General features: G+C 42.1%; 2 protein-coding genes across 3 annotated transcripts; one reads left to right on the top strand and one right to left on the bottom strand.

The window, feature by feature from the left end:
* The first annotated feature begins 2,398 nt into the window (after positions 1 to 2,398).
* HIGD1C (HIG1 hypoxia inducible domain family member 1C) lies at positions 2,399 to 8,289 on the top strand. Its single transcript, XM_024736422.1, has 2 exons — positions 2,399 to 2,492; positions 8,114 to 8,289. The coding sequence occupies exons 1-2, from the start codon at positions 2,399 to 2,401 to the stop codon at positions 8,287 to 8,289; spliced, it is 270 nt and encodes an 89-aa protein (XP_024592190.1).
* A 12,148-nt stretch (positions 8,290 to 20,437) lies between these two features.
* Positions 20,438 to 55,269, bottom strand: SLC11A2 (solute carrier family 11 member 2). 2 transcript variants are annotated; one of them, XR_003002100.1, is made up of 18 exons: positions 55,179 to 55,269; positions 43,675 to 43,746; positions 42,051 to 42,202; positions 41,155 to 41,280; positions 40,601 to 40,720; positions 39,007 to 39,113; positions 38,411 to 38,481; positions 38,236 to 38,303; positions 36,698 to 36,853; positions 35,656 to 35,814; positions 34,744 to 34,830; positions 33,736 to 33,855; positions 33,432 to 33,581; positions 32,791 to 32,864; positions 31,789 to 31,942; positions 29,789 to 29,842; positions 23,521 to 23,690; positions 20,438 to 20,466 (listed from the first exon to the last, which is right to left on the bottom strand). XR_003002100.1 is itself a non-coding variant. In XM_024736851.1 (17 exons), exons 2-17 carry the CDS (start codon positions 43,706 to 43,708, stop codon positions 23,610 to 23,612), a joined length of 1,713 nt encoding a protein of 570 aa, XP_024592619.1. In that variant the 5' UTR covers positions 43,709 to 43,746; positions 55,179 to 55,269; the 3' UTR covers positions 23,009 to 23,609. The 2 variants fall into 2 exon arrangements, 1 of the variants encoding a protein (XP_024592619.1); XM_024736851.1 differs by lacking the exon at positions 20,438 to 20,466 and having other exon boundaries at positions 23,009 to 23,690.
* Positions 55,270 to 72,089: the final 16,820 nt, after the last annotated feature.

The raw sequence follows: 72,089 nt of genomic DNA, 5'->3' as shown, positions 1-72,089 counted from the left end.
TCACCCTCACTGATGCGGGTTAGCACCATCCAACCCATGGAGGGCCTGAGTAAAACAAAAAGGCAGAATAAGGGTGAATTTGCTCTCTGCCTGAGATTTACCTTTTCCAGCCCTCAGACATCAGTGCTCCTACTTCTCGGGCCTTCGGACTTGGACAGGGACTTAGACCATTGCCAGCTTGCAGGTGGCAGATCCTGGGACTTCTCTGTCCCCATTACCACGTGAACCAATTCCTGCAATAAATCTCCTCATACATATGTATATAGGCATATCTTCGATCAGGTATACATATATACATATATGTATGTATATATATATATATATATATCCTATCAATTCTGTTTCTCTGGAGAACCTTGAGTAATACACCGACTAAGGAAACGTTCCAGATTAAAGAACACTAAAGAGACTTGACAACCAAATGCAATATGTAATCTTGATTGGATCCTAGACCAGAAAAAAAATTCTTTTTTGCTATTAAGGATTATTGGGACCACTGGTGAACTATGAATAAAATCTTTAGATTATAGTATTATAGCAATGTTAATCTCCTGATTTTGCTCATTGTACTATGGTTATGTAAGAGAATTCCCCAAATGCACACAACGTATATAGGGGTATAGGCCTATCGGTGCAGCCTTCTCTCAGGTGGTTCATATAAAGGAAGGAAGGAAGGAAGAAATCGTATCTAGAGAGAAATGATAAAGCAAATGTGGCGCAATGTTAACAAAGGGGTATCTAAGTGCCGGATACACATTTTTGGGGTACTATTCTGGGAACTTTTCTGTAAATCTAAAATTATTTAATAATTAAATGTTACAAGGAAAAAGCATGAACGCTACCTGGTCCTCTGCCGTCATCCTGAGGTCTCTGTGGCTGCAGTCAGACGGAGGCGGTGAGTCCGAACTTCTCCGAGGCCTCAAGGGGTTCAAGGGTGCACCTCCACAACAGCAGCGAAGGGGTCGTCCACCACCACCCGCCGGGAAAGCCAAATCAGCCTCAATCTCCGCGCGCAGGCGCAGGGCAGCAGCTCGCTCGGCGTCTTCCCGTGCCGGCCCGCCCTGCCCTCGGATTGGCCGGGGACGCAGTGACATCACGGCCTTCCCGGTAGGGCGCGCGTGCAGCTCTAGGCTCCCGTGGAGCCGCCAGGTGCGACGGTCTGGCGGTCAGGCGAGCTGGTGCAGGCTCGCGGCGTCTCAGTCCCGGATCCCGGCCACAGTGGGCGCCCCTCTGGCAAGCGCACTAAAACACCACAAGAATCTTGGCCTCATAAGGCTAACCCCCACTCCCACCTACAAACCCAGTGTTGTAACCCTGCACCAACTTTCCCTTCAGTTTCAGGCCCAGGAGTTGGGTAGCGGGATTCAAAGCCACAGAGGGAAGTTGGGAGCGTCCTTGTGAAGGGAGAAGGAAAGGCATCTTCTTCAAAAGCCTAACGTTTCCTTGAATATTAATCTCGGAAAGCCTCTTGTTTGTGGTCCAGGTGCCGCTACCAGTGAGTTTCAAGCCTGGGCTATGGCCAATACCAGCCGGCCACGCCCCCTTGGTGAGGGGAGGGTTCTGGGCTTTCCCATTATCAATTAGCTGGAAATTGCACGTAAACGTGTCCTGGCCTAACAAAGCCTGTTCTGATCTATGGCTTCCAGCTGAACGAACACCAGGAAACAGGCTGCAGGTGGTGGAGTACGCCAAAGGTATTGTGCTTCTTCCACTTACCGGCCTACATTTTCTGATGAAAGCTGATTTGTAGAATGAAGCCTCCATATTTGAATTTTGAGGGTTGAAAAGAGAGGGTTGCACGGATAACAAACTGAGGTACTGCCAGACCATGTTGATTGTGATTATAGTTGCTCTTGCTAGTTTCCTTATTCATTCTGTGCAGACAAGGAAGACTATTTCCATTGTCTAACATAGCATCTGGTACATGGTAGGTGCTTTATAATGCCCTACACATTCTGCAGAACTGGAGTGATCATTCTCCCATCACCTGTAAATCTGGAGGTATTTTTGCCTATGTTGGCACTGCCGTCATTCTTTAAAACTATATTTTATGAAAGAAACTCTGTGTTCTTACTGTTTGCGGAAGTTCTGAGGTTCCCAATGATTTCAAATGCCAAGCAGTGAAAGGGGACTGAATAACACACTTATGATCTGTGTTTTTACTCTGTATTCGTGGAATCTGATCATCATTTACCTCTCTTTGTATATTTTTCTTTCCTCCACCCCTAAACAAAATGAAAGGACTCCACAATGCAAAGGGTGAAGGAAAGATAACTGTTTATTTCAGTTGAGCAGACAAGCATGTCAAGCAAATGAAGACAGAAGAACACATAAGAGTATATTGGGAGACGGAAACAGATTCTTTTTGATTATCCCCTACTGTTACTAGAGAGAAAAAATGTCTTCAGATAACCAGTGGTCAGCAGATGAGGACGAAGGCCTGTTATCCCGACTGATCAGGAAATCTAGAGATTCCCCCTTTGTCCCTGTAGGTAAGTACAAGCCTTGACTGGATACTGTGAAGCTGTTTCTAATAAAACAATAATGCCTTACCCAGTATCTTTGAGTATTGAAATCGTTTATATAATTAAATGTTTCCAGATAATTGGAGCTAACCCTTTCTATGCATGAATGAGTTACACTTTCAACACAGTTTCTAGTGTATGGCAAATCCTCAGTAAATATTAACTCTTATTATTATGAAGCATCAATTTTTTATTCTGTTTAATCCATTTTCATTAGCAGTCTATCGAAAATTACTAGTTCCCAGCCAATCTAAATAGGATTGATTGAATGGACTGTAACTTTTCTGTAATGACTCAGAATCAGCAGGTGCAGTATCAGTTTTTTATTATACAGAGCCTATTAGAGACTCTTGAGATGTATCTAGACGGTCCTCAACTTACGACTTTTTGACTTTAAGATGATGAGAAAGCAATTCGCATTCAACAGAAACCATACTTTGAACTTTGATCTTTTCCTGGCCTAGCAATATGTAGTATGATACTTACTCTCTTATGATGCTGGGCAGTGGCAGCTCCCAGTCAGCCTCGCCATCATGAAGGTAAACAACCACTCTGTACCCGACCATCCTGTTTTTCACTTTCAGTACAATATTCAATAAATTACATGAGATATTCAACACTGTATTATAAAATAGGCTTTGTGTTAGATGATTTTGCCTAACTACAGGCTAATGTAAGTATTCCAAGCACATTTAAAGTAGGCTAGGCTAAGCTATAATGTTCAATAGGTGAGGTGTATTAAATGAATTTTTGACTTACAGTATTTTCAACGTATGATGGGTTTTTCAAGGTGTAACCCTGTCATGAGTTGAGGAAGATTTACATGTCTCTTTGTTCTCTAATCAACTCCAAACTTTACTTTTTGTGTGTGTGTGTGTGTGGTACGCAGGCCTCTCACTGTTGTGGCCTCTCCCGTTGCGGAGCACAGGCTCCGGACGCGCAGGCTCAGCGGCCACAGCTCACGGGCTCAGCCGCTCCGCGGCATGTGGGATCTTCCCGGACCGGGGCACGAACCCGTGTCCCCTGCATCGGCAGGCGGACTCTCAACCACTGCGCCACCAGGGAAGCCCTCAACTCCAAACTTTAAGTTCTTGTGTCGATGCTTATAGACTTTTCTGTTTCTTCCATTACTGTTGGGTACCATCAGAAACTTCTGCTTCTAATGTTCTGTGGTGTCAGAAGCTAGATACCCACGCTTAAAAGAACCATGAGTCGGGCTTCCCTGGTGGCGCAGTGGTTGAGAGTCCGCCTGCCGATGCAGGGGACACGGGTTCGTGCCCCGGTCTGGGAAGATCCCACATGCCGCGGAGCGGCTGGGCCCGTGAGCCATGGCCGCTGAGCCTGCGCGTCCGGAGCCTGTGCTCCGCAACGGGAGAGGCCACAACAGTGAGAGGCCCGCGTACAGAAAAAAAAAAAAAAAAAAAAAAAAACCATGAGTCAATTCAGAGGAAAGAAGCTCTGAATCAAAGCCTGGGCCTACCTGTACACTTGACAGCATGAACTTTGTGGTGTTCATGCTCTGTAGCTTGTTGCTGGCTTCCTGATGTGTTCCAGATGCTGAGGTTGATGGTTAAGTAAACTCCAGGTTAAAGAAGTATTATTCTAATTATACCTGGAGTCTTAGCCTCTTTATCCTTTCCCAACACATATTTGATATGTTTACATTTTAAACAAATACTATATGTATGTGGACTTAAAAAAAAAAACCCACAAAATCTAAGCACCAATATTATGTTTTAAAATCTAAGCTTTCTCTTCTTTCTCTTTCGGATGCTTTAGCTGCCCTAGGCATTATTATTTAATACTTCAGCCATGCCTCTTTCCTTGTGCTTTCTTTGTCTGGAAACTATTAAAATAACTTATTTAAATCAGATGTACATACAGGGAACTATACTCAATATCCTGTTGTAAACCATAATGGAAAACAGTATGAAAAAGAATATATATATATTATAACTGAATCACTTTGCTGTACAGCAGAAATTAACACAACACTGTAAAACAAATATACTTCAATAAAAGTGTTTTAAAAATATATATACAAATCAGATGTACATAACTTTGTGATTAATTCCACAAAAGCCTCTAAAGAAGTATAAGTCATATGTTTCCATTAAATACCACTACAAATCTAGCAACTTTATGTGTCATTATTCACATATCAAAAAGAATCAAAATTTTATAGTAATATTCTGTGTTTGAAAGTTCCACTTAATTTGATTAAGGCTTGTAATGGCACAAGAAATGGAGGCAAATCATTTTGTAGTGATTTATTCCTCTTCTTTAGCATTTTTAACTAACAAAACAATTCAAGGACTCAGTGCCACTTGAGCAGATCACTGTAATGAACAGAGATTAATCACTGTGCCTGTTGGAAATTAAATTGTTTTTCCAGAGACATTTAGCGTGATTAAAGTAGAAAGATAAAAAAGTATTTCCAGCTAAATTCAGTTATATTCAAACTACAGAGACATCGTATGGAAAACAGTAAAGGTGCTGACTTTAATCTCTAAAAGAAACAAAACAAATTTCAGTTAGAACAGAGTATTGATTTGATAAGGGAAGAGAGCCAAGTTTCTGCTAGAAAAATATCTGATCAAATTTGTATATATATTATTGAATAGTTTAACTATTGTTTTATTAAGAATATCTCCTAAGTATTTTCTGCTGCAGGACAGAGTATCCTGTCAATAATTTACAGAACATTTTAATTTGTTGTCTTAACTTCTGTCATTATAATTTATTCATATTGTTTAAAATCTTATGAATACTGCTAAGGTCTGTGTGTACATTATATGTATTTAAACTCTGTGTTGATAGATTATTTGTTTTTGCTTCTTTCATGTAACATTTCATAGTACATTTCTGTATATTAGTACTTCCTATACTTGTAATTTTTTTATAGCTATGGTAGTTTTCCCTCTGTTTGGGCCATTTGGTTTTAGTTTTTCCTCATACATAACGTAGCCACAAACATCTTTGTGTCAACTTCTTGACTTTTCTTTTGCTTACTTCCTTGGAGTATGTCCCCAAAGTAGAATTTCCAGGGCAGGAAGCATGTTCAGTTTAATGTCACTTATGTCTCCAGAGTTCTTTCCAGAAAGATTTAGCTAAACTTACAGAGCTTTCAGCATTGTACCTGTTTCTCAATGTACCTGCCATTGTCGTTTTAACTGTTGTTTTTTGCTGTTTTTATGTTTGTCATATTTCAATTTCACTTATTACTAATCAGCCTACAAAATATACATATAAATGTGATTATTTACTCTGATTCTTATTTCCACTTATTAAGTATACTCTGAGAGAATAAATATATCCTCACCCACCCACAGAGTCAAACATGTGCCCATAGTTAATCAAAACTTGCTATCGTCCATAAACATCAATTGCATTTCTGTATACTAACAACAAACATATGGAAACTGAAATTAAAGACATAAGACCATTTACAGTCGCTCTGAAGAAATGAAATGATTAGGTATAAGCTTAACAAAACATGTACAGAATCTGTACGCTGAAAAAATACAAAATGCTAATGAAAGAAATCAAAGAAGAACTAAATAAATGTAGAGACTATTGTGTTCGTGGATTGTAAGACTCAATAAAGGTGTCAACTCTCCCCAGACTCATCTGTGGGTTTACTGTAATTCCTATCAAAATCCCGGCAATGTTTTTTTGTAGACAGAAACCAACTTATTCTAAAATTTATATAAAGGCAAAAGTTCTAGAATGGCTAAGACTACCTCTTTTAAGAAAAAGTATTAAGTAGGGCTTCCCTGGTGGTGCAGTGGTTAAGAATCCGCCTGCCAATGCAGGGGACACAGGTTCGAGCCCTGGTCCCGGAAGATCCCACATGCCGTGGAGCAACTAAGTTTGTGCAGCACAACTACTGAGACTGCGTTCTGGAGCCTGCGAGCCACAGCTACTGAGATGGCGTGCTACGACTACTGAAGCCCAGGCGCCTAGAGCCCACGCTCCACAACAAGAGAAGCCACTGCAATGAGAAGCCTGCACACCACAACGAAGAGTAGCCCCCACTCACCACAACTAGAGAAAGCCCGCACACAGCAACGAAGACCCAATGCAGCCAAAAATAAATAAATTTAATAAATTTTTTTTAAAAAAGGCAGTTGATCTCAAGGATGGATACTACGAAGAGTAGCCCCCACTCACCACAACTAGAGAAAGCCCGCACACAGCAACGAAGACCCAATGCAGCCAAAAATAAATAAATTTAATAAAATTTTTTTAAAAAAGGCAGTTGATCTCAAGGATGGATACTTTAATAATAATTTTTTAAAAAGTATTAAGTGGGGGCTTCCCTGGTGGCGCAGTGGTTGAGAGTCCGCCTGCCAATGCAGGGGACGCGGGTTTGTGCCCCGGTCCGGGAAGATCCCACATGCCGCGGAGCGGCTGGGCCCGTGGGCCATGGCCGCTGAGCCTGCGCGTCCGGAGCCTGTGCTCCGCAAGGGGAGAGGCCACAACAGTGAGAGGCCCTCGTACCACAAAAAAAAAAAAAAGTATTAAGTGGAAGGAATCACTCCTACCAGATACTAAGGCTTAATATATAGAGTAATCAACAGTGTGGTATTGATGAAGGGATAGATGCATAAATCAATAGGATAGAAGAGAGATCCCCCAAAATAGAGCCACACTTTTATTATGCAAAAGTTTCCTTTACTCTTATGTCAAAATATAGCATTTTTGTCCTTTTCACTTTTTTTAAGTCTACCTTACCCCCTTTTAGATGTTATAAATATGCTGTTTTATTTTCTTCTAGATTTTGTTGATATTTTTATTTTCATATTTAATTCTAACCCATCCAGACTTTTTTTGTAGGGTCTGGTGTAAGATACAAATCCATGTTAGTTCAAATAGTTTTTCCCTTATCTGTTACTTGGTTATCTTGATTTGTCATGGGTTAAGTTCTCACAGTATTTCAAATCGCTTTCTAGAATTTTCCCTATTCAGTTGATTCCTATTCAGTTTTCTGTTTTAGAGTGAATTACACAGAATCTTGGTTGTCCCAGCAGTATATTCACCCCTTGACATATGTAGTGAATACAGAAATATTTGTATGGGCTTCTGGAATTTTCTAGAATCACAGTTCTTCCCAGAGTCACATACTTCTCATGCAAATATTCAGACCTTTTACCTCTCATTAAAATTTAATATCTCATTTTCACAGAAGAGTAAAGTTTCTTTCACTTTACTAGATTTACTCCTTATTTAGTAACAGGTAGAGAGGAATAAAGCCAAACACCCAAAAGCTATGAATGCTGAGATTTTGGTTGGTTCACTCACTGGTTAAGTGACTTGCCCCAAATAAAAGGCTTGCAGCCTATAAATCTGAAGCCATGCCTCAGGAAAATTAGAAGTTACTAGACAAGTTACTATAGTATACAATTCACGTTTTTCTGGGAAGAGTCAAAACTGCAAATATTGAATCCATGAGTGAAGTATCCTTTGGTATCTTGCCTGCTTAATCTTCCAGGTACTGATCCCTTGCACAGTCTTTTATTCAATTCTCTAAGCTCTTGGGAATTTTAGCCTGCTATTTCTATAATCCCTACTTTTTTAATTCACAGGGATAGCAGGCTTTACGACTGTGGGGTCCTATGGTCTTTACAAGTTAAAATACAGAAGAGATCAGAGAATGTCCATTCATCTTATTCACACGAGAGTTGCTGCCCAAGGATTTGTTGTAAGAGCTGTGACTCTAGGTAACCTGCTTAATTTGTATCTTGTGTTCAGTTGTCTTTGAGAGTATTTTTATTTATTCATCCATTCATATTAGTATTTTTATATATTCATTCACGAATATTGGGTCAAGATGATGTAATGGAGGAGGAAGGATAAGAAAGACAGTGATCTTCACTTGGTTGAGGTTGCTGCCCAGTTATAGGCTTAATCTCTTGGTATTTTAAGCACTGAAAAAAAAAAAACTCAGTAGGCAAAAGGTACAGACTTCTAGTTATAAAATAAATGAGTCATGGGGATGTAATGTACAGCGTGGTGACTATAGTCAATAATACCGTATTGCATATTTGAAAGTTGCTACGAGGGTAGATCTTAAAAGTTCTCATCACAAGAAAAAAATCCTGTATATATGGTAATAGATGTTAACTAGGCTTATTGTGATCATTTCATAATACATACAAATATAGAACCATTATGTTGTACAACATAAATTCAAATTGTATGTGAATTATACTTCAATCTAAAAAAAGAAAAACCCAGTGGAGAACTAGGTTATAGTTTCTGTTATCCTCTACAGTGAAAGGCGCAGTGAATAGTTTATACCCTGTATAACTCAGCTATTCCAAGCCTGGGCAATAGGTAATTTTTTATTAGTCTATAAATTAAGCAATATTTACACAGTCAAATCCAAAGAGTGGGTGTCAAATTATCTGGTTGATTCAGGTTATATCAACAGCTAAATCATTTAGTTCTAACAAGGAGTCTACTTTGGGACCTAAATTACCTAAAATTTTTGTCTACATTAATGAGAACAAGTCACAATGTTCTTAGCTCCCCTTCATGCTGTGCAAAGTAGAATCAGCCTGAGTAGGTCTAGGATTATGGGATGATGGGTGTGGGGCTTGCCTATAGGGAGTTATATGGTAATTATCTTTTTACTATGAGCTGTGATACGTGAGTCGTGAACAAAATACAAGAAACTTTACTACGAAGTAACAGGCCTCATTTTCATCATTCAGAAAACACTTATGAGCATGAGCTATGTGCAAGGCACTGTGCTGGTCTAGAGATACAGCGGTGAAACTAACTCTCTACCCTCAACTAGTTTAATCTCCTTAGGGAGAGAGATCAAGAGCAGGAGAAGACAATATAAAGTCAGAGGTACTACAATAAGATTAACACAGGTTGCTATGGAAGCACAAGCACAAAGGAGAGGCATTTAACTAGGGCTGAGAGTCCAGGGAGGCTTCTCTAAGGATGCAAACCATGGGATGAGCCAAGAATGTAGAGGAATTAACTAAGCAGAGAAGGAGCTCAGGATTCTAGGCAGAGGGAAAAAAACAAAGGCACAGAAGCATGGCATGTTAGTGGAACTCGGCACAGTTTGGTATGGTAGGTGAATCAATCAGTGTTTGATGAGACTGCAGAACTAGGAGTAGTGACATATAGTAAGAGATTTATTTTAGGTATTTGGACTTATGTAATTGTGAGGCTCTTTCTTATGTATCAGGATCTGGGACCTGAAGTGGGCAGAGCAAGCAGTTAGAAAAGGTAGATGAAAAGTGAGAGAAGCAAGAAAAGTCTGGAACCTGCAAGGTCTGGAATCCTTATGGATTTCTCACCATCTCTAAACCTCCAAATTTGATGATGGAGTGACATAGAAAAAGCCAATGCCCCTCATCCTGGAGCTAAACATGGACCTGGCCAAGGAGTCAGAGAAAGTGAAAGAGGAAATTCAGCAGGAGCCATGGTAGCTGCACTCCTGATTGCTGCCCCATGCCAACCAGGTGGGCCAGCAGATAAGCAAAACTATGCTGCAACAGTGCCTTCCCAGGTCAAAAGAATTTGGTTGCTGCTTTACTTCTACCTTCTAAGTCTCACGCAAAATGTCTCTTGTGCAATTTTTCAGGGAATGAAAGGAAAGGAATTCTGGAAAATCTAGTTATAGTTTCGCTAAGTTGATACATTACAAATCCGTCACTGTCTATCCCTTGTCAACCTGGCATCCATATACACCTCTTTTAATACACTTACCTTCAAATAAAGACAATGGCAAAATCAACCATCCCTTGTATAACCAAAAACATGCTAACTCTCTCCCAAAAGAGGATACAAAATCCCTTTGTCCATCTTTGGGTGATGTTGATTCATCTTTGAGCTGAGTCATATTCCCTTTTGATATCCTGTGACTTAAATCCTGAGATATAAAGTTAACTACTATTAACACTTCCTATATTAGATGGTGGGTAAATGGAAATGGCAAATAGAAAAAAAAATGGTGACTGTATACACAAGTGTATTCATATTAAAATAAGGGGGCTTCCCTGGTGGCGCAGTGGTTGAGAGTCCGCCTGCCGATGCAGGGGACACGGGTTTGTGCCCCGGTCCCGGAAGATCCCACATGCCGCGGAGCGGCTGCGCCCGTGAGCCATGGCCGCTGAGCCTGCGCGTCCGGAGCCTGTGCTCCACAACGGGAGAGGCCACAACAGTGAGAGGCCCGCGTACCGCAAAAAAAAATAATAATAATAAGGAAGAAATATTCATAACTATCACAGTCTTTGTTTCTGCAACTGGTCGGATGATCATGGCTCATATTATAACTATGTTTTTCCACGGGCCATTTCATCCACCCTTTGCCTTCCGAAAGCACCTTGGCTATTCATGGTTATTTGACTGGAGTGTTGACCCAAACATTCTTAAATGATCTGGGTCATTAATGATCCTTCCTGTACTGGGTATAATTTTCCACCTTCTTTAATCACATGACATGGGACTACTAAGAAAGGCCCCAGAAGGTATACATTCCAGACACACTCCTCCTTACCCTACCAGTATAGTAACAATTTACCCTTGATAGATCAAATCAATGTAATGGACTAATGTGATGTCTCGTGGAATAGAGAGATGATCCAGGTCCTGCAGACTAGATTGTGGCATAGGGCTGGAGAGTTCACACAGCCGTGAGACTGAACACTGAAAGTATACTGCTGGCCCCTGCCAGATGAAAGCAATCTGCTTCTGATGGTCTCTACTAAAAGGTATATAGAAAAAAGCAATCAATCAGATTAATAGCTGCAAAACAAACAGCAAAAATTGTGTTGATTTGCTATAGCAATGAAACCACACCTGTACAGAAGCTGCAGTTAGACTGATCACCTAAGTTTATAGAAATCCATTATCATTCTCCAAGATCCATCTGTCTTCTGACCAAAGAGGCAAAATGAATGGAGATGTGGTAGGAATCACCACCCTGGCATCTTTAACGTCCTTGATGATGACACTAGTCTCTACAATCCCTCTGGGAATGCAGTATTGCTCTGGTAATAGAAGCATTTAGAATGGCTTACACTGCACTTCCCTGATGGCACAGTGTTAAGAATCGCCTGCCAATGCAGGGGACACGGGTTTGAGCCCTGGTCCGGGAAGATCCCACATGCTGCAGAGCAACTGAGCCCATGTGCCACAACTACTGAGGCCGTGTGCCGTACCTACTGAGCCCACATACCACAACTACTGGGCCCACGTGCCACAACTACTGAAGTCCACATGCCTAGAGCCTGTGCTCGGCAACAAGAGAAGCCACCACAATGAGAAGCCCACTCGCTGCAACAAGAGAAAAGCCCGCACACAGCAATGAAAACCCAACGCAGCCAAAAATAAGTTAATTAATTAATTTTTAAAAAACCAACAATGGCTTACACTTGGCTTTCCCTACCATAATAGCCCTTACTCCCCAGGTCAGGGAACCAATGTGAGGATTCTGATAGTTGCTGAGTATGTCTATTCCAATTACACATTCCATAACTGGGGAAATAACATAAGGTAAGTTCAGGGACCCACCAGACCAACTGTAAAATAGACCCACAGCAAAACTCCACTGACCTGACCATAAACTCCTAGTTCGACTGGTAGAACACACTAATTCTCCAGGCATTAGTATCAATTCAAAATCAATATTTAACAATGTCCCACAAATGTGATTATCTCCCCTTCCTCTTGCACAGGCACCCTGCTGAGTAGTCACAGGTGCCTTTGGGGAAGACTAGAAGGAGGATTTATAGTATTTGCATTTTTGGCTGTGAAACAGGGTCTTTCCTTAAGGAGATCTGACCTCTCGTTAATTCCAGGGACTTTGGGTCTATGAATTGACTCAAATTTGGGAACTGGTTGAGGGGCCATGGCTCTCTATTGTGATGATTCAAGTCAAACTTCCGTTCGCCAGACCTAGAGCTTTTCTGCTTACATGCTGCACACCGCTTTCAACTCTAGGTACAACATGATCAATTAGCCAAAATGCCAAAGATCTTTGTGGCTTAGACTATATTGATTACTGCTTAGGCTTTGCTGCCCATTACAGTAATCATGCTTTCCTTGTCTTTGTCAATTAAAAGCTGCCGCTTGACCCCTGCCACCCCACAATCCCATCATCCCTACTGAACTCAGGGAGCCCAGAAATTCCTACTGTCATTTCTGGCTTACAGGAAATCATTACCATAGACCTCTTCAAGGAGGGCAGGGCTGCCTTCAAAAATGTACTTCTCACAGCTCTGCAGAAGGAAGGAGATATATTTAGGGGGTGAGTGAGCAGGATAAATCCAGTCTAACATTCCAATCTCCCTAAGCCTTTGGATACCTTCCTTTATGGCAAAGTTTCTCAATCTCAGCACTATTGACATTTTGGACTGGATTATTCTTTGTTGCGGAGGACTGTCCTGTGCATTACAGAATGTTCAGCAGCATCCCTGGCTTCTACCCACTAGAGGCCAATGGTACCCACCCGCGCTGTGAAAGCCAAACACATCTCCAGTCATTGCCAGATTTCCCTGGGGAACAAAATTGCCCCAGTAAAGAAGAATCACTGCTGTACCATGGAAGTATACTAAGGAAGTTCTGGTATTTCAACTTCATTTAGTGGAGACTACTTTTTGGTCCAAGTTTCAGTCATTCTCAGACAGAGGGAAGGACTGTTTCTACTGGCAAAGGAGTCTCAGTAAGATATAGGGGCTCAAGGACCCAGTTTCACTGAAATCTGCTTTTATGTCCCCATCCCAATTTTCAGAGTCCCACGCCTTCCAAAGCAGTGCTCTAAACTTTTTTTCTTTTTAAGTATTTATTTATTTGGCTGCGCCAGGTCTTAGTTGTAGCACGAGGGATCTTTGTTGCGACATGCAGGGTCTTTTTTAGTTGCGGCATGCAGGCTCTAGTTCCCTGACAAGGGATCAAACCCCTGCCCCCTGCTGTAGGAGTGTGGAGTCTTAACCACTGGACCACCAGGGAAGTCCCCAATGCCCTAAACTTTAACGTAAGAGGTGTTGTGAGTTTGGGAATTTAATTTGTGTTGTGATGAGTCACTCACAGGATTAGCCCCTGTGTACATTTTTCGAAAATACCAGTCTCAAGGCTACAGGAGTTAAGAGTTTCTTTTTAGAAAGTCATAAAGCTTTCAGGTCCCTCACAAGACCTTGAGCTAGGAATTTAAAGCCATGAGCCCATCATATAGTTTTCCCAAGTTCTCCAGCACACTTAAAAGTTACTAACCTTATTATACTCCTTATTTCCACTAAATGTTCTATGACAATGAATACTTGATCACCCAAAGCCTTGCTTTCTATAGGCACCTGATTAAGGGTATCTGCAAGGTGATAATTTTTTTAATGTTTTGCTACCACATGCCATGGACTGCTAGCATACTCTCTGCCACTGGAGGGGAAAAAAAAAAAAGCCCATTAATACCTTTAAATATAATCAGATCAGAGAACCAACTCCAGATAACCCAGAACCAATGCTCAGAGTATGTTCCTCTGGAAGCTTCCAATACCAAATTCTGGATCCGTCAGGTTCAATCAGAGAAGGAAAACTACTAGCAGTGATATATAAAAAGGGATTTATTATAGAGATATGACCTTAAGCAATTTGGGGAGCTGGCTAAACAGTTCATGTTAGGTTGTTGGTTATATTTCTAATGCTGGCACCTGAAGGTAACAAGGCAGCAATTGGGAAAGAAAACTAAACTAGAATCTGCAAGGGTGAGCTGGAACCCACAAAGACAAATGGAAACTTGAGTCCGAGTCTTGCTGACTCCAACCTTGATCATGGCATGACCTTTAGGAAAAGCTGGCACCCTCTATCATGGAGCTAATCCACACCTGGCCCAGGAGCCAGAAAAGCTAATGGAGGAGATGCAGAAGGAGCTGAAGGATTTGTGGGCCTGACTGCTGCCCATCAACAGCAAGGTGAGCCAGCAGATAAACAACAACATACACACGTTGTAATAGCACCTGGTGCTCTGCACCAAGCCTTCCAAGTGCAAAAAGAATTTGGCAGCTCCTGCTTCAACTTTCACCTTCAAATCTCAAGTAAAATGTCTCTCATGGCCAAGCTAACCTGGAACTATGCAGGGAAGGGAATTCTGGAAAACACAGTAACAGCTTAGTTAAACTGATATAAAACAAATCCCCCAATAGATTTATATGGTTGCTAGTTGGGAGTAAAAAGATGAAGTGAGCCAGTGAAGGGTTTAAACAGGGGAGTAACAGTCAGAACAGCATCTAAAAGATGCCTGCTGGGAGACTTCCCTGGCGGTCCAGTGGTTAAGACTCCACGCCTCCAATCCAGGGGGTGTGGGTTCGATCCCTGGTTGTGGAACTAAGGTCCCACATGCCACTCGGCCAAAAAAAAAAGATGCCTGCTGTACAGAAAGATCAGAAACAGGCAATATGAAACTGTTTGTTTAGGGATACTAAACAGACTGTCACACTATAAAGGCAAGGAAAACTCTTACCATAAAATTCAGAACAGTGGTTACCTATGAAAAAGGGAGGGGAATATGATCAGAAAGGGAAACCTGGAGGCTTCCAGGATGCCTGTAATATTCTACTTCTTGACCCATAATTACAGGTGTTCATTCTACAACTATCTGTTAATCTGGTCATTTAAGCTTTATGAACTATTTTCCATGCATATTTATATCACCATGAAGAAAGTGTTAAGAGGAAAAGGAAAATGATTAGAGATGATTTGCAAAGGAAGGGAGAAAAAAGGCAGAAGCCAATTAGATGATGAATTGGATATGAATTAAGGCAGTGGCAATGGCAACAGAGAGGAGATGGATTCTAGAAATACTGAGGACTCAGCAACTAAGTGATTGGGAAAAGGAAGGAAGGAAGAATCAAGGATGACTCCTAGGTTTCTGGTCTGGGCAACCAGATGAAAGGTTTGCCTTTCACACATAAAAAGAATGAAGAAGGGGCTTCCCTGGTGGCGCAGTGGTTGAGAGTCCGCCTGCCAATGCAAGGGTGACGGGCTCGTGCCCCGGTCCGGGAGGATCTCACATGCCGCGGAGCAGCTGGGCCCGTGAGCCGTGGCCGCTGAGCCTGCGCGTCCGGAGCCTGTGCTCCACAACGGGAGAGGCCGCAACAGTGAGAGGCCCGTGTACCACAAAAAAAAAAAAAAAAAAAGAATGAAGAAGAAAGAACAGGTTTGGTGAGAGGATGAGTACATATTGGATAAAACAATAATAACATACAATGAGTGCTTATGATGTATAAGTCACTCTGCTTTATATATCATTATCTCATTTAATCTTAATACCTACTTGGACACCACCTGGTGTATTGCAGGACAACTCAATACTGATGTCAACCACGTGGAGCTCACATCAGATGCCCCAGGTTTAAGGACATGGTTCTCGAAAACACCGCCCTTCTTTCAGACACTGTCATTGGGGTTTCCCAGACCACCTGCACTTCTGACCAACTGGCTACAAATTCAAGGCTTCCCAAGACTTCCTCAGGTTTGATATTTCACTAGAAGAACTTATAGTACTTAGGGAAGCACCATACTCACAATTACAGTTTCATTATAAAGTATACAAATCAGGACCAAATAGACACATAGGGTAAGGTGTGGGAGGGTCCCAAACTCAAAACCTCGCCCTGTGGGAAAAAATATATATATATCGCCCTGTGGAATTGGTGCATGTCACCCTCCCAGCACATCCGTGTGTTTACCAACCAAGAAACTCCACTGAGCTTCAGTGTCCAGAGTTTTCACTGGGGCTTCATTATGTAGGCATGATTGACTGAATCACTGGCCACATGACTGAACTCAATCTCCAGTCCTACTCCCCTCCCTGAAAGTCTAATCACATGGCTGGTCTTCTGGCATGACTAGCCACATCCTGAAGCTACCTAGGAGCCCACCATGAGTCACCTAATTAGCATGAATTCAGGTATGACTCAAGGGGCTCATGACCAGACAAAGTCTTTATTAAACGACAATACTCAATGAGGTAGGTACTGTTATTATCTGTTTTACAGATAAGGAAACTTAGGCTTAGAGAGGAAAGGTTACCTGTTCACAGTAACATGGGCAATCTATTCCAGAGCCTGAACTCTTAATTTTATATTATACTAAGATGCCTATGGAAGATGTCTCTAAATTACAGTACGCATACCCTAGTTGATGTATAAGGAGGTCCATGGGGACGTGGGAAGAAAATATTTTTATCTTAAAAACAGAAAAGTGGGACTTCCCTGGCAGTCCAGTGGTTAAGACTCCATACTCCCAATGCAGGGGGCATGGGTTCAATCCCTGGTCGAGGAACTAAGATCCCGCATGCATGCCGCACCGCATAGCCTAAAAAACCCAAAAACAAAAAAAGCTTTACCAGTATACAGACTGATCGTAGTACATTTATATGGTTTCTAAATAAATGTGCATTTTGAAGGGCATGCTCAACATATTCGCTTATATACAATTTTAAAGTTTTGGAGGCCATAACTATGGGATATGGAAATGTCACATATAATATATTCTATACATGGGTCTCACATTCAGAAGAGAGATCTAACTTGCTTACCAGTGAAGCAACAGGTGTGAATGAGGTGAGAAAAGGGTTGGGATCAGAACTCCAGGGAACACCAACATTTAAGAGGTAGGTAAGAGGTTAATAATTATTTGTGCAGATATCTAATTTGCTATCTAACTGAGATGAGAACTAACTTACCCTTTAGGCTCTGTGCACTTTTTGTAGGTATTAACAGGAGGTGTCAGAAATAAAGCTGAAGGAAAATGAAGTAAAGGTTTAGTTCAGACAATCTACTAGATAGCTGATGCCTTGACAATTGATATGGATGGAGAGAGTGGTGACTTGTAGTTTAAATCTGTGACTCCCTAACTTGCTTTAATTGTTTGTTTGGTTTTTATAAATTTATTTATTTATTTTTGGCTGCTTTGGGTCTTTGTTGTTGCGTGCAGGCTTTCTCTAGTTGCGGCGAGTGGGGGCTGCTCTTTGTTGTGGCACATGGGCTTCTCATTGCAGTGGCTTCTCATTGCGAAGCACGGGATCTAGGTGCGCGGGCTTCAGTAGTTGTGGCACGCGGGTTTCAGTAGTTGTGTCGCGCAGGCTCAGTAGTTGTGGCGCATGGGCTTAGGTTGCTCCGTGATGTGGGATCTTCCCAGACCAGGGCTCAAGCCCGTGTCCCCTGCATGGGCAGGTGGATTCTTGACCACTGTGCCACCAGGGAAGCCCCCTAACTTGCTTTGGATATGAACATTTGCTGACATCCCTGGAATCCACTGAAGCAGCTCCTCTCTTCCTCAGGATATTTTCCCTGGCCACCTCCCCCTTTCTGCATGGCCCTAGGACCTCATCCTTGGGGAAGATGTACATTTACCTCATTTGCCTAAACATAGCTAATTCATCCACTGGACTGTAAATCCCTAGAAGCAGGGATTAGATCCATTCACCTTGCTTTTCTTCAGAATACTGAGTACTAGTAGACACTGAATAGATGTTTTCTAAGTTGAAGTGCCTATTGTTTTTATCTCAAGATCTAGCCAAATCTTCCCACTTTCCTTTCTCACCAATATTTTAAAATTCAAACTTTAGGGTGTCATTGTAATGTCATAAATTCAGATTTATACTGATCCCAAAGGGCTCATAGATTTGTTTTTTGTTTTTTTTTCCTGGAGTCACTCATATGATCCAAGCCAAAAATTAGCAAGATAGAGGGCGTTTGTTTGTTTTTTAATTGTAGGTTGGTTTTAGAAAAAATACAAGTGAAGAAGTTCAGTGTTTGTTTCCCATGGATACTCTATTGATATACATCTTTTGGTTTCTAGGTGTTCTCTATGTATAAGGATTATATTAGACCTCGATCCTTCAATGTGTCCAAAAAATGAAGCTTCAGACAAGAAAAACAAGAAGCCTTCTGAAAACTATTTATTATGAAGAATTTTTAATATGTAGCAAATTATACTGCAGAAGTTTCAGCCGGAATTCTCATAGACTTCAGCTGTTTAAGAAGTTGATTTCCAAATCAACAATCAGAGTCAGCTCAAAAATATCCTTCTTGATGTCTTTCAAAGGCTAGGCCATGATTTTCTGACTTTTAAAATTTTTATTTTCTAGTTAGTGGCAGAAAATAATCTATATTACGCCAAATCAATCTGAAAATTAGGAGTTATATAGTGGCTACAGAAAAATTTTCTCTATCCATATTAAATGTGATGCTCTATTCACAGCTTAATTCTCCACAAACAGGGCAAGGTAATTAAGGCTTTCATAAACTCCTTTCTAGAATGGGCAAAAATTACATCAGAGGAGAATGGCCATGTTGTTATTTAAATCTGGTTCACCACCGTGCACCTCACTCTTACATAAAAACTTGACTATTTTACCACAAACGTAAAGGTCTTAACATTTAAATATTTGTGTATTCATTTTTATACTTGTTGATAGTATTTCTAGGAGTACAAAGGTAAATTGCTAAAAAAATCCCTTTTCCCTCAGATGGCAGTATTGAGGGAAAAAAGGATTTAGTCCAGAAGTGCTACTAATCTGGTATGACACTGTAGAAAACACAAGAAACAAAGAAGATATTAAATGTTAAGTATACCCGTGGCATCAAACTCCTCTGTAATTGCCCTCGGGTTCTAAAAACTCAGCTAGACCTTGTTGAAGTCATAATTGCCATGGCTCAGATTTATTCCCTGACTCCAGGCCTGGGAAAGAAAACAAAACAAAAAAATACCCACTGAGATAAAATCAAGAATACACTGTAATATGATCTGTGGTGCTGATTTCCCCTTCCTTGATGCCTGTAGTGGAGGAATACTCTGACAGGAAGGTGAAGTCTAGTGTTTGGCAAGGGAAAGACACAGGAAGATCTGAAAATATATCCGCATTCTAGACATTACCCACTGTTCTGTGTATTATACACACTTTTCTCTACTGGCACAGGGTAATTATTTTAAAAGTTGCCATCTGTACCTATCATGAGGCTCTTCTAGTGCCACCAACAAGTACACGTTTCAGTCAACACTGTCCTCCATAGAAAATAGGCAAGGAGGGACTTCCCTGGTGGCACAGTGGTTAAGAATCCACCTGCCATTGCAGGGAACACGGGTTCGAGCCCTAGTCCGGGAAGATCCCACATGCTGTGGAGCAACTAAGCCCGTGTGCCACAACTACTGAACCTCTGCTCTAGAGCCTGGAAGCCACAACTACTGAGCCTGTGAGCCACAACTACTGAAGCCCACGTGCCTAGAGCCGGTGCTCTGCAACAAGAGAAAACACCGCAATGTGAAGCCCGCACACTGCAACGAAGAGTAGCCCCCACTCGCTGCAGCTAAGAAAGCCCGCGTGCAGCAACAAAGACCCAGTGCAGCCAAAAATAAATTAATTAATTAAAAAAAAATAGGCAAGGAAAGAATCCAACTACTTTATTCTACTAGGGTAAATATTCCAGCAGTTGGCTCTAATATGTTCCATGAAAGTCAGAAAAATTTAAGATGTCTGGAATAGAAATGTCATCCTTCATGTTGATTACACAATGAAAAGATACTTCTAATCAGGCTACCAGAAAGATCCCACTCTCCCAATATATGCTCAGCAGTAAAAATAGATTAACTGAACTGTTTAATCAGAAATGGGCTTTTCTCACAAAACCCAAGAGATTCCAGAATTTTGTCATAATCTTACTCTGAAAGTACTAAAGTAATATATTTATTGCTTGAAAAAAGCGATGAAAAATATTTATTAAGAGTATTATGGGACTTCCCTGGTGGCGCAGTGGTTGCGAGTCCGCCTGCCGATGCAGGGGACACAGGTTCGTTACCGGTCCGGGAAGATCCCACATGCCGCGGAGCAGCTGGGCCCGTGAGCCATGGCCACTGAGCCTGCGCGTCCGGAGCCTGTGCTCCGCGACGGGAGAGGCCACAACAGTGAGAGGCCCGCCTACCACAAAAAAAAAAACAAAAAAAAGAGTATTATGCATGAGAGCTCACAAATTATGTTTAAATTAAAATGTAAAATCTTGTATGGAGAAAAGTTAAGTATGCAGGATGCCCATTTACCCACATTAGCCTGGGTAAAGATGGGAGGCTGTTGCAGGAGGACCTTATAAACAGATAAAATACAGTACCTGAATTTGCACAATACTTCTGGGGCAAAGGTTTGGTGGCTTAATATCATAATGTTTCAAACTGAGAAGGCTATTTTCATCGTCTGCTGTAACCTCTGCCTCACTGACTAAACTATTTCATGTGCCTGGATATGCTCTGACTGCCTTTTATATTAAGCCAACACCCAGGTAGGTAGCAGCAGCTGCTCAGTAACAATTATTAAATTGCATTTTTCTAACATTCTGGGTATACACTGTCAGAGCATCCTTTTAAAAAACTGACTCCACAGTGTTAAACCCCAGGAACTGAGTGAGTATATGCATCTAGGTTAATCTTAAGATTGAATATATTGGGATTTCCCTGGCGATCCAGAGGTTAAGACCCCACACTTAAAACTGCAGGGGGCGAGGGTTCAATCCCTGGTTGGGGAGCTAAGATCCCACATGCTGCACAGCACGGCCAAAAAAAAAAAGATTGAATATATTAATATCTATATAAGCACATAACATAGAAATCCAGATTTGTAAATCATAAATTAAAGAATAATTAAATATTCTTAACTTAGCATAAAACTTTACCCAAGACTCACTCTTTAGACATCAATCTTCTCTACTGGTTTTAGCATGATTCAGTTTGCTTTATTATCAAATTTTCTGATTACAGGAGCTATATGACCTGAGGGGTATACTTATAAATTTTTGTAAACTCTAGTCTGTTCCTAGTAACATACAGTTAAAGAATGGAGAAAAGCTACAGAAATTCCTCAAGTACTTAATCTCTGTTTAACCAACCACCTTATCTTTTTATGAGTTGCAAAACAGGATTTTTTTTTTTTGCTTTTTTTTTTTCTTTCCCCAAATATTCTCTGGTAGTGAAACTACTGAGAAATGAAATTGCCCATGGAGGGAGGAAAATCCAACAAACTGATTCATCTAGATTGCTGTCTCTGTATAAAGAAACCAAAACGCTGAAACTCATTTTTTAAGTCGCTTTTTCAAGTAAAAGCTGATAAGTAGCGTTAACTCAGTTTCATTTTTGAGATCAGAAGGTCTCTAACCTAGGTTGCAAGGATGCCGCTCTTATCAGAAGTTTCAAGGGCCATGAAGTAGAAATGAGGGAATTTGAAAGTATCATCTTGGACAAAATCCCTGCCACTTAGAGGATCAAATCATTATAAATGAACATAGGCAATGTCTGAATTTTTTTAAGTCTTATTGAAAGGTGCTAAGTTTTAAAATAAGGCAGAAAAAAATAAAATAAAATAAGGCAGAGAGGTTGGATATTCAATTTTTAAGCTGAAATAGAAAAGTGATGCTCAAACACACAAAGCCTGCAGGGTTTGCAAACTCAATGCCTTTGGGGCTGGAAGGAAATGAAAAAAGGCATGGATGCCACCCTGGAGTATATTCCATTAAAAATGGATAGCTGGGCATGAACTTATATATACTACCAAGTGTAAAATAGATAGCTAGTGTGAAGCAACTGCATAGCACAGGGAGATCAGCTAGGTGCTTTGTGACCACCTAGAGGGGTGGGATAGGGAGGGTGGGAGGGAGACGCAAGAGGGAGGCGATATGGGGATATATGTATATGTACAGCTGATTCACTTTGTTATACAGTAGAAACTAACACACCATTGTAAAGCAATTATACTCCGATAAAGATGTAAAAAAAAAAAAAAGGATAGCTGCCACTCAGTTTAAGCCAACTGCACTTCCATGAAGGAACGTGGGCCCAATGTTGAAAATCTTCTGACTTTTCAATCAGATCGGTATGCAGAAACTTTCAAGTTTTAAATACTAAATGTTTTATTATAAAAATTTTATGGAAAAAAAAATCCTGGTTAGGAACAGGGGGATCAAAAAATATATTTCTATAAGCCACAGGTAGGCAGGCAGCTTGTGACATGTGGACAAATCTTCCAAGTCCCAGTCTAGTTCTCATCTCATACTATTATACTTGGTATATATAACTTAAAACGCTTAGCATTCCCTAGGAGAGTCAGCGTTAGAAATATTAGCCACTCCGGGAAATAGACTTTGGACCTAGAAATGGTGTTTGGAGTATTAATGGGAAAAGTGGGAAGAAAAGACATGGTGGGACTATACACACATCAGAAAGAAAACTAATACCTCCATTATCTTCTGTTGGGACTTACAAAGTTAAATGTTAGAATTCTTTTTATACCTACAACTTAAATGCTAGAATGGGCTGAGTTACAATGCAGCAGGGAAAACTGATCATTGGTTTCAGTGTGATTTCTGGATCCTGTTTGTAGGCATTAAGCTCTTTGCAAAATACCATCATATCTCTGAAAAAAACTCAAGAAAAGCAACAAAGAAAATAACAATCACAAAGCACACCGACAACCAGGATTAAACATGCCAAATAGAAGAAGTGTTTTCTTTGGAAATGATGTGCTAGAATCAGTAGTCACGAAGGTTCAGTCAATAAAAATCAAAGTGAAATTTAACTGGCTCTAGTCAAGTATCACTTTAAAAGTAAGTCCGCTTGACCAGTTCACTCTGAAAAAGAACAATGCTCCTTTTCCTTTGTCACTTGCGATCCAGACAAAATAAATATCTGATTTATCTGAGCAACATTTGTTAAAAAAATACAAAAGATCTATCATTTTTATATAACCTTAAAACTCTACCCAAACTGATATGTTCAGGTTTACCTAAACATACACACATATATATTTTTAAAATTCCAGAAGCCGAGACACAAGCCCATAGGGGTGTGTGACCATCATGGGCTAAAAATTTAACTCTGGCAGTTGCAGGACTCTCCGGGTCTCTGACCTACGCTTAAAGCTGTCAGCTTTTAACACCCGTCCCATGAGGAAATCTTTGCCTTCTGCTCAAAATGGTTGAACAAAACTCACCACTGAACTAACAAGAGATACGTTAACAGGACACTTGGCACAAAAGGACTAAGAGAAAGTGGGTCTTATAGAGTCTCTCAGGCTGTCAGTCATCTAGACACAAGTGAGTCAGCATCCACGGTGTTCAGAAGGTAGAGTTCAGGCTGAACTGTCAATCCCAGACGTAGGTACTGAGGACAAAAAGATGGAAAAGGGTTAGACTGATTTGCAAGTATTTAAATATTGAATTTGGCATTTAAGTACCTATAATCAGCATGTCAATGTAGGTCTTTTTTCAGTTCTGCTATACAGACTTTCATTTCAGAAAAGAAATGGCTTACAGATACATGAATGGTTTCTTGTATATAAAATAACTGCTAGGAGCCGAAACAGTTAAAGATTGAGATAGTACCGAATGCCCTCAGGACAATTTGCACTTTGACTATTCTTGCGACACACTCTGCCTCAGGATGATTGTTTCTGATCAGGATATTAAGAGCAAACGCACTGCGAGCTTTTGTACTTTAATACCAAGTGTGTTAGAAATAAAATTTCAGGGCATTTTCTGGCTCCCCAGTGGTTAGGACTCCAGGCTTTTACTGCTGAGAGCGCAGAGGTTCAACCCCCGGTCGGGGAACTGAGATCCCACAAGCTGCCCAGCACGGCCAAAAAAAAAAAGAAATCAAATTGCAAATAATCTAAGTCCTGACCCTATTATCTGGGTCCTATTATCCTTTGGCACCTGAGCAAAGCCAAGCCTTTCGTTAAAAAAAACAAAATGTCATGTACTAAGAGAAGAGATGAGCTACGTACAGGTCCCAAACGTTTTATCAGGCTGAATTAAAATCACTTCGGCTGCTTTTAAAACACGTTGTCAGACCCACCCCCGGAGACCTGAATCCAGATGGTTTGTGTTGGCATCTGCGAAGTTGTATCTTACTTTTTCTCTCCTCCAAATTCACCATGGGGCAATCACTGAGTCTCCTTTTAGCCCTACTGTTATTACTTGGGGTGTTAGGAATGTTGTTGCCCCTTGTCAACCACAAACTCTTTTGGCCTATCAGTTGCCTCACCTGCATAGAGGCTGATCCTTTTGTTATAAGAATTAAATTAAATCATGAGTGCTCAGGATGCCGAATGCACACTATAAATTCATAGAAAGAAAATGTTTCTATTATGTAGTGGAAAAGGAACTGGAGTTGGGGTCAGGCTCCAACTCTGTCCCTTCCTATGACCTTGAGCAAGTCATGTATCTTTCTGGAGCCTTATCCTACTTATTTGTAAAATGGGAATAAACGCTACATTTGAAAATGTCAAGTACGTTAATAAGCTATCTCATGTTGGTCTTCAGTAATTGCTGTGCCACACAGCATGCGGGATCTTAGTTCCCCAACCAGGGATCGAACCTGCGCCCCCTGCAGTGGAAGTGTGGAGTCCTAACCACTGGACCACCAGGGAAGTTCCAGTCTTCAATAATTTTTTTAACACATTACAAACTGCCCTGTATACCTCACAAGCTTGTGATGACTGTGTGAAGATGAAACCAAATGGAGCCCAAGATAAAACTATTCTCAACTAGTGGGCTAGGAAATTACTGAGTCACACTGGCCTTAGGGCAGAACAACGGGACTTCAGCTTGCTTACTCACTTTAAGGTCTTATGACTCAAGCTTTAGTAACCAAGAGCGATTGTCAGATACACTGACAATTCACTGCAGTCTTTTCTCAAGTGAGCTAAGGTGGTGGGCTTCTTCATTATGTAGAAAGCAAGGGTTGCATTTTTAGTCCCATGACCTCCAGGGTGTATCACTTAGATGACTTAGCAGAGAGCACTCCTTCATTGGAGAAGTTTGACATATTGCTCAGAGGCACTAAGAAACGGGGTAAATTGCTACAGGAATTGGCTAAACCTTTCAAGGGCAGAGGGGTATGCAAATGAATAAACTATGAGTCCTTAGTTATTGCTGGGGTAGGATCATAGAAGGCCCTGCCCATTTTCCACACCTACCTGAAAAAGCATTCAGGTACTTTTTAAAATTTAGCACAGGCCAAACAAAATTAGCCTACCAGTTGGCAGCTTTTGATCTAAACCATATTCTAGCACGCATCAGAGGATCAAGCAAAGTATCTTTGATATGTTGCTGTTCTTGGAGCTGCTAAACACCAAAGCTTGGTGTCTTAACTGCGCATGAAGTGTATACTATATATTATATAGCATGACTGGTAATGATGATGTGGGCTCTGGAACTAAGCTACTCAAGTTCAAATGCCAATTGCCCACTTTTTAGTGATGTATTCTTTTACTTTTTGGTCCTTCAGTTGCCTTATCTATATAGAGGCTGATCCTCTTGTTATAAGAATTACATGAGATCATATGAGTGCAAAGACCCCGGCTAGCACATAGCAGTGTGTTAGTCATTTTTAACATTCAAAAGCCAAGGTGCCAAGAGAAGGTGACACATTTGGATGCATTGGTCCTATCCAAGGAAGGAACAGAAAGCACTCCAGAGGGCAGAGCTAAAGGAAATATCTCAGATCAGGATCTTCAAATTGTTATGCATCCGATTTTAGTTCTGAAATTAAATCCAAAGTAAGGAGTTCCCTGGTGGCCTAGTGGTTAGGATTCTGGGCTTTCACTGCCATGGGCCCGAGTGGAACTGAGACCCCGTAAGCCACGCAGCAAGGCAAAAAAAAAAAAAAGATTCAAACAAAAACAAAATTAGAAGGGAGAGCTAAATGAGGAAGGACAACATGGAGAACAAAATTGCCAGGTAACTTCTATGGTGTTACTTACAGTATTCAGCTCCTGTAAGACAAACAGGGAAAGCTTGCAACAGAGAAAGGGAAAATGAAGTTCTAGTGACATTCTTGAAACAAATTAAGTGCTGACTTAGATTTTCCTGCCATGTGTTTGGTGACAAGGCTAGTAGTTTACTGTGTCTGAGCTCTGTCTTTGTTTTTATTAAACGGTGCCAATATTTCCATTTACATCAGGTCTGCCAAAATGCTTTCATTTTTAACCTAAACAATTTTGGTTTCTCTTTTCAAATACTCATACTTTTCAAATACTCATACTTTTTTTCTGGTAGCATATACAGAATATAAAAGACCTCAATGGTGAAACAAGACTACAGATAGAAAAATGTTCCGCTTAGAGCAGAAAAAGGCCAGATGACAATGTTTTTTCAACTTTAAATATGGTAATGATGTAACCTTTAGCAATGGCAAAACTATCTGACTAACTGGGTAATAGAAATTAGTGTTTGGTGTCTGCAATTCTTCAAGTCTTCTGGGAACTAAACCTACGTTGAGCCTTGAACGACATGAATTTGAACTGCGTGAGTCCACTCATACGTGGATTTTTTTTCCCAATGGTAAATACTACATGACCCCAGGCAGGTTGAATCTGAGAACGTGGAACCACAGATTCGGAGGAACACTGGACATGAAGGGCCGACTATAAACATGAAAGCCCAACTATAAATTTTACACAGATTTTTTATTCCATGGAGGGTCAGTGCCCCAACCCCGGGTTGTCCAGAGATCAACTGTATTTCTCTCTCTCTTCTAAAGAGAGAAATCACTAACAGTGTGAGTTTAGTATGTCATTCCAGGTGGTAGTTGATGTTTCAGTATTTCAAAGTGGTTGACGCCCCATTAATAAAGTATTTTCAAAGTTAAAAAAATACCCAGGAAACCAAATTGGAAAAAGGAAAAAAAACTTTTTAATTACAAACCAAGTTTACATATTGTTGAATGATCACTAAAAACTTGCTGCCATCACTCCTAAAACCACTAGCAGGACCTCACAGGAGCCAAACTGCAGCTCTTTCCCATCCCTGTTAATTCCCAGTATGCTGTAGCAGCACAATTATTTCATGCCACATTTATGGAGAACAAGGACCAGTTTACATAAAATACAATTGTATATCCTTAAACATTCCACACAAACATACTGCACATGCTGGCACTGGAAGACTTCAGTCCTAAACATTGTTTATTGTACCCAAAGTACTGGCTGACTAGAAAGTACACTTTCTATCTGAAAGGATCAAATGGAATACAGTATAGGAGTGTTTTTAACACTGAATACTACTACACACACACTGATATAAAATGCCATTTAACTGGGAAGAAATTTTCCGTCATTGCAAGTCATATATATAACTTTTCAAAGAAAACTAGCAGCTTTTACCTGGGCTTCTAAATATTTGTGAATCTGAGACTGGACTCACCCAGACTGGGGGCAAAGGTAAATGTTACTGTAGTGTCCTTACAAAGAATTTTGTCAATGTGGCCCTCACCTACAGCAGCCAGACGAGAGCTTAAGATGTCAGTCCCCGATATCTTCAGTATGGTCTTATGTCAATTTGGGGAATGATGGTAGGGGAGAGGGAGGGATATGAGGAGGGACAGTTAGGGAAATTTGTCTCTCATGATCCTGTGCTGTATCACTGGAGGGGCTGAGATAAAGGTAAGGTCAGGGAAACATAGTAGCTTACCCTTAATGCCATATAAAAGACAGTCCATTCAGTCTACGCTTTTAACTGTGTACAAAGTATCGGCAATAATGCCTTTAGGGGCTCAGGTGAACAGAGAACATCAATCAACAAGGACTCCAGAAGGAAAACACCAAAAATGAAAAGTCCTTCAATGCCATTCCCATTACTGTTCTCTCCAAGTCAGTGGCTATAAAAGACTTGATTATTTATCTCCATCAGACAAATGTGATTTGGTTTGAGATAATCACATAGTCTCAGGCTCCACATGTAAAAATGTCAGAAGTGGCTGAAGAGCAGCAGCTGCATGCTGAAGGGACCCATCTCCTCTGATTCCAGAGCTCCACCATCTGGTCTCAAAGTTTTTCCCTCTGAGGGAATGGCTGAAGAGAGGTAGCCCAGCACAACCCTGCTGAGAGAACTCTGTAACCATAGTGATACCTAAGGACTTGCTGAGAGCGAGCGAGCTTTGCAACCGTTAGATCCAGAGCTCCCGAGATTGCCTTGCAAGTCGTCTTGGGCATGCTTCAGAAAAAGGTGACGATTCTGGTAGAAGGTGGCTTTTAGGAATAAAACAGATGGCTCTTCTTCTTTCAAGTTTTTCTCCTCACCCCAAAGTCTCATGAGAACATCAGTGCATAAGCGCTACCATCTCTTTCTATCACTACCCTCCTGAAGGAGGAAGGTGAAGGTTGCATGACTCTAAGTGCTCAAGAAGAAATACCGTCAGGAAAGCTTGGTACTAACATGAAAGTTATTAAAATTAGGACTCCCAAGAAAATTTCGATAAGCTTTCAGTCTCTGAGGAAAATCATCGAAGTGATTTTCAAATGAGATGAGTAACCACCACCTACAGGTGAGTTTTGCTATCTGTCCATTTACCATCTTCTTTATGCTTTCTCACCCCTCTTAACATCCAGAGAAATTTAAAGTGAAAATAAGTTAAGAGAATCCTGAACCTGATAGAGGTAGATATCTCACAATTTTATATTTCAAATGGATCAAACCACTCTAGTTGAGATTTTATTTTTTTATAATTAAAATAATTCAAAGGGCATGCATAAGGAAAGTATTTCTCAGCCTTCTAAAATCCATTATCTTTTGATAAACAAAACTTTCATACCCATTCTGTAATTTGTATCATGAAAAATGTACTGCATTTTCCAAATATGTTTTTTTAACATATAGTCAGTCTTGTTAAGAATCATGTATAGGGCTTCCCTGGCGGCGCAGCGGTTGAGAGTCCGCCTGCCGATGCAGGGGACACGGGTTCATGCCCCGGTCTGGGAAGATACCACATGCCGCGGAGTGGCTGGGCCCGTGAGCCATGGCTGCTGAGCCTGCACGCCTGGAGTCTGTGCTCCGCAGTGGGAGAGGCTACAATAGTGACAGGCCCGCGTACCGCAAAAAAAAAAAGAATCAGGCATAGATGATAATCTCTCAAAACGATAAAACAAGCTGGCCCTTGAGCAGCTAAAGAGTTTAGTGTTGTTTGAGAGCAGCAGATGTCAGCTTTTCAAGGACCCTACCTAATCCAGTTCCCAGGTTAGGAGGTCAGGAAGAAAAATAATGGCTTCTTTCAAACACATATGCAAAGCCTTTCCCAACAAACAGTTGAGTCCTAAATGCAGTCTGTGCAACAGCACATACTTTTGGCTATGTTCACACAGTAAACCATAGCAACACACTGGCTCTGATGGCTACCTGCGGAAGACAGACAGACTGACCCAGTGTTTACTTAGTATAGCCACTGGTGGCTCCTTCGGTCAGCAGGACTTTAGAGGTGCTTACCGTGTGCCCACAGTCCAGGAAGGACATGCCCAGTGCAATCAAACACTGCCAACCCTGAAAGAGAAAATACAGTCATCATTCACCGACCTCTTACCCATGACTGCCCACAATGCACTGCTCAGATACAAACCTCTTTTGCCATACTATTTTCTATACTGAGTTCCCTCTGTTCCTACTGCTTTGTGTTTGGTTTGTTTCTTTTAGCTGACTGGGAGAGTTCCCTGAAGACCACTTTTCTTCAGTCCTTCCCCATTCCTCACGATAGGGGGAATGACTGATTGGCTAATACAACTGCTATAGTCTCCTGAGCTGCTCTGTAAGTATACGTTTTAGAGCTAAACAGTAGTAATTCACTCTAGAATCAGCCCTAAGCCTTAAAAATGGGTCTTCAGGGACTTCCCTGGTGGCACAGCGGTTGAGAATCTGCCTGCAAATGCAGGGGACACGGATTCGATCCCTGGTCCGGGAAGATCCCACATGTCGTGGAGCAACTAAGCCCATGCACCACAACTACTGAGTCTGCGCTCTAGAGCCCAGGAGCCACAACTACTGAGCCCTCATGCCATAGCTACTGAAGCCTGCACGCCTAGAGCCCATGCTCCACAACAAGAGAAGCCACCACAATGAGAAGCCCGCGCACCACAACGGAGAGTAGCCACCGCTCACCACAACTAGAGAAAGCCTGCGCATAGCAACGAAGACCCAATGCAGCCATAAACAAACAAACAAATAAATAAATTTATTTTTAAAAATGGGTCTTCAACAATCTCAGTAGTCGCAGGCTGACTGAGAACTCGGCACCTTCACAACCAATTTGCACGAAGGAAGGATTCCCTTAAGTTCTATAGGAAATTTTTAAAACAGTTTCTGTCAAGGACATACTCAGTTACTTGGGTTTCCTTGGAATAAGTCCCTATATTATGGTCAGCATAATCTTAGTGTGTCCATGGTTTACTGGGGAGGGAAAAAAAATGGGATATATCCATCCAGGGCATAATTTTTCAATATTCACTAAAATGATTTTCTCAATCAAGTACATAACCTGTAGCAGACATTGGCATGGGGACTAGGTAAGTGTTATAAAGATGAGCAGTGGGTTTCCACCCTCCATCCCTGCCATTCTCTGTAGCAGACATGGTATGAAGTCTGCTGTCCCTAATCCTCAACTCCTGTGTTTTTCAGAGAAACCTGTGTAGAATAGGGAGGTGGATTTGTTGTTGCTATAGCTGCTTTTCATTAACATAAGTAATGTTACAGAAGATGTGGAAAATAGAGAAAAGAATATATCCATAATCCCACCAGCCTAAGACAACAACTATTACGATTTTTACATAATTTACTCTGGACTTTTGAAAATTTTTTTGATTATCTAGGTGTACACAATTTTGCATTCCTTTTCTATGTAGCTATATTTTATAACCATCATTTTAAAATAACCCTAGAATAACTCAATGAGAGAATATCACTATTTAATTATGTCCTTATTGGATAGCTATTAAGTAGTAGAGCTGGGCAGGGCTGTGAACCCACATGTGCTGCTCTCCAAAGATTTGAAATCACACTCCACAGCTCCCTTCTCCAATCCCATCTCGTACCACTCTCTACTTTCTACACTGCTGATCTCCTTTTAGTTCTTCAAACATACTACACTCTCTTGTTAGGAATTATTAAGAATGGAAACCAGACAGAAGTGACAGAAATAGAAAAATGATAGCTCTTAGGAATCAAGGTAGATTTTATGGTTAAAAATATTGTTTGGAGACGCAAGAGCGAAGACATATGGGAACATATGTATATGTATAACTGATTCACTTTGTTATAAAGCAGAAACTAACACACCATTGTAAAGCAATTATACCCCAATAAAGATGTTTAAAAAAAAAAAAATTGTTTAATCACCGCTGGTTTAACGACTTTCAGGTCCTTTCATTTCTGAGTGCTAGCCACACCTCGGCCACCCTGATACCTATATGCCCCTGCCCCCTCCCAAATGGACTTACCAAGTAAAACACAAAGCTCAGATAAGCTATGCTGACCACAGCAGCCACCACATACAATGCCACATGCCCTAGTTCCTGGACATAAACCACGACAAAGTACATGTTGATGGAACAGACAATAAGGACCAAGATACCGCCTGCGATCCTCCAGCCTCTGTAAAAAGAAACAGCACAATTATTGGTGGAATAGCCCAACCTGTCCACAAACATAAAAAGACACTGTGTCTTTTGGGGTACACAGGACAGGAGTTAAGAGGCATTTCAAAATGAACTGAAAAGTGGTTCTTATGTCCCAGATTAGGTTAAATGAGCCTAATCTGTTACATAATGATAGTTACATAATGATAGGGAGAAAGAGGGGGAAAAAACACTATCAGGGCTTCCCTGGTGGCGCAGTGGTTGAGAGTCCGCCTGCCGATGGAGGAGACACGGGTTCGTGCCCCGGTCCAGGGGGATCCCACGTGCCACGGAGCGGCTGGGCCTGTGAGCCATGGCCACTGAGCCTGCGCATCTGGAGCCTGTGCTCCGCAACGGGAGAGGCCACAACAGTGAGAGCCCCGCGTACCAAAAAAAAAAAAACACTATCAAATAATCCCTATTATTGAAGTCCCTGAAAATGCAAAAAGTCATGAGTCCCTAGAGATGTAACAAGTCATTTCAAATAAACCATGTCCTTTAAAGATGTATATAAAAGGTATTAGCTTATGCCCTTCTCATCAAGATCATTTAACATGGAATTAAGGTGCTTTAAACTTAAGTGGCTGAAGCTAAAGAGTTAAAGCCCTAAAAGCTGAAAAATTTCCCCCAAAAATGAAAACTGTGCTTGCCCTCCTTTGTTACATTCACAGTCTCCATTTTCTAAGTCAAAGACCGAGGGGGCAGCTTTAGCAATCACCTCTCAAAGCATATAGTTCCCCTATGACTTATTTTCTGACTGGCCTGTTTGATGAAGATACCCTTCCTATCCATATATATTTGGGGAACTAAAAGAAGTACACTCACATTCCATTGGCAAATTCACTCATTACCGGCCGCAAGCTCGTAAACGTGAGGATGGGTATGAGAGCAAAGGGAAGCTGGAAAAGAAAAAACTAAGATCAGATAGGGCCACTGGGGGTCCTTGTATCACCCCAGAGAGTAGCACTGTTAGCAAAAGGGAAACATAGACCCTGTCTCATCTACTCCATGAGAAATTATTCCCATCATTCCAACACGCTAGAGCATTATGTGGAAATCTGTAGAGGTGTCATTAACCTAGCATCAATTATGATCATAGTGTCTTATACATAGTGTCAGATACAAAATTTGTATCTGCCTTGTCTTCTTAATCTCCACAAAATCTAGCAGTGTCCTATACGTTATTTAATGTTTGTTTGGATTAACGAACAATAGTTTTGTGTTCTATGTGTGATTATAGCTTATAACTCCCATTCAAAAAAAAAAAAAACCAAGCTAAAAAACCCAGCCCTTTCTAAAAGCCTTTCAGTTGCCAGGGATTTCATATGCATTTGCTATAGACCAAGACTGTGCCTCTTTCTTCCTCTGAGTTTTCCCCAGCACGCAGCACTAGGCTTGGTAACTACGGGCAATACGAAATGCTGCCTGACTCAATGGGATGTGAGCTTCCCCAGCTCCCTCCTCACTTGTAAGCTCTGAAGAACATTCAGGAAGTCATTCATCCCTGTCAGATGCTCTACATCTTGGAAGACGGCAACAAGCAGAGTGGGGATGATGGCAATGGAGCGGGTCAGAATCACTCGGGCAAAGCGTGACCACTTTAGGTTCAGGAATCCCTAGAAGGAAACACAGAAGCAGGATGAATGTCTGGAATAGGACACAGGAAAAGGTCTGGGGAGGTTCAGGAAGACCTCAGATACATGGGATTAAGAAGTAACAAAAGGGCAATGTCCTCTTCCTCTAGTCTATCCCAGTCCAAACAGCAGGTACCTCCATGACAAACTGGCCAGAGTAGGTTCCTGTCATGGTGGAGCTCTGTCCTGCAGCCAGGATCCCCACTGCCCAGATGTAGAGTGCAGCAGGCCCGAAGTAACACCCCAGCACAACACCCTGGGAGAGGCAAGGGAGAAAGATATGTTTGTGTCAAAGACCACCTGAGACAACACTCCAAACAGCACTCCTCTGCGACATTTCTCCCTCTTCCTGGCTACGCACCTACCTATACCAAGTGCTGTGCTGGGCACTGTAACAGAAGCTAGACGTAGGTCCTGACCTCATTCTAGAGGCTTTCAACTTAAATTCTGCTGGAGGGACCTTTATTTCTCCTCAGCCTAGTCCCTTCTCTTCTCTAGGCTCCTAAAGCCTTTATCCTCAACCTATATCTTAACTATTAAAAAAAAAAAGTCCACAACACTTCCCAAATTGAATTCCTTAACACCCTATTCTGCAAGATGGTAACAGGAATGAAGAGAGAGCTCAAATAAATTTTGCAAATGCTACATACTATATATTCTACTCTTGGAGGTTCACAATGTAACCAGCATAAAAGGGATAGAGAGGCCCCAGTAAAGACCACCACTTTACTTGGAACACTTTCTTTTCTTCTTTTGGCCGCCCCATGCGGCTTACGGGATCTTAGTTCCCTGAACAGGGATTGAAGCCAGGCCCTCGGCAGTGAGAGCACGGAGTCCTGACCACTGGACCACCAGGACCACCAGGGAATTCCCAGGAACACTTTCTTTAGTCACCCCAATTAACGTCCTATAGAACAATATACTATGAACACAAGTTTGGGATTTGCTGATACAATTCATCTTTTCAGCTGATCTTCTATTCCCTTCCACGTAACCCAAAAGGCTTGTCCGGCATCTGGACCTCTGAAAAAAACACACTCCGGAGAAGATATGCTGAGCTCTGAAGTGAACCCACAGAAAAGACCAGATATTATGCTAAGAATATTGATTCAGGAGCGAAGATCAGAAATCTGAATAGGCTTACCCCTTTGTAGATGTCCACAGCCAGTGTTGAGTTATCGTCAGGAAAAAGGTGAGTGTGGGGGCTGCTGATATTTCTACAGACTTCAACCTGGAACCAAAGCAGTTGAGGAACAACTTTTACTTCTGAGGCCAGCACCCAGACAAGAAGCCCTCTCCTACAGATTATACACAGATCACCCAAGAGATGGATGCCGGAGGCAAGACACTGGACACAGGTTGTGATAAGGGCAGAGACGGGCTGCAGTGTCACTTGAGATCTTCCTCCGTAATCTTTCTACACCCCCGTGCCATCAAAAACATTTACTGAGTTAGAGTGTGCATGGTAATAGACGAATGCTGGGTCATTTTAAATGATGACAGGAGGCGAGGGCCCTTAAGGGGGCTTCAGATATGATAGGACACCCAGAATAGGGAGTCCTTAGTCAAAGCAGAGCCAGGAGTCAGAGGTCCTATAGATAAGAAAGTAGTGATCAAAACTAGATAGGCAATCAGGAATCAAGATGACAGAGAATTCAAAAGGACAAGACAGTCTATGTAGCCACAGTTTCTGTCTGTTGGCTCCGCCCAACCTGTCACCATCAAATGGCAGAACTGGCAAGTGGCTAGTAGTTGGGTAGCAGGAAACAAAAGGGGATGACAAAGAGTCAAACAGGCGTGAAGCCACTAATAATAGCATGAGGCAATCTTTGTCTGAGGCAAGCTCCCTTCCCTGTCAAAACCTTGGAAAGATGGGTCTAGGCTTGGTCACAGCCCCCAAACTGTAACCCACGACTAGTGCAGTGATTTAGGGAGCAGCATTGAGGCTTGAGATCTATTTCCCCTGAGCTCTAAGTCACTGTCACCTTTTCCTACCCCAATCCAGCCTCCTCTTTACCCTCACATTCACTACCACCCAGGACCCTGGCTTACTCACCACCTGCTCGTTGGTTTTCTCAAAAAATGCTTCAGCAAAGACTGAGACGACAAAGACATTGATGATAAAGGAAACAAAAAGAGCAATGCAGGATTCAATGAAAAAGTACTTATTGGCTTCCCGAACTTCCTCCTTATTGGCTCGGTCTACCTGTCTGGACTAGAGAGATAACAGCAACGGTCATTTTTTTGACTAGTTGGAACAAGTTTCCTTGTAATATTTCATGAGTTTGGAGTCAGATGAAAGACCTAGAGGGCAAACAACTAACCACATGAAATGTGAGACTCCGCCTACATCCTGGTTCACTAAGAACTCCATGACCCTTTGATGATACCACACATCCCCAAACGGGAAAGTGACCGAGTGACTGCTGAGCTCTCAGTTACTGTGGCTGCAAGAACCACTGACCTGGGCTTCCCTGGTGGCACAGTGGTTGAGAGCCCACCTGCCGATGCAGGCGACACAGGTTCGTGCCCCAGTCCAGGAAGATCCCACATGCCGCGGAGCGGCTGGGCCTGTGAGCCATGGCCGCTGAGCCTGCGCGTCCGGAGCCTGTGCTCCGCAACGGGAGAGGCCGCAACGGGAGAGGCCACAACGGTGAGAGGCCCGCGTACCGCAAAAAAACAAAAAAACACTGACCTACAAAAACAACCTGATTTCAGACCTAAGGGGTAGATAACCTTAATTACAAAGGTCTCTGAAATCTCCCAGCAAACTATTGTGTTGGACTGACTGGTAAAAGCCAGGTTGGGCTCTTTCCTCCTGACCTCCACGAGGCCACTCAGGCTTTTGAGATTTAAACACAAGAGACACGGTGCACCTTCAGACCTTTTAAGAAGGACTTTAGTCCCTTCTTTATGGGGTCAGTTATCTCTGGTCACCTTGGTGATTAAAACAGAGTCCAAGTGTGTGGAGTCCAACTGTGGAAAAACATCTTGCTCCTTCAGGGCTCTAACAGTTGTAAACTAAGTGTGTGTCCCTTGCAACCAAAGGAAAAGATCCCATGAACTACACAGGCCACTGAGATATGGGTTTTGCTTACCTTGACTAAAGCAGAATGCAGGTACATGTTGTGTGGCATGATAACAGCACCCACGATGCCCACAGCCTGCTCGATCTGTGGGGTATGACAGCCTGAACAGGATGGCAGGAACATGCCTTTGAGGACCTGGGTCTGGCTGGGTTTCACTGTAACATACTACATACCAACCGAACAGCTATTAGCCTTTACTGGAATATGAGACCAGGGGAGTAACACAGTGCTAGGGAACACTCTGCAACCTTTACTCCTTAAACCCCTTCATCAACAGCTACATAGGAAATGAGGAATACAGAACCATCCAAAAAAACCAAGCAGTACAAGGTCAGAGAATTTAGGACTGGGGTATCCAGATATTTCACATCATATTTTAGATAAACAAAATAGATGTGTAGAGAATGTAATTAATACTCTAAAGAAATAAAATGGCTACTAAGGGCCTTATTGATATTAGCTTCACAGTAACTCCTGTGAGACACACCCAAGAATAGAGTCAATTCTTGATTACCCACACTAATCATGCTCCTGTGTTCACCTATGTATGTAAAAATCACTTATGTTTGCCACTAGCGTCTGCTGAGACCATTCAGAGACACTTCTCATACACACTTTTTCCTGGTTTGGCATTTCTCTTGGAAGCCTCAGACCAAGCTGTATCATCTACTCAGAGTAGATCCATTTTTAAAAGTTTGCTAAGCCACGAACTTCCCTGGTGGCACAGTGGTTAAGAATCCGCCTGCCAATGCAGGGGACACGGGTTTGAGCACTGGTCCAGGAAGATCCCACATGCCGTGGAGCAACTAAGCCTATGCGCCACAACTACTGAGCCCACATGCCACGACTACTGAAGCCCATGTGCCTAGAGCCCGTGCTCCGCAACAAGAGAAGCCACCACAGTAAGAAGCCCGCACACCGCAATGAAGAGTAGCCCCTGCTCGCCGCAACTAGAGAGAGCCCATGTGCAGCAACGAAGATCCAACACAGCCATAAATAAATTAATTTAAAAAAGAAAAGTTTAGCTAGGTCAATAAGCAGAAATCAGTTTATAACAATTGGATATAGAAAGGTGCTATTACTGTAGGTGCATATAACAGTAGGGTTAGGGTTAACCCAATGGAGTATCTGGGTTGGGGGACAGACCGGGAAACATGCACTATATCCCCTATAGTTCATTAACTGCTGCATTACAGAGAAAGTCCAAGCTGCAGTTATCATCAACCAGGATGAACAAAAACAGAATCCCTCTAAGGTAACAGCCAAGAATAACCCTGCAATCCCTTCCTTAACCCTCTCCAAGGCTGTTCTGCTGTTGGGATGGCCAACTTGGAACCAGGGAGTCTAGTCTGGAAAGTCCTGGAAATTCTAATCATTTTTGACCTAGGAGTCCCTGCAGGCCTTCCTGGACACTAGTCTTTGCTACCTCTTATTCCTTCCACATTTGCTCAGGACTGAATTTGGCTTTTTGTTAACAAATACTGTCTTTTATAATAAAAGGAAAAAAAATTGTTTTAAAAAGCTAATGAACAGCCTGTAATACTTGCCTCGTATCCAAATGTGAGGGCCATAATAGTGATGAGAAAACCAAAAAATGCTTCTAGCTTCCGCAAGCCTAAGGGAGAAAATGCAGCAGTGAGCTCACAGAAGGCAGACTCCCCCATCAGCCACGTGATGGAAAGCAGCTCCTTTGACTGACCCCTCCATTCCCACTCTGCTTACCATATTTATCCAAAAAGAGAAATACAAAGGTATCTGCAATGGTGATAAGAACTCCACCCCACAGCGGGACCCTAGGTCAGAGATAAGAAATGGAGATTAAAGGAAAGAAAAGAAACATTGAGAAACACTCTCTTCCCAACAGCTCTCCAGCTATACAACACTCGGAGGAGCAAGGACTTAGGGAAAAGGGAACAGTGGCAGGAGGCCAGGCACAGCACCAAGTAAAGTAACTCATTCATTCAACTTTGTCTACTATTTCAGACAACCAGGATACAAAGCTGAAAAGTATGAGTCTTATCTCTCAAGGAGCTCACTTGTCTAGTGGGATAAACTGACATACAAATTAATTGTAATACCCACTGCCACACCCTGGATAATAAAGGGTGTGTTGGGTCTCATGACCCAACATACGAACATGGAAGATATAGAACCTACATTTGCCAGGAGAGAAGAAGGTGGTTCCAGAAAGGTTCCACAGGAAAAGTATTGATACTTGAGTTGAATCTTGAAAATTGAAAATGAGTTGGGTTTTTGTTTTTACACTTGCTTGGAAATCTAGCAAAACATTGATTACTTTCTAGAGAAAAACCCCTCACCTTCCTGCAGAGAGGAGATTGATGGCAATGGCGGAGCCAATAACTTCTTGCATATCTGAGCCAACGATAGCCAACTCCACCATCAGCCACAGGATAATTCGTGGAACCTAAACACCAAAGAGCAGAAAGATATGGTTCTAATTAATCACTTCTAAGAACTTTCCCCCATAGTTTGGAATTCACATTTTGGCACTGATCCATAAAGAGTCCTTTAAAAGCTTTCGGTCTAGAGATAAAGTACCAGAACTCAGCTCCACTTGGCCCCTTGCTGGAGAAGACCAGACTGCTTCTATGTGGCAGAGCCTGTGAGTCAAGGTCAGGGCAGCGGCTGACTCCAATTTTTTTCTCCTTCCTTTCCACTTGACAGAAGAATGGAATTTCCATCCATTATTTCCACTTCAATTTTTTGCCTGAAAACAATCTTAAAAGTCTTAGGGGAAAATGAGGATGCTAAGATGGTCAAAATATTGTTCAGGAGAGAACAGAAATGCTGCAGAAGAAAATATCTATCCTGACCATAGCTGAAGAGACAAAACAAGCATGAAAAGGTTGGAGTCATCCTTAATGTAGTAATGCACAAGCAAGTAAAAAAGACAAATATGCAAAGGGACTTGGGGCCAAGTGGTTGGAATTGGGTGTCCTATAACAAAATCTGGGAACTAATCTGGTCAAATAATCCAGCAGAAAGCAATTAAGTAGTGCTGGCTCACTGAGGCCAGGGGGAAAAAAAAACAAAACACCTCCAGGTACCTACTACCCAAAAAATATGTCACAAAAAACAACTGCTAAGATACATGAAGAAAGAGAAGCTAAAAGAAATTATAAATTATCAAGGGGTTTTTTTGTTTTGTTTTGTTTTGTTTTTTTGAGAAGCATGTAAGAAAAAGAAAAAGAAAAAAACAAAACAAAACAGGTAAGGATACTTTCTCACAGCCAGGAAAGGAGACTAAACATTTAGGACAAACTGCAGGTAGATGAGTACTTATCTAAAGATCAGGCCAGTTTAAAGCTGTCTTCCAGACATTGGGTCCATCCATTCCTGCCTTAGGTAGCAGCAAGAAAGGCCCAAAATATCCAGAAGGAAACTACAGAGGACAGTGTAAACTTCAGGGTCAAGGTAACTGAAAAATCATTATTAACAAATCCAAAGATCCTGCGTAATACAATTTGCAGTAAAAGGAAAAAACTCACTTTCTTCAAATTTACGGCAAAGACAAACAAAAAAGAAAATATGCATAATGCAAAGCGATGGAGTACTATGGATGTATGAATGAAAGTGCTTAGACAGAATATCCCTGCCCCTTTGTGAACTGGGCACTGCTAGGTACCAAAAGGCAGAGTGAAAGGTAAATGTTTACTCAAACAGAATTTTTCTAAGGAAACTTTCTGGGAAATGTGAATCTCATGTTAGATTTTGAAGGAGCACAGAAACATGGGTCAGCCGCGAGAGGGGCTATAGAATTTCCCTTGGGATTCCCAGTCCTCAGGGCCATGGATCCATACATCCTCCACTATTTCAGTATACAAGGGGGCCAGCACAGGTTGCCAGACACAGAGTCACCTATGATATGAGTAACAGACAAACACTGCTCACCCTGGGATACTGACGGTGACACATTTCAGCAAGATGCAGCCCAGTGACCACTCCCAGTCTAGCTGCAAGGCGCTGGAGCAGGAGCCCCACGATGGTGGCCATCAGAAGAACCCAGAGCAACTAGAGAAGAACAAAATCCCACCATTACACTCATTAGATAACTGCGATTTTTTTGTTTGGTTGTTCGGCAATGTGAATGGGAAACACTAGGTTCAGGAAAGAGCCCTGGTCAGGAATCCAATGACCTGAGTCCCACATCCTGTTCTGCACAGAACCTGCTAGGTCACCTTGCACCTTTCTGAGCCTTAGTTTCTCCCATCTGCTGTTTCTCCTGTGTTCAAGGAAACTATGTGGGTAAAATAAAATTAAAAACCATCTATGTGGATAAAATAAAATTTTAAAACAGATGGAAAAGTACTTTTCGCTTAAGTGTCACAGCCAATCAAGTATCAGCATGTAGCCGCTGAGGTTCATATCCAACAGAAAGAGTAGAGGAAAAGGATGTGGTGTGCTATGTGTGTTTAAACGGGAAAGGGGTAGGACTCGATGTTCACCTTAAATCCAGCCACTGCTCCAGACTGCAAATCAGATTCAATGTTTCCTGGATCCAGGTAGGCAATGCTCATAAGAAATCCCGGTCCCGTGAAAGCCCAGAGTTTACGAAAGCTAAAACAAGAGTACTGTACAAGAGAGGAAAACAGATCAAAATGATTATCACCTCCAAACTGCTGATCTAATTTATCTATTATTTTGTCACATATAAAGCAGCAATATTAGCTTCATAAGAACATTTAGGAAGTTGGATACTGGGTGTGCCCAAGTTTCACGTCCATCTTATCCACTTCTCATCGATAAGCTGGCCACCTCTCTGTCCAAGTAAGAGGCCTTCTCTTACCTGCTCTTTCCAACAGCCTTTCATTCTAAAACCCAAGCAATAATATCAGTACCTCTGTGCACAACCACTACCCAAACAGGACAAAAGGCACTGTAAAAAAGGGAACATGGGGCTTCCCTGGTGGCGCAGTGGTTGGGAGTCTGCCTGCCGATGCAGGGGACACGGGTTCGTGCCCCGGTCCGGGAGGATCCCACATGCCGCGGAGCGGCTGGGCCCGTGAGCCATGGCCGCTGAGCCTGCGCTCCGCAACGGGAGAGGCCACAACAGTGAGAGGCCCGCGTACGGGGGAAAAAAAAAAAAAAAAGAAAAAAAAGGGAACATGGAATTCATACTTTCTTGGTGAAAAAATGCTCACTAGTCCAACTTGGCAACGGGTTTTTCAAGGCCCTCAGTTTCCTTATCAGTTTCTGTTTACCCTGATTACAAAAATTCAGTCTTCAGCGATTGCGTGCCAGAATTAGACCTGAAGCTGTTGGTCTGGAGTTGTCCAGCAGACTTGCCACTCATAGGTTGTCCCTAGATAATAATGCTTTCCTCCAAGGACCTGTCACTAACCTCCTCCTCAGGAATGGCGATCTTCTCATCGAAGTACGTGGTGAAAGGGTCCTCTGAGTGCCCCCCGGGGGACTGTGGAAGAGAGGAGTTACTGTAGGCAGGGTTGATGGCCCCAAGACTGGCAGAATCCCCGTGGTCTCCAGAAGCATCTTCTGAATTAACAGGTTTGAGAAGAAATGAATTAAAGTGAACAAAATACACTAACAGCTCATCCTTAGAAATGCTGATATTAAATTTTTTTAATACCTAAATGCACAAGATGAACCTGACTCTATCTCAATTTCTAGTACTTTATTTTTATTTATATTTTTAATAGATTAATTTTTGAATAGGCAATATGTTCACATGACTGGAAATATGAGAAGTACAAAAACGCTTATGATAAAAAAGCTCCCTCTCACCCCTGTTCCCCTGTCACTCAGCTCTACATCAGTTTTCAGCATGAATCCCACAATGGTTTCCCCCTACTTTCACACTTCTATCCCCACTTGCCAATTTTTAGAATCATTTCATTTTCTTCTAAAAACAGTGATGTCTAGGGCTCAATGTACTGAATAACATCCCCAGACTAGTCCCACTGGTAACCTAAAATCCTAACTTTTAGAAGGAAATAGGTCAGTCTAGTGGGACCCTCCCCTCTCTCCTCCTCCCTGCCCCCCATTATTTGGTTAGGACGTACTCAAAGAATCATCCTTGGCCATTATACCTCCATCAGCCTTCTCCAAAAATGTGTAAATTGCAAACTCCTGCCACATTTCCGGCTAAAATCTGAAGCTGCAGGGAAACCACCAAACAGGAACCCTCCTGACTAAGGCCTGCAGCAAAGAGCTTGGGAGGGGAGGTATCACCCTCCTGATAGGAGGGCTCATCTCAGATTAATCATCAGTGTTTCCTTAAATCCTACATTTTGCAGTTAATTTTAAAAGCAGGGAGGGGGAGGGTCTGGGAGAAAAGGGCTAATACAAAGCCCAGTTTGCTGTAGCCTTCAAATGGCTATTTTTAACCACAAAGCTCTAATTTCAAGGTTTCCAAGAAAACTTTGCAACATCCAATCAGAAAAACAAAAGCTTTCTTTCTATAGGGAACTGACCCACTTCACCTTAAGTGACACTGAACTGAGGAGGAAATGTACAGAAAAGGAATGGAAATTCTAAAGGAGAAATTTAGAATCAGGAAGAATTAGTCAAAGCACATAAGAAGTCTCATTAAATACACTATTAGGTGCTGGCTCAGTATTTTACTGTTCCATGCATATCTGAACTGCCATGAGCAGACAAAGCACTCTAGAAGTTTTTATGCCAGGTCTGCAAATAATACTGCCTTTACAAGCATTACTGCTATAGAAACCAAACTTGTAGCTAATCTTGGCTCATCTCAGAACTGGAAGTAAGATATGAGGCAAGTCTCTGTGGTTATAAATCCATTTTCATTTACAGCCTAAGTTACCAGGTGGTGACCTCTGAATGGAGCAGGTCTCCATGATGATATTGTTGGCTGGGGGAGAGGAGGTGGGGACAATTTTTGTTGGAACAGAAGACAAGAAGGACAATATGGTAAATTTCTGTTACTGGCTTAAGCCTAATTCCAAATAAAAATTAGACAATAACACAAAGCTGTAAATTACCATCTGGCGTCTTCTGCTCAGGACCCAACACCATGGTGGATACCTGAGTGTCTGAGTTCTTAGAATAAGATTCTGGAAAGGAGAAAAGAGAGGGAGAGGAATTAGCAAGAACAAACTAAAACCAACAAGTTCAGAACCAGCGTTCTGTTACTCTGTATGACTGAACCCTTACAATGTTAAAAGAATAACTGCTCTACTGAGTTAGATAACCTTGAAAATAATTACAGTTTTCAGAATATGATTAAGAGATATTTAATAAAAAATGTAAAAGTCTTAATCATGTTTTTGCTGGCAAGACTTCAAAACCAAACTGAAGCAAAAGGTATTTCAGGGAAGTGGGCAAATAGTTTTTAATAAGCATCCACAGAGAGGCTGCTAGGCAATTACCCAGTCTCTGCCTCCAGATTAACCCAAATATTTAAAAGACTGACACCCCACCCCCATTTTGATGAGTTTTTAAGGACAGAGATCTATAACTCTCTTTGATCTAACTAACAATTCAAGCTCATGTTTCAATTTTCTGGAAAGGGGGAAGCACCTCACCAGCACACTGGTAGTAGAAGTAGAGGGGTCACTATTTCCCAGCCTCACATTTCCCTGAAGAGAGACTTCAGCTGTAAGGTTTCAGGTCTCATTCCCCAACACTTCAACAACTGGGAGAAGAAACTAATGAGAGCTGAGGCACCAGGAGGACAAAGCAGCATGCCTGCACTTCTCTCCCTCAGCAATACGCAGCCTGAGGCGGGGCTGGGGTAAGGGGGTATCCCAGATGTCCAGCATCCTATTGGGTTAAGTTTAACTGGGGGGCAGGGGGTATTAGTAAGCCCATTGGGCCACAGATCTATGGCATATTCTCCAGTCAACCCCACCAATAAGGCTGATTTTGTAAAATTTTGATCTACTGATTAAGGAATCTATTTCTCAGTTGATTCCAAATTTAGAAAGGGAAAGGTAAGCAGTATTAATTGTTAACTGCCCCCTCTTAGATTCCAATAACAACTATCCTACTGAAAAAGTGATGAAGCCTCCCCTTAGCTAACTTTTACTAACTTTTACTTTTCCCACTATTGTACCTTTATTGCCCCTATTTGAACAGTGCTCTACTTTCTTTGATAGTCTATCGACATATTCTATACATATTTTGCAAAATTACAGAATGAAGACCTGAAGGGGGTTTTAGGTTTCATCTATCTTCTGGAATGTAAAACATATCACCACTTGCTAATTTGGAAAACATAATCTTTCATGTCTATAGTCACCAATATCAAGTATCTTGTTATAATGAACAATGGTAACGTCCTTCCTATCAGAGTTTGAGCCACCAGATGGTTTCGCCAACAGATCCCAAAACTGCTGACTAAATCCAACCCCTCTTTCAGCCAGTTACAATAGCACCTCACCTAAATGGGATTTACACATCCGACCACTTAGTAGCGGTGCCACTTGGATTCCAATCACAGCACAGCTCCTAGGCCCCACTCAGAGCCTTTTTACTTTTATTTTACATATAATTCTAAGAAGCCAGGATAACACACAATAAACTGGAAACCACAAATCAGATCTGGGACTATGGCTCTTACAGGGAAAGTCTTGGGCTATTTGATATGATGCAACTTCCTTATACTTCAATCAGCTCTGAGAACATTATTATGAAGAATATTACTGGGAAGACTTCCCTGGTGGTCCAATGGTTAAGACTACACGCTCCCAACGCAGGGGGCCTGTGTTCGATCCCTGGTCAGGGAACTAGATCTCACATGCCGCAACTAAAAGATCCCTAAAAAAAAAAAAAAAAGATCCCACATGCTGCAACTAAGACCCAGCATAGCCAAATAAATAAGTAAATATTTAAAAATATATATATATTATTGGGAATTCCCTGGTGGTCCAATGGTTAGGACTCCATGCTTTCACTGCCAAGGGTGCAAGTTCGATCCCTGGTCAGGGAAATAAGATCCCACAAGCCACACAGAGCACCATCCTCCCCCGGTCCCCGCCAAAAAAAAGAATATTATTATTGGGAGTCCTCTGGTGGCCTAGTGGTTAGGATCCTAGGCTTTCACTGCTGTGGCCCGGGTTCAACCCCTGGTTGGGGAACTGAGATCCTGTAAGCCGCACATTGCAGCCAATAAATAAATTAATTAATTAAAATAGGAAGAAGTGCAAAAAAGCATTAACAGTGGTTATTTTTTTAAAAGAATACTAACATTATATTATTATTAAGAATAACTCAAGTTTCTAATTGCAGTCCTACTCACGAAGAACCGATTCAATTAGATTACTTTTGTACTGATGACTGATATCCTGTTTCAGAAGGCACAGAAGTGTTTAACACATGTGAGTAAGATTCCTATCCAAAATCTAACCGTGTGCCACAACTAATAAGCCCGTACTCTAGAGCCCGCGAGCCACAACTACTGAGCCCGGGAGCCACAACTACTGAGCCCGCATGCCACAACTACTGAAGCCCGCGCGCCTAGAGCCCGTGCTCCACAAGAGATGCCACCGCAATGAGAAGCCTGCGCGGTGCAACAAAGTGTAGCCCCCGCTCGCCACAACTAGAGAACGCCCGCGTGCAGCAATGAAGACCCAATGCAGCCATAAATAAATAAATAAATAATTTCTTTTTAAAAAAAAAAACAAATTGAGATAGTAGTGTGTTTTTCCCCAAGTCTGAAATGTGAAAAGGTGTTAAATAATTTTAAACAGAAATATCTCAAGATAAAATTTTTAATAATTACTCTTAGTATTTTAAGTGATTACTCCCATAATTACTTACAGAGCCGATAAAATACAAGTCTGGTTTTCTCTGTGAAGTCTCAGAAATATATTATTCCAAGAGAGGAAATGATTCTAGATTCCAACATTTTTTTTTTTTTGGCAGCACCTCTCGGCTTGCAGGATCTTAGTTCCCTGACCAGTGATCAAACCAGGGCCCCGGCACTGAAAGCACCGAGTCCTAACCACTGGGCCGCCAGGGAATTCCCTAGATTCCAACTTTCTCATCAAAACATTGAGTCAACAACCTATAAACTCCACTGTTTATAGTGTCTAGAGAATACAACTAGGGCAGGGAATAGAGGGTCAGAATGCTTGGTGTGCTGCACAGTATTTAAGTCTCCATGAAAATTTAACACCCATAAGGAAGCAGTAAGTTAAGAGTAAGACAGTTTTGCTCTCTAGGACCATACCACCAGGTCATTTCAGTCATTTAATTACATTAAGAAAAAGATCGGGGCTTCCCTGGTGGCGCAGTGGTTGAGAGTCCGCCTGCTGATGCAGGGTACAGGGGTTCGTGCCCCGGTCCGGGAAGATCCCACATGCCGCAGAGCGGCTAGGCCCGTGAACCATGGTCGCTGGGCCTGCACGTCCGGAGCCTGTGCTCCGCAACGGGAGAGGCCACAACAGTGAGAGGCCTGTGTACCACAAAAAAGAAAAGAAAAGAAAAGAAAAAGATCGGGCTGACCCGGTGGAGCAGTGGTTAAGAATCCGCCTGCCAGTGCAGGGGACACGGGTTTGAGCCCTGGTCTGGGAAGATCCCACAGGCTACGGAGCAGCTAAGCCTGTGCGCCACAACTACTGAGCCTCCACTCTTGAGCCCTCGAGCCACAGCTACTGAGCTTGAGTGCCACAACTACTGAAGCCCGTGCGCCTAGAGCCCATGCTCCGCAACAGGAGAAGCCACCACAATAAGCCTGCACGCAGCAACGAAGAGTAGCCCCTGCTTGCCCCAACTAGAGAAAGCCCACATGCAGCAACAAAGACCCAATGCAGCCAAAAATAAATAAATAAAAAGAAAATTTAAAACAAAGAAAAAGATCAAGTGGAGATATAAGCAACAAGAATCAACCCAGCAGTACTCTGATAACTATGATTAACACTGCTTTGATATTCTAGCTCACCCCCAACCACTAAGTGTCATCTTTTCTTAAAGCCAGTAAGTTTCCTCCTCTCGAACAGCAATCGACAGCAGGAAAAAAATGGCACTCATGGTTCAATGTAATAACTATTTTACCTGATTCCTTATCAAAAGTTATAAGACTATTTTACAAGATAAGAATGCTAATTACATTTTCTGTCTAAATGTCAAAAGCCTACATATCCTTTGACGCAGCAATTCCATTTCTAAGAATGCATACTAAAGAAACAGTCCCACAGGAAGTATGTGCAAGAATATTTCCCACAGCACTGTTTGTAGTGTAAAAAGACTGAAACAACCTAGTACATTTATAGGATGGAATGCCATAAATAAGGCAGATCTAAATGGATTAATAGGAAACAATCTCCAAGATATACTGTGAAGTTAAAAACCCAGTTTATAGAACAGCATGCTATCATTTATGTAGCAAAAGAGAGAGAGAGAGAGAGAGAGAGAGACAGAGAGAGAATACACACATACATGTACAGACGATATCCAAAGGACATGCCAAAAACTGGTATTGCCGTCCCTAAGAGGAAGCAGTGGGGGAGCACAAAAGAGGTCAGGCAAAAGGAAGACCTCTCACTGAATATACACTGTATACGGTTTGCACTTAAAAAAAATTTTTTTTACCATGTACCTGTATTGTTTATTTTTTTAAAACATAAAGGTCACAGGGCTTCCCTGGTGGCGCAGTGGTTGAGAGTCCGCCTGCCGATGCAGCGGACACGGGTTCGTGCCCCGGTCCGGGAAGATCCCACATGCCGCGGAGCGGCTGGGCCCGTGAGCCATGGCCACTGAGCCTGCGCGTCCGGAGCCTGTGCTCCGCAATGAGAGAGGCCACAACAGTGAGAGGCCCGCATAACGCAAAAAAAAAAACCCATAAAGGTCACATAGGTTTACTCAGTTTCTCAATGAACACCTCAGGGACGTTCAGTTTCTCAATGAACACTTCAGGGACTTACCAGTTCTCTCTGATAAAGCTTCACAATGCACAATCAGAGATCTGAAGCCGTCTGGTTAGCAGGCATATATGGCCTCAAGCTTAACTTACTACTACTTTGACTCAGTGTGCAAACAACCAAGCTCTGAAATTGTGATTTGGAAGTTTCACCTGAATGCAAAGAATTAGAAAAATTCTCCTCAGGAAAGTGTTTCCTGACTCCCTAATTTGGGTTAAACGGCCCTCTTTCATGTTCCCCCAAAGCACCTGCTGCTTACTACTATCATATCACCCTATCCTGAAAGCATTTATTCCCTAATACTATTCTTGCAACTCGTCTGTAAGTCTGAAATTATATCAAAATAAACAATTATACCGCCCCAAACACATACTAGCTATAATAAATGCCGAACATTTAATTAATAATAATTCCATGTGTTCTCTTATCATTTACAAGAACTCTAGAAGAACAATTTGGATAGCCCAAATCAGTTTTTAAAATTGCCACCAAGAGTACTTCCCTGGTGGCGCGGTGGTTGAGAGTCCGCCTGCCAATGCAGGGGACACGGGTTCGTGCCCCGGTCTGGGAAGATCCCACATGCCGCAGAGCGGCTGGGCCCGTGAGCCATGGCCGCTGAGCCTGTGCGTCTGGAGCCTGTGCTCCGCAACGGGAGAGGCCACAACAGTGAGAGGCCCGCGTGCCGGCAAAAAAAAAAAAAAAATTGCCACCAAGAAAGTATGAAACACTGAGTATTAAAGTACATATATAACTTCAACTTAAACGTTTTCCCCCTATGGTTAAAAAAAAGTTTGAATTTAAATTAATTTTTTTCTTATAAAATTCTTCTACAGAGAGCAAAGGCACCACAAACCATTTCACTGATTTTAGAACTGCGTTCATTGTTGCAAAGGTCTCCCTAAAATTAATTTTAAGTTTCGGAGAGGAATGTCTTTGAACAGTCCTCTAATTCCTCTCCCCTTTTTTCCTCCCCCCACCTTGTATAAATAAAATCAGAGACAACATTAAGTAGTCAAAGAAGTTTCACAGAGGCAACTAGAAAAGTGTGCATGGAATCAATTGATTAATGTGAACAGGAAGGGCTTCCCTGGTGGCACAGTGGTTGAGAGTCTGCCTGCCGATGCAGGGGACATGGGTTCGTGCCCCGGTCCGGGAAGATCCCACATGCCGCAGAGCGGCTGGGCCCGTGAGCCATGGCCGCTGAGCCTGCGCGTCCGGGGCCTGTGCTCCTCAACGGGATAGGCCGCAACAGTGAGAGGCCCGTGCACCGCAAAAAAAAAAAAAAAAAATGTGAACAGGAATGTTTAAAGTTGCTGCCAAAGCCATCTCTTCTCCCTGTGGCTGTTTCCTCAGCCAACGTTCAGTGCCATGCTGGTGACAAAGTGGAAACTGCCAGATGTACAGGCTTTAAAAAGTGATCCCCGAGTTGTTTATTAGAGAATAAAAAGGAGCTGTGATAAAAAAAAATTCCATTTGTTTTGAAGAAAATGTAAAGATTTCCAGATCCTTCTAAAATTCCCTTTTCTCTAAAGGTCTACTTTTAAGGCTAAAGCACTTGATATTCCTACTAAATCATGACTGTTCATCTAACATCTATGCTGTGCAAGATGTTCTTCATGAAGGTGAGTTCCTGCCCCTGATGACTGGGAGTCAACAAAATTGAAATATTCAGTGGTTCAAACAGATCTAACTGCTGTCTGAACCCTACGTATTTTAATAAGGAATATTACTAGCCATTTTTTAAAATGAGAAATTATTACTTCCTCTGTTTTTCCATTCCAGGTCAATAAAGAAGCACCAATTTCCGAGTCTTTCCATCAGGATATACATCTAATTAATTCCAAAACTCAATTTGCCCCCACTGGGGATGATGGGAGAGAAACAGCTTAGAAAAGCCATGTGAATTTCTAAATTATAATTGAGGATGTGAAGTTTGGAATTATTTTTCAATTTGAATAAAAAATAATCCTATTTTTCTCTCATTAAAATGAATTTGATATAAAATGACAAAATGAAAAAAAGGTTGGAGACAGATTACATCTACTTCCTGACATAAGAACAAAGCGAAAAGCCCCTCTGGTGTTAGTTTAAGAAAAAGGCCTGGAAACTCTAATCCCCTTTAGTTTAAGAAAAAGGCCTGGAAACTCTAATCCCCTCTACCTAAGTGAGTAATATTTCGGTAAGCTGAAAGTCACACAAGCACACCCAGTTCATAAAGTACAAACAGTGTTGCTATCGTACAATGTGCTTTAACACACATCAGATCCCCTCTCTCTCCCTCTCTCTCTCTCTCTCTCTCTCTCTCTCTCTCTGGCACAATGACCACTGAGACAGACTGTTCATGTTACTGACTTTGTATTCCATAGTAATAATCTCAAAATTGGAGACATCTCCCTTAGTCTACCAGAGAACTACAATTTTCAACTCAGCATCCAGTTTGCTACTTCCACCTGAGTTAGACCTTTGAAAATCTGTTTGATGGTTGAAAGGAAAACCTGACATGGAGAACATCTAATGATAAAGAAAGAAGAGAAAGAGAAAATCTTAAGCAGCAAGAAGAGAGAGGGGGTAAGGTAAGGGGAGGAAGAGTACAGTTGATAATAAAACCGGCTGCCAGGGTGTCAAAGGCGATAACAGTGGGGAGAAACGTGGCCAGGCTGTCAAGAAGTACTGAACTTTTAGACAAAAATATCACCCATCAACCAGAGACTTCAGAATTACAAGGGCCCAATTAATACCCGTTAAATAGAGCTCTTCACTTTCTCTGCTCAGAGCTCTGAGGCTTAGCCAGCTTCAAATCTCCTTGACTGCTCACACGTCAGGGTCACTAATATCTTACTTCCAGAAACTATAACTTGGTCTTTGTTCCTCCCGACTCTCACAGTGTGAGGCTTCCCCCGATTTCCTCCCAACCTGAAGTTTACAGCACTGCATTTCCCTTTCGCTGCCCAACCTGGCCTCCTGGCGTGACACATTTACCCTGGAACACAACTCCAAGCTCTGTGAAAATTTCAAAGACCTCTTTACAATGAAGTAAGAAAGTCTATTAAATCAGTCTATACCCACTTCTTGCCTCAGAAAAAAAGTGCTTTGCCCTTATACTTGCTTAAGTAGCTGTCCTCTGGCAAATGTGAAGAAAGATTATTATTAGATTACATTCAACTTATTTATTCTAATGACAGATACTGGCCCCCCAATGCAGACTGACCTTAACAATTTTAAGTACATATCTTCCTCAATGTTTCTTTGCTTAAAGCAAAGAAAAACTGTCTGTAAAGACAGACAATACATATAAGATTCTCCAGCCTCATACATGCCTCCTTCTGCTCTTTGGAAACTGCTACAAGTTCAATAGTTAATTTGTAGCCTCCTTTCATTACCTAGGAATTTTAATAGACACTTGATTGTTAGTGATAAGTGGGACCAAAACAAAAATAACCCACACAAGATGACCTACTAGCAATAAGCACAAAGACAAGCCTGAGAACCCTAATTTCCTAATTTAAGTCTTTACTGGGAACTGGTCCTTACACTAAAAAATGTAAGTTACTCTGCCCTTAAATTAAAAGTGGAAGACTTCCCTGGTGGCGCAATGGTTAAAAAATCTGCCTGCCAGTGCAGAAGACCCAGGTTCAAGCCATGGTCTGGGAAGATCCCACATGCCTCGGAGCACCTAAGCCTGTGTGCCACCACTACTGAGCCTGAGCTCTAGAGCCCGCAAGACACAACTACTGAGCCCACATGCCACAACTACTGAAGCCCACGCACCTAGAGCCCATGCTCCACAACAAGAGAAGCCACCGCAATGACAAGCCTGCGCACCACACGAAGCCTAGCCCCCGCTCGCCACAACTAGAGAAAGCCTGCGCGTAGCAACGAAGACCCAATGCAGCCATAAATAAATTAATTTTTTAAAAAGTGGAAGAGGAATTAGACAATAAATATATATTTATCATCCCTGGCCAACTGTTTTATATTCCATTCTGATGTTATTATAGTTCATAATACATTGTTGTTTTATTATATCCATGATATTCCTGATGATACCTGGAGGCCTTGTCTTTGTGTCTCCAGGGGCCAATAAATGTTAATTGTTCAATACATGTCTGTTAAATTATCAAAAGAATAAATGGCATCGGATGGGTGAGACAACAAGGATCTAGGACTTCTAACTCTTTACATTCGGTACAAATACTCCCTGACTCTTCTTTTCCAAAATATTTTATTAAAACCAGAGGGACTCACATGATAAAGATGACAACAATATTAAGGCAAAAGGCTTCCCTTTCTGCCTCAAACACTCAACTCTTTAAAGGTTTCACTCCCTGTCCTTATTAAAGCACAGAGGTTTCACAAAGACACTGTCCTCCACTCTCACCAAGCCAACATCCAACTTTCAACCTTATACAAGTACTAAACTGTCTTACTCCAAAGCTAAATAACTAAACTCACACTATGTGTACTTCAGTCAAACTGGGCCAGCAGACTGTGCAGTAAGCGATGTTCTTTTTAGTAAACTCAAAGTTTCTCATTTTGTGATTAGTTCCCAGTAATGTTACCTATATATACAGCAGCTTTCTTGGAAGGGAAGAACTGGAAGACAAAAAAGTCTTCCATTAGAGCCTTCCGGACAGTACCAAGAGAATCTGAGAGGGACTTTTAAGCTCACAGAAAGGGCATAAGTATGGCAGCAGACATACACAGTAAGGAAACAGGGAATAAAGATGTCTTTGATTCCACAGCACCCACCCAAGCTCTTAGCACTATAAGTCAAGTAGAAAAGATGCTGCTTTACGACTCTCTAACCTCTAACCTTCACTTCACTGAGTCAAAACTGAACCAAAGCTGCTTAGGAGCTCTGTGGAGTATTCCAAGGGATCACCGCTGATTTCCTAACAGTAGAGGAAGATTAGATTAGAATTAGAATTAGAATGGGGAAGATTAGAAGCTTCCCCATTCGCTACCAGAAGTGCTGCCAGGCTGCCCAGAAATTCCCCGCCCAAGTCCCAGCCATCCGGGAAACATGAGAAACCAAGAATGCTGTAATCATGGCCTTTTTGGTATTGGGTCCAAAAAAAACTGTGTCTAGGCCAAGACTGTAAATGAAATATCATCCAATGAAAAACTAAACAGTCAAAGAAGTTTTCATTTACCCAACACAGCTATCATGGACAGACCCAGTACTGTATAGAGGAAGTTTCCAACCTTATTTAATGATAAACACCCAGCAGAAAACCTCTAGTCACACGTAACTATACTATAGCCTCAGATCATGAATGACGTGGATGGAAAACAGGCCTAAGGGTTCACTGGCAATAGGCTCACAGGATTTTGAAGAAGGATAAGTAATAAGGTCAGAATTCTTTTAGTGTGGAATCTTTTAGGGGGAAGAAGGCACTTGTAGGTAATAATAAAACTCTTAAATGCCAGGAATTGTTCTAAGCACTTTAAGAATATTAACACATTTAATACTCACCACCAACTCTTTAAGATTGATATTATCAATCCCCATTTTAAGTATGTGGAAACAAAAGAACAAAGAAGCACCTTGCTCAAAGGTTTACAGAGCCAAGAAGTGCTGCAAACTAGTTGGGGTTCAGATTCCACTGGAGTCAAGGTAGAAACACAGTGTCCCCTGGTTTCACCAATATTCACTAGAATTATGACCTCTGGAAACCCGTCTCCTCTTGCCTCCCCTTCCATATAATTTTTGCTTTTGCTTTTCACTTTAAAGAGATGTCACATTCCCTTAACTTCATAACGCTCCTTTGAAAGCAGTGCACGATATGAGAGTATCTTCACTTGACACACAGGAAATTCCAAGCCCAGGTTCCCCAACTTCTCCCCCAATGATGCTCTTTGAAATAATCTGATATATGAAGGGAATTTGGGGAAACCAAGTGAAAAGGAACCCAAAGGCGTAACATCAAAAATATTAGCATAGCTTTAAAAGCAGGGACATATGAAACCAAACAGATGGAGAGCTGCCACCCCACTCACATACCGTGCACAATAATGCCCCCTGCAAAGGTGCCTGGAGCCTGGAGGCTGCACAAACAGCCCTAAAACCAATCTACACACAAGTACTCAGCGGCCTGCCCAGGCCCCTCACACGAAGGCGCTCCCTGGATGTCGGCTGCAGTAAAATGAATTCTTTTGTTGAAGTGGGGCGAAGGGAAGCCCAGGGAGCAGACGGGGCGCCAGGTCTCCGCAGATAAGAAGGCGGCCGCGGGGACCTTGCCCCGTCGGCCTCTTCCGCGGCGTGAAACGGGGTCAGCGCACCGTCGATCACGGGTCCCGGCCCCGCGGCTGGTCCGGCCGGGGGTTCGGCCATTTCTCTTAGGCCGCGAAGGGAAAGGGGTGAGGCCGCTGCAACCTCTGGCGTTTCCTTCCCGCCCCCCGCTCCCGGCGCCCTCCTCTCGGTCTTCCTTCGAATAATGCGGCTCCATCTGGAACCCGCGCCCAGGCCCTCACAGCCCGTGCCGCCCCTCGCAGCCCCGCTCGGCGCCCCGCACGCCCCATTCTGGCCCCGGCGCCAGCTCCCAGGGCAGCCCTCCATCCGGGGAACCCGGGGAAAGCCGGGCGCCCGCGTGACCTCTGACCTGCCCTGTACCCCACCTTACCGGCTCTGCAACCACCTGACAGTCTGTCCCCGCGCCAGAGGCTCCATACCCCGGGAACCAGCGCCACGCCAGCCTACCCCCTACACGCCCCGCGATTGGCCGACAGGACCGCAGCTGCACCTCCCTATTGGCTGGATTCTCCGTATTACCCTCGGCTGCCGGCGAGCAAGGCGGGCCGACGGCAAATTCCGGGGCTCCGCCCTCCCTAGGTCACGCTGGAGGCGGGGCCACGGCGGCCCGGGCGGGAGCTGTCTCCTGCAGAGCTAGTGCTCGCGCTGGTCCAACCCACGGTGTGGGTTGGAGTCTTCCAGCCCCCTGGCAACCTGCAGACACGTAAGTTTCCTGCTGTAGTTCGCCGCGGCCTCACGTTAGGTCCTGGAAATCAAGATCATTTCTTCTGAGACGCGGCTCTGTGAGAGATACAGCTCCATCCTACAAGGTATAGCCACCTGGCAGGACCATTTCCTCTCGCCCCCAGAGCCACATCATAGTATCTGCTGCCCCACCAACAGCACCCCACACCTGGGAGGAACCGCGAAACATCAGCTAGTGCAGCCATTTCGGCTGCATCAGTTGCCCTGTTCCCAAGCTTTGGTAGTGAATTTTTCCCGCTCTCCTACGCAGCTGCCTCGCTTCTTCCCCCAAACTTTATTCTCCATCTACCCAAAAGTAGCCCCACTCCATCCGCAGTTTCAATCTCACATCCCAGAGTCTTTCTCTGAAGATGATGACCAGACTTGTGGTGCTTTAGAGTGGAGAAAATAGTCTGACTAACCACCCTAATTTTCTACATTGTCGTTTAGAGCTACCAGAAACATTCTTAGACACCCCTCTCCCCGCGCCCCCCGTCGCCCCCATAACTGCTTTCATTAAAGGTAACCAAGCTTATCTAACCAAGTCATAGGCCTAGAGAGGAAAAGCATAAACCCCTCCAACATCTTTCTTCCTGTAAAAACTGCTAGGAGAAATTTTTATTAGTTGGTAAAAGAGTCCAAGAGAAGAGGAAAGGAGAGTAAACTGCAAAAAGGAAAATCCAAATAAAGTACAAAGTAAAAACAAATTCAAGGACCCAAAAAAACTGGGCTGAGCATCATCAGTTATCTGGTACAGGCTAGTTTCCATACAGAATCTCTCCTAGAGAGAAAAGAAAATGCACAAATTAGTTCTGAGAATCTCTCTACAGCACATATGGGGAGTTTCAGAAAGGCTTGATGAAGTCCCTCCAGACCAGAACCTTTCCTTTGGGAACTACTACTTCAACTAGAAAATAAAATGGCTGGAACCATCCTTCTCTCGTTCCAGGTCTGCTCAGGTGGGCAACTTCCCTGGGCTGTTGCATACTTACTTGCTGGCTACTTACTTAGCTCAATGTGTGGAGCTGCCTCCTTCTTAAGCTGTTTCTTCATTGTGTAGGCTGGGTTTAACTTTCCCCAGTGCTGGCTCCTGTCTCCTGCCTCTATATATGCAGACAAATGTGCCTCCCCTTGGTTAGATAAGGGCACTTTAGGCTGCTCTGGGCAGCACATCGTTATAGACACCGCACGGAATTTCAAGAAGCAAACCACACCCTTCAAAGCATAATCAAATTTCATCTTTGACCTGTCATGAAAAGGGAAGCATATATACCTGCCACTCCTGGGTATTGATGAACAATGAATTGCATTTGAAAACTTTTATTCTAAGATTTCATCTCTGTCTCATTTCACAGGAGCTAGAGGCAGGCCTGTGTGTGCCAGTGGTTGAAAGGGGTGGAGAAAAAGGAATTGCTTTCCTTCAGGACGCCAACCCCCTTGGAGGGAAGCTGGTTTGGGCACTTGAACGAGGGCTGCATATGCACTAGGACTCTGCTCCCCTGAGACGTAAGCTGAAACCAATTAACCCCAAGCCTGACAGTCCAGATATTTTCCACATAGGTATGTGCAGCACCAATGCAATTATAGGCAGTCTCAGAGTATGGGTGAAAATGCCACCCAGTCCATCCCTTGGGATCGGAAGGACCCGCTGGCATCAGCCTGGTCAATCAGTGATCCACAGGTGGACAACAAAGCCACACAAACCCAGGACTCTGTTCCTGATGTCAAAGGGAAAAAGAAAAAACACCTGAGACTGACAAAAAAAAAAAAAAATCCAGAGCAAGCCAGGATTTCTCAATCCAGGAAGAGAGGAGCTGGAAAAAAAAAAGGGGGGGGCATGGAATTTGCCTCAGACAAATATAGTTTAGTACACCAGCTGGAGGCAAAGCTGGAAAGGAGAGGCATTGGAGTGGGGTGAGGAGAATGGGTGGGATACTGGAAGGAAGACCTTGCTGGCTTCAGGAAGTTTTCTGGTAGTTTTAAGGAAAATCTGCTTAAAAAACATATGCAATAAATGTGATAGAAAAAATTACGTTAGAATGGAAAAGAAAGAAAAGCAGCAATCAATTCATATCCATCTTCTAGCAAGAGGCTCTAGTGCCTACACAGAACAGCCATAGAGTCAGTAGAAGGAACTATGGATCTTCTGTCCTCGACCTAAGACGAAGATCTCTTCATTCAAGTACTAAAAGTCATCTCATTACAACTTGACCTATCTCTTTGTCCTTGTTCTACAGCAGACAAGTTCCCTAAGGCAAAACTGCCTTAGAGGGCGTCCCTGGTGGCGCAGTGGTTGAGTGTCCGCCTGCCGATGCAGGGGACACGGGTTCATGCCCCGGTCCGGGAGAATACCACGTGCCGCAGAGTGGCTGGGCCCGGGAGCCATGGCCACTGAGCCTGCGCGTCCGGAGCCTGTGCTCCGCAACGGGAGAGGCCACAACAGTGAGAGGCCCGCGTATCGCAAAAAATAAAAACAAAAAGAAACTGCCTTAGATTGGGGCTCAATTTGTTCCCCTTCATGGGAAAGTAGAAGAAAAAAAGAAGAAATATGAAATCACCCATGAACTAACCTGTTGCAGGAAAAGGCCCTATTTTGGTTTAGGACTTCCAAAATAGGGATGCATTTTACAATGAGACTCTACCATAGCCCCCCCTATTGCCTCAGGAATTGCTCCCAACTTACACACTCCACTCTTTCCTACTAGGTCCCCACTGTTCACTTATAGTAACTGACAACATTAATGGAATTCTTTTTATGTATCAAACCCCATATTTAACACGTTATAAACAGGAATTAATCCTCGCAATAAATTTGTGAGGCAAGAACTGTAATCTTTATTTTGCATATTAGGAACCTGAGTCTGAGGGAGGTTAAGTAACTTGCCTAAAGACACACAGCAAGTTAGTGATAGAGCCAGGCTTTGAACACAAATTTGTTAGATGCAAGAGCCAGCACTCCAACTACCATACCATAATGCCTCCATCTTACACACCTAAAACAATTCCCTTCCATTCAAATCTCTAGCTTGGAAATGATCTCTTTTATAAAATCCTATTAATGTAAATTCACTGAGCATTCCACATTACCACGATAGCCAACTGATTTCTAAATAGATGTTAATATGTATCTGCATCATGTGTGCTCTTTATTTAAATAGGAGACTTTTCCTCCCATACTCACCTCCCATCCATTCTCCAAGTATTCTTTTTCATGCTTTTGTTTCCCCTGAAACAACTGTCTGAAATTAACTCCTTCCAACCCTCCCTTTCTGTTGGAGGACGCAGGCAACAAAAAGTGCCCATCAAACTGAGAAAGCACCTTGAGACAGAAAAGCAAGGCAAGCAGCTCCATATAATCAATGGATCAGTTTATTATATGGTAACTTACTCACAGGGTGGGATTGGGCAAATAATGATCCAGAGGCATTCGCAACTGCGCTCCACACCACCGAAGGGCCGTTGGGACAATTTTACAGTTAACCTAGGGTATGGGGGTAGGTGCTCGAAACAGGATGTGCATTCCTAAGCCAAGATTTATGAATGGGTAACAAGTCTCGAGGGAACACATCAGCGAAGGTTGTCATCATTGTTTGGGGACCAACAGAGCATCAGGGCCACCTGGTCCTAATGGTTATTAAACAATATCTATTAACTACAAACCACTTGGTAACAGAGAAGTGATTCACGGCACAGTACAGTCCTGGGTTGGGTCAGGGGAAGGACAAGAGGAACTGTAAGGGCCAAGATGGCGTCAGTTACGCTAACAGCCATATACCTTCCTTACCTGGAAAACTCATTATTGTTGTAGTTACTGCTGTTGTTATAGCTTCCACTAAAATATCCCCGTGTTGGAGCATTCCCTGACTCCTCCAGGCAGAATTAGCTCTACATTCTGTCTGCTACCCAAACACTCCTTACTCTACTGTAGCCCCAACTCATTCTGAATATATTTATTGAAAATAACTACACACCAGGCAGAGGATGGGTGGTACAGATACAACACAAATAAGATAAGCACAGCCCCTTAGTGGGTTAATATTTGTGTGCTTTCTTCTCCCACTAAAATGTGAACTTCTCAATAGGGGCGATTATCTTATCTTTGTACACCAGGTGCTAACAAAGGCCAGATACATAGGAGGTGTTCCATAAATATATTATCCCATTTTTTAATATGTTCTGGCTGTCAGGCAATGAAGACAAATAACTAGGCTATATCTGTTTATATTCATGTTTCTATTTCCAAAATTGAGTCTTCATCTATCCTGAAAATATTCTTCCCTGTGATAATGCTGGAAAGCACAGGAAGGATCCCCTTTGAGAAAGAAGGACTTATTACCCCTGTTTGGAGTGGGGATGCTGCTGGCCTCAGGCCTCACGTCAGGCCCCTTTCTCAGGCAGCCCACATCAAATGACTGATCTATGTGGGAATGTAAAGATTCATCCCTCTCACCCCAACCGGGGACAGCTCTGAAGGTTGGCTAAGCCTTTATCCTGTGTCACAGCTCAACTTCTCCTGTGCAGACTGCTTCCTTCCCTTCCCTTAGTGTCTATCCCAAGATCACTTCCTAATAAACATACTGCCTCCATCTTGGAGTTGGCTTCCCATCCTACTACTTTCTGTATCCGGAAATTAATGTGTCTGAAAAAGTGATCTGCATTCCTCTACTTCCTTAACACTCATTTTTCCACCATTTTGTGATCCACCCTAGAAATTACTTTCTCGTTAGCTAATTGAGATCATCATTGCCAAGTAGAGTCAGAACCCACGAACTCTTCAACTTTCTCCATATTTGAAAGGTGCTACCATTCCACTTACAACTCTTTCTTCGGCTTCCATCACACTGTGCCCTTTGGGTCGTTCTTTGGGTCGTTTGAATTGCCCTTTTCTTCCTCCTACTCCTTACATGTAGGCATTCCTTAGGTTCACTCCTTTGTCATCTTCTAATTCGAAACAATCTGTCTGCAGTTTCAACGTAATAATACTGGGGACCCACTCAGCATTAGAGACATTCATGCGACAGGTTAGAGTAAAAAGAACAGCCTCTTAAGGGTAAAATAGACCTGGATTCCAGGTCAAGCCAACTGAGAAACCATGGGTAAATTATTAAATCTTTGTGTTCCATTTCTTTATCTGAACTGGGTACAATACCAGCCTCATAAGGATGCTCGCCATATTTTTTGTTCCCCAAATGCACCAACGTTCTCTTTTCCCTTCCTGTCTTTTCACATATTGTGCCTATGCTGCAACATTCTTGCTCTGCCCATCCTTCATCTAGCTAACTCCTACTCACCACTGATGTCTCACTTTAGATGTTCCTTCCTCCAAAAAGGCCTCTGTGATCCCAATATCTGAGTGAGGTATGTCTTCTGTGACACCCTATAGTGTATTCTTCCCTTTCCCGTAGCACTATCCCATGGAATTGCTTTGGCTGTTTGTCTCTAATCCTCTTTGAGGGCCAGGACTCTGTCCTGTTCACTCCTGTATCCTCAGGGAGGACTCCAAAGCTGGCAGCATCCCTTCACAGCCCCAGCACCATTTCACCTACCTGAGGATGAGTCTTGAGGGCTACTCTCTGTAGCCTCTTTCCCCGAGCTACAGCTGCCACTTTGTCTCTCTTCCTGGATATCCAGCTGGAAAGTCAACATTGCTGTATCCCAAACTATCCTCCTCTCTACTCAGACCATCCTGTTCTTACAATCTGCCTATATTTGCAGTTTCTGGGGCTTGAAAATGGAAAGTTCTCATGGATTCCTCATCCTCCCTCTCACCAAACAATGCCATGACTATAGCCTATCTGCACAAGGTCAGTCGTCCCTGTCTTTCTATTTCAGCTGTCACCTTCCTGCTTAGGCTTCCACTCCTCTGACCTCAACAACCTCAAGATCCTCCTGATCTTTTCTCTTCCCCACTTAGAAACTTCCAAAGGCTCCCTACTGCCTACAGAGAAGGAGAAGGAAGGGGAAGAGACCACACATTAACTGAGTGTTAATGCCCACATTATCAAATTTAAATACAGAATAGATTTTTCATCTGACATTCAAGGTTCCCCACACCATGGTTCCAGCCTTCTTTCCACCTCACCATCTCTCCACCACGTAAACCCTTCATTCCAGTTGAATTTCATATTCTCTCCATCCTGAACACGACCTGGGCTTGCCTGACCCTGTGCCTTGGCTCCTACTGTTACCTCCACCCACACTTCGAGTATTGAAATCCTGTCCATTTTTCAAGACCTAACTCAAATGCCACCCACCCCTTAAAGCCTTTCCTGATTCTCATGGGATGTGACCTCTTCTGCTCCTGAATCTTTGTGCTTTTTTTGGCTCATATTTTTTCTTTTACTAATTATTTGTTTATTCTCTAATTTCTGCCACTAAGTTGTGATCCTCATAAAGACAGCTGTACATTAATTTTATATCATTTACTGCACCTATTACATCATTAGTACTTAACAAGCATTTGAAATACTGAACTTCGGCTTGGATTTGACTTTATATATATATGTGATCTATAACAGTGCTTTTCAAACTGGGCCTCAATACGTGATTGGACTATGAAATCAATTTAGTGTATCACAATCAGAATTTTTAAAAAATGGAATAGGAAATGTCAGAGACTGTCACAAGTACTAAGGTAGGTATTATTTTGTGACACTTTATTTTAATAATGTGTGTGTACTGGGTTGATGTAGTATTTATTTCTTACTGTAGTAGTCTAAAAAAGGTGGAAAAACACCACTGTAATACATATACATTATCTCAGCCAGCTGATTACAAGCTCCTTGATGAGAAAACAGACCTGGCAAACTCTACCCTTGCAATCTGTGAGAGCCAACCCTCTACACTGAGCCCCGCTCATTCCAGGGAGCTGCCCTAGGGATTAAAAGACTCAAGGCAAGGAGCAAGGTCCTGTCTTTAAGAGAGTTTCTCTTCTATTAAGAGAAAAAAAAAAAAAAATCAGGAAGAAACTCTACAGATACTTAAGAAAGCAGCTGAAGAGCCACAGACTAGGCTTTGAACTTAGAGCCAAATAACTACTTAGAGTTCTTGCTCTGCTATTTATTAGCTGTGTGTTGTTGGATAAATTGCTTGATTTCTCTGAGCTTCAGTTTAGCCTACTAAAAGAATATATCGTACCTCACATACTCATATTAAAATTAAGTGATACAACCACCTAGAGGGGTGGGATAGGGAGGGTGGGAGGGAGACACAAGAGGGAGGGGATATGGGGATATATGTATACGTATAACTGACTCACTTTGTTATACAGCAGAAACTAACACACCATTGTAAAGCAATTATACTCCAATAAAGATGTTAAAATAAATAAATAAATACAATTTTAAAAATATATGTGATACATATATACAAGATTATTTTGTAAGCTATATAAATGTTCAAAAGTTTTAAGTAAAAACCTGCTTGTGTCATTTAGTAAACAAGTGAAAATTGATGTAGTACAGCTAAATGTGCATTAGACATGATTTTCTTTCCTTTTTTCTTTTTTGGCTGCATTGGGTCTTCATTGCTGCGCACGGGCTTTCTCTAGTTGCAGCAAGTGGGGGCTACTCTTTGGTGTGGTGTGCAGGCTTCTCATTGTGGTAGCTTCTCTTGTTGCGGAGCACGGGCTCTAGGCATGCGGGCTTCAGTAGTTGTGGCTCGTGGGCTCTAGAGCGCAGGCTCAGTAGTTGTGGCGCTTTTTTTTTTTTTTTTTTTTGGCCACTCCTCACAGCTTGCGGGATATTAGTTCCCTGACTAGGGATCAAACCCGGGCCTGGTAGTGAGAGTGCCGAGTCCTAACCACTGGATCACAGGGAATTCCTTTGTTTTGTTTTTTGATTACTAGTGATAGAAACCCAATTCAGAATGATTGTGTTCAAAGCAAACTGAATCACTCACGTAACCCAATGGTATAGCTAGCTTTGGGCAGGGCTTCATCTGGGGACTTAGATAATATCAACCAAGCTGCTGTCCACTTGTCTCTTTCTTTCTTCCTCCCTCTCACTCTGGGCTCTACTTCAGTCCCAGGGTGGTTTTATTCTCAGACAGGTTCCGCCTGCATGGTGGGATGACGGCCACCATCTGCTCTGGGCTTGATGGAATCCTCCCCACTAGCAGGCAGAGTATCTTTTCCCCTATTGTTGCAGCAAAAATCTCAGGGCTCTGTCTGACACCTAGCTTGGGTTACGAGCCGAGTCTCAAACCAAAAATAGTGGCCAGGGGTGCCTGGGACACGAGCTGACCCTTGGAGTTAGAGGGTGAGTCACCTGGACTGAAAAAGAGATCGGTGAGGAGTCTTCTCAAGAGGTGGGGTCAGAGATTCAGAATGACCAAGTTTCCAAAGCTGAATAGGGTTAGTTTAGAAAGACATCTCAGTCTCTTCTATTTAATGTCACCACACAACATTAGAAAAAGGACACACAAACACAGATGTTTGTTCCATTTCATTTGATTGCATTCATTTCATACAGCATTGAGGATCTACTATGTGCCAGATACTGTTTAGACACGGGAAAATAGCAGTGATCAAGACATACAAAGTTCCCGCTCAAGGAACTTACTTTCTGGGGACAGGGGGGCAAATAATGAACAAGTCAGTAAGCATATGTCAGGCAGTGATAAATTCTATTTAAAAAATAAATTTAAAGAGCAAGGTAAGGAGCAGCAAGAGCCAGACGTGGGAGGTAAGGACTATTTCAGAGGGGCTGGTTAGGGGAGACCTCACCTTGAAGGATAAATCTGACCGGAGTGAGAGAGCAAGTCACATGAATAGCTATCTGGAGGAGAACTTCCAGGCAGAGGGAAAAGCAAGTATAAAGACCCTGAGACAGGGCCAATGAGTTCCCCCTGAGCAATACATGTGCATTTAGCAACAAACACATTTGCATGTGTGTGTGAACATATTAATCCTTTATTTTCCTACATTAGAACATTTGATAGTGATATTATGAGAGTGACATTAAACTGCAAAATCCATGGGGTCTTTCTAATATTGACTCAGCTAGGTAAGACACTTAGGAATCTTGCCGAATATGCCAGTGTGCCTGGACTGAGGGTACCTTGAAGCAGGGGCTTCCTTTTTTCCACAGAATCTGAACCCAGGAGAAGCTTAGTGAATGGTGCAGGTGGAATAACGAGCCATGTGCCACAAGAAACATCAAGGCTGATGGTAGAGATCGTGGGTGACCCTGCCAAAGCTGGGTGGGGAGACCTTCTCTCCAGGAGTGTCCTCACCTCTGTCCTTTTGGTCTAATTGCTGTGGACATGCCCGGCAGCACAAAGTGGCTCCCGAGGGTGGGTCCTACTGATGCTGGGTAAAGGTCCCCTCATTCAAAGACTAACGCAAAGGAAAAATTCCTCTGATCTTCAGCCTCAGCAAGGGTTATGTTGCCTAGAAGAGGAAAAGCTTGGGGTGGGGCATGTGTGTGGCAGGTGGAAGGGAGTGGAAGAAGTCAGAAGGCAAGAGACCTGCCCTCCCTAACTGGTTGGTAACAGTTTCCCTGAACTTGGAACCCCTATAACCTATCCCTACTAGGCACTGCTCTTCACCCAGCGATGCTCTTTTCCTCGAATTGCAGTGACTTCTGACATGTTTGACGTTAATTCTTTACTGTCCACAGTAGCTAGATTGGTCTACCTCTTCTTTATTGTCATAAAGATATGTCCTTTGTTATCTGCTTATATTAATTTTCAGAGTATGAATTCTTAGACCATGTTCATGAGCAATACATTCTAAATTTAGTTCAGTGTCTACCTTAATTGCTCATTGCAAGCAGGCACTGATAAAGGCTTTTTGATGATTAATAAGACTGCAATGATTACACTAGAAATCAAAGACTACTTCTTGTACTTGGGGATTCTGCTCCTCTGGAAATGCTAGCCTCCTCTCTTACAAATCTTCTCTCATAAATTGGTTTCAAGCTGAGCTTGCCTGAAACCTTCCAGTGTGATGATCAGGAGACCTGGGTTCTCCATTAAATTCACCAACAAATTCTATGTGACTCTATGTGCCTCCGTTTCACAATCTGCTAGTGCAAGACAAAAATAAAAGGCTCACAGGGCTTGAAGGGCTTGAAGGGGAGAGAGGTAAAATAAGAAAGTAGATGTGGAAGGACTTTAAAAGTAGTACATAAGGGGACTTCCCTGGTGGTCCAGTGGTTAAGACTCTGTGCTCCCAACGTGGGGGACCTGGGTTCGATCCCTGGTTGGAGAGCTGGATCCCACATGCTGCAACTATGAGCCCACATGCCGCAACTTAAAAGATCCCGCATGCCGCAATGAAGATCCTGTGTGCCGCAACTAAGACCCAGCGCAAGCAATAAATAAATAAAAATATTAAAAAAAAAAAAAAAGTAGGACATAAGGATCCTGTCTCAAGTCCACACCTCCTTTCTTTCAGGGCCAGCCCTCTCAGAAACTCTTCTTTCTCCCCACAGGTATAATTCTTCTTCCAGGAGCCTTAGGTTCTTTGTGTAAAGTATGAAGAACCACTTGTGTATCATCTTTTGAAGAGATTCCTCCCAATGGCTCCTTTTACCGCATCTCTGCCACTGGCTTCTTCTTTACAGGCCTTCAAAGAGGTAGTTGTCTAAGCCTGGAGCTTCATTTATATTCCCATTCTGTTATTTCTAGGAGAAAAACTCAGAAGGAGGAGGTAAGATGCCTAGAGTGCCAAAGATTTCTCACTAGAGAGAAATGTGATGAAGAATCAAATGGTGAGCCCCAGAAGTTTCAGAAGACAGAAAAGGAACAGGCAAAAATAAACTCCAGGTGAATGAAAGACCTGAAGTTGTAAAACAAAACAAAACAAAACAAAACAAAACCTTCAAAATTATCTGAAAAAAAAAATAGAATATCCTCATGATCTAATTTCTTAAATCAAATTAAGAAAAAGCAAAAGTATGAAAATGGACAATTTTGATAAAATTTACTATAACAAATATTAAAATCTCCTACATAAAAGACATCTCAAACAAGGTTAAAATACAAGTGACAGACAGGGAGATGGGGAGAAGGTATCTGCAACATACATGTATATCAGAAAAAGATGGGTGTCTGTAAAGGACTCCTACAAACCAACAACAATAATAATAATAAAGAAGAAGAAGAAGAGAAGCAACTCTATAAAAAAATGGACAAAAGGCATGAATAGTCAATTTCCAGAAGAAGAAATCCAAATAACCAATAATACATAGAAAAACCTACTCTACCTCTCTAGTAATCAGGGAAATGCAAAATAAACTGACAATGAGATTCATTTCACATCTACTGGATTAGTAATAACCTGAAAGTCTGACCATTTTAAGCGTTGGTGAGGATGTGGAGAAACTAGGACTCTCATAACCTGTAACTGACACAATCACTTTGGAGAGCAACTTGACAATACATATTTACTGAGGTTGAAAATGCACATATCTTTTGACCCAGAAACTCTACTGCCTTACAGCAGTGTTTTTCAATCCATTAGTAGGTCATGAAATAAATTTATTGGGTCACATCCATCATTTTACAAAAATGAAATAGAATAGGAAATAGAGCGCATTTAGCAAAAATAGGTGTTATTTTGTTAAACTTTTATTTCATAAACGAACTGGGTCTTGATATAAAATGTATTTCTTATTGTGAGTTACACTTAAAAAGAAATAAAAACACTGTCTAAGAGAAACTCTCATTAATAAGGACAAGAAGGCATGTTTGAGGATATTCCCTGTGATGTAGAGTTTGTAATAATGAAACATTGAAAACAAAGTACATGTCTATTAGCAGCAAATAGATAAACAAATTGGAGTGTATTCATGTGATGGAACACCACACAGAAGCTACAATTAATGAACTTGTTCTATATGGATGAATTCTGAAAAGAAGTTTGAGGGGAAACAAAACAGAAAAATGTCACACTAAACCAATTATATGAATTTTTAAAACGTATAAAAATACTATATCCTATATATATATATATACCACAAGTAGTATATGGTACACATATTTTTTTTAAGTATTAAAAGTGGACTGGTATAAAAGGGATGCCTAAAGGAAGGAAGGGAAATGGAACTTGGGAGGAGAAAATAGGTATGATGTTATTTATTCATTTTGGGTGGTGGACACATAGATGAATATAATAATATTCTTTGTTCTTTTCCTTTAAAAATTTTTTTTAACACATAAGAAAAAATAAATGGAATTATAAAGTTTTTAATCTTGCTCTGAGATGCAATAAAATAAAAATTGCATTAACCATTGGTTATTAAAACCCTTTGGGGAATTCCCTGGTGGTCCAGTGGTTAGGACTCTGTGCTTCCACTGCAGGGGGCATGGGTTCGATCCCTGGGTCTGGGAACTAAGAGCCTGCATGCCACAAGGTGTGGCCAAAACAAACAAAACAAAGAACTCTTTCATCCCGCGATTTTTTTTCAGTGCCTTAAGAATAATAATCTGCCCCAAATCAGCCTGTCAAACTCAATAAATTAGTATCTAGAGGTGGCAGATCACTATGTTTATTATCTGTACTAGCAAAAGAGATTTATCTTTCCCTGAAGCTTCAGTCTTGGCTCTTCACACATGCTGTTCCCTGTTTTCAGAAAGCCCTTCCTCTATTGTCTGCCAATCTCCCAATCTGCCAGTCATCTCCTCCATCATCTAGTTCAGACCTGACTTTTCATGGTGAAGCCAGAGGCTGAGACCTATCTGTGGGTACAAGGCCACACACCTCCCCAGGCCTCTCCTAGATACTCTCGCAGTTTCCCTCCCCCCACAGGAAAGTCTGAGGTCAACACTGAATTGGATATCCTTGCGCAACAGGGGTTAAGCAGTTTGGGACATGCAGATTAACATCTAAAATGAAAGGGATGGGCCAGAGGCTAACCCTATTCACTGCATATGGTTTTCAACATATGAGCTCTATAAATATACATGCAGACAAAATTAAGTAGATGACCTTCATTTCTTTCCCTTCCCTTCATCAACTCCTGGGGATGAGCTTCTCCTCCTCTTCCTCAAAAAAGAAAGTCTTCATGGATGACCCCACCACCACCAGAATTTAGCAATTTACTACTCCTTCCTTTAACTTTCACTGTACCTTGACATTTCTCTGTTATAGCATCTATCACATTAGAGCTCAATTATTTTTGAATGTCGATCATCTCTACTAATCCTCTGAGTTTTTTGAAGGAAAGGCCTGCCTCGTATTTGCCTTTATTTTCCTGGAACCTAGCAGAATGGCTGCAGAGCAGGCCCTCAATGTTTGCTGAATTAATAGCAAATGCTGATGACAAGCTAAATGATGCACAGGTTTGGGGAGCTCAAACTGGTTCCCACTTACTGTACCACAAAACTGGAACCACTTAAAGATGGTCATCATCTGGGGGCAGTCTGATGGTTTCTCACTCTCTCTTCTCCAGACCCTTGTAATAACCTTACTGGTATCCTTAACCTCCCATCTTTTCCCACTCTCATACATCCTGGAGGACACTTCTCCAGGCTAGTTTTTACAAAACACCCCTTTCATCTTGTCACTCCCTTGGGAAAAATGCATTATGATTCCCTAATACCTTTCAAATCAAATCCAAATCCCTAATCTTCACACATAAGTCTGCCCAAGCATCCTCCCTTGCTCTAGTATTCCAAATGTATCTCCCAATCATTTTATTTTAATATGTTCCTTATCAATTAATACTGTATCTTTTTTTTTAATTGGAGTATAATTGCTTTACAATGTTGTGTTAGTTTTTGCTGTAGAACAACGTGAAAGAGCTGTATGTATATATATATATATATATCCCCTCCCTCTCGAGCCTCCCTCCCGCCCCCTCTCCCAATCATTTTATAGTGTGAAATATACTGGGGCTGGAATCTATCTGTCTGACCTCTGATTTATTCCAATCAATAAGGACAATGCCTGGCCTGGGGGAGATGCTCAATAATTGTGGGATTAATGAATAAACAGACTATTTCTAAAATATAACCATTTGTTTCAGCCAAGCTAGTTTTCTTTTTGTTCTCTGCAAGCTCCTATCAGCCCATCTTTGTGTCTGCTAATACTTAATAAACAACACCTAATAAAATGTACTGCACATTTTAATATATGTGCCCAAATATAAGGCAATCCTTGTTTCCCCAAAGAGAAGAACTAAAAAAATAGTTTTTGGTCAACCTGATATACATGAAATAGTCATATGTCTACTTTAAATAGTTACTAATTTAGTGAAAATTTAAGTCTAATGCTATTTAGCAACACATATTTTAAATCATTTATAAAATATTTAGATATAATGCTTTTTCACTCAAATTTCATAACAATTTAATTCAAATTATCAGTGCCTTCATCATCATTCAAGTCACTTTTATTGTCAACTTGCTCAATTTGCAGATCATGTCATCCTACGTATATCTGAATTGTTTGAGGACAGTTGTTTTTTCCTTTTTAATTCATGCTATGCTTGCATATTCATGATATCCACAATATAACCTCTTTCTGTTGCTTTTTCTGTTGCTTTTAATATTTATTTATTTATTTGGTTGCACCGGGTCTTAGTCGCGGCTCCACGGCTCCTTAGTTGCGGCAGGCGGGCTCCTCAGTTGTGGCATGCTCACTCTTAGTTGTGGCATGCATGTGGGATCTAGCTCCCTGACCAGGGGTTGAACCCCGGCCCCCAGCATTGGGAGCACGGAGTCTTATCCACTGCGCCACCAGGGAAGTCCCTCTGTTGCTTTTAAAACGCTTATTAGTAACAATATCTAACACTTAAAACTGTGAGGTCCTAACCCCAGAATAATTAATTAAATCTGTGTTAAATTTTTTTCCTTTTCTTTTTTTTTCTTTTTGCCACACTGCTCGGCTTGCAGCGTGCAGAGATCTTAGTTACCTGACCAGGGATTTAACCCAGGCCACAGCAGTGAAAGTGCCAAGTCCTAACCAATGGACCACTAGGAAATTCCCTCTTTTGTTTTTTTAAGTGATTCCATCCAGTGACCTCTATATGCTTGCAGAACTAGCATTGACTGAAGTTATCTCAGGCTGCATCCTCCCAAGCAATACCTTGATTCAAAACAAAATATCATATATAAAAAAAATCAGACATTGTGGACTATAATAGGAGACTTTATAAGAACACAAAATATAAGGCAACTTCCTTTCTGAGGTTATATATATATATATATCCCCTCCCTCTCGAGCCTCCCTCCCGCCCCCTCTCCCAATCATTTTATAGTGTGAAATATACTGGGGCTGGAATCTATCTGTCTGACCTCTGATTTATTCCAATCAATAAGGACAATGCCTGGCCTGGGGGAGATGCTCAATAATTGTGGGATTAATGAATAAACAGACTATTTCTAAAATATAACCATTTGTTTCAGCCAAGCTAGTTTTCTTTTTGTTCTCTGCAAGCTCCTATCAGCCCATCTTTGTGTCTGCTAATACTTAATAAACAACACCTAATAAAATGTACTGCACATTTTAATATATGTGCCCAAATATAAGGCAATCCTTGTTTCCCCAAAGAGAAGAACTAAAAAAATAGTTTTTGGTCAACCTGATATACATGAAATAGTCATATGTCTACTTTAAATAGTTACTAATTTAGTGAAAATTTAAGTCTAATGCTATTTAGCAACACATATTTTAAATCATTTATAAAATATTTAGATATAATGCTTTTTCACTCAAATTTCATAACAATTTAATTCAAATTATCAGTGCCTTCATCATCATTCAAGTCACTTTTATTGTCAACTTGCTCAATTTGCAGATCATGTCATCCTACGTATATCTGAATTGTTTGAAGACAGTTGTTTTTTCCTTTTTAATTCATGCTATGCTTGCATATTCATGATATCCACAATATAACCTCTTTCTGTTGCTTTTAATATTTATTTATTTGGTTGCACCGGGTCTTAGTCGCGGCTCCACGGCTCCTTAGTTGCGGCAGGCGGGCTCCTCAGTTGTGGCATGCTTACTCTTAGTTGTGGCATGCATGTGGGATCTAGCTCCCTGACCAGGGGTTGAACCCCGGCCCCCAGCATTGGGAGCACGGAGTCTTATCCACTGCGCCACCAGGGAAGTCCCTCTGTTGCTTTTAAAACGCTTATTAGTAACAATATCTAACACTTAAAACTGTGAGGTCCTAACCCCAGAATAATTAATTAAATCTGTGTTAAATTTTTTTCCTTTTCTTTTTTTTTCTTTTTGCCACACTGCTCGGCTTGCAGCGTGCAGAGATCTTAGTTACCTGACCAGGGATTTAACCCAGGCCACAGCAGTGAAAGTGCCAAGTCCTAACCAATGGACCACTAGGAAATTCCCTCTTTTGTTTTTTTAAGTGATTCCATCCAGTGACCTCTATATGCTTGCAGAACTAGCATTGACTGAAGTTATCTCAGGCTGCATCCTCCCAAGCAATACCTTGATTCAAAACAAAATATCATATATAAAAAAAATCAGACATTGTGGACTATAATAGGAGACTTTATAAGAACACAAAATATAAGGCAACTTCCTTTCTGAGGAATTATTTTGAGAGGAAAAACAGTACCTTATATTCAGGCATATAAGGTATTTATT

Source organism: Neophocaena asiaeorientalis, unplaced genomic scaffold (genome assembly GCF_003031525.2).
Source record: "Neophocaena asiaeorientalis asiaeorientalis breed wild unplaced genomic scaffold, Neophocaena_asiaeorientalis_V1.1 scaffold134, whole genome shotgun sequence".
NCBI lineage: Eukaryota > Metazoa > Chordata > Mammalia > Artiodactyla > Phocoenidae > Neophocaena > Neophocaena asiaeorientalis.
This window is presented reverse-complemented; position numbering and strand designations above follow the sequence as displayed.

Bases quoted from the DNA above. Each gene is read 5' to 3' on its own strand.
- SLC11A2 (XM_024736851.1), bottom strand. From the start codon at position 43,708: ATGGTGTTGGGTCCTGAGCAGAAGACGCCAGATG. The intron at 41,281-42,050 runs GTTAGTGACAGG...TCTCTTGTACAG, and splicing joins TCGCCATTCCTGAGGAGGAG to TACTCTTGTTTTAGCTTTCG. The intron at 39,114-40,600 runs GTGAGCAGTGTT...TTTGGTGTTTAG, and splicing joins GTCACCGTCAGTATCCCAGG to GTTCCACGAATTATCCTGTG.
- HIGD1C (XM_024736422.1), top strand. From the start codon at position 2,399: ATGTCTTCAGATAACCAGTGGTCAGCAGATGAGGACGAAGGCCTGTTA. The intron at 2,493-8,113 runs GTAAGTACAAGC...TTTAATTCACAG, and splicing joins TTCCCCCTTTGTCCCTGTAG to GGATAGCAGGCTTTACGACT.